We start from the raw sequence: 60,948 nt of genomic DNA, 5'->3' as shown, positions 1-60,948 counted from the left end.
GCTTGGGCCGAATGAGACAGGCCGGTCCGAATCCACTCCATGGGTGCTACGCCATGCTGCGCGGTGCCACGCGCTAACCAGGGCAAACCGAGTCGCCCGCGGCAAGCCGGGGGCAAGCTCAAGCCCGGTCGGAATGATCCGCGCCAACAGAACGAGAAACCATTTGAATTTTCCATCTGTTTGGAGGGACACCGCCGGCGGGCGTGGCGTGGCCGGCGTGGCGCAACGGAGCCCCCGCCTGCTTTTAGGAGGACGTCTTTTCGTTTTTCCAGAGAGATTCCTTTGGCGATTCCGCGCGCTTGTATGATTTACTCCCAACCCGCTTGCCTTGCGGAAGACCTCTGCATTTATTTATATTTTTTTCGGTGGAAAAGGACGAGTTCCTGCGTAGCGTGGTGTGGCCAGCTAAGCGTGCCGAAATAACACACTATCACGGAGTATCGCCTCCAAAGTGACGGCTATAATGCGGGGTCGAGGCGTCGCTGGACCACCGGTGTGTTGCCAAGGTGAGATTCGTGTCACGAAACGCCTAGCATCGATTAATGGCGTTGAAGGATGTTTTGGTCCCCTTTCTCGGCGATTCCTTACATAAACTAGCCGGGGACTTTTCGCACAGGACGTCGTTACTTTCTGGAGGAACGGCCGTAATAAGTAACCACCCTGATTACTCCCTCCTTCCACATAACAAAAAATAACCATCCAGACGCACAAACACACACACAAGCTCATACATACTCGATCTCACACACACGCGCGCAGACGTTTGGTACGATTAATAATATTTTTTCTCCACATATTGGCATATTTATTTTAAAACGAGTCAGGCCAGGTGCCCGCCGCCGCCGCGTCCATCCGCCCGCCTCGCCCAGGGCAACGCCGGGGCAGCGCGGCTCGGCCGGCCGCCCAGTTTTATACGGAAACACAGCACACTTTACTTATTTATGATAGAGCTGCAGACTGCCGCCGCCACACTGCCCTCGCCTTTCACGGCTCCGGCAATTAGATTGGAATTATACAAACCCTTTCCATATATCCGTTTCCCTTTATCTTTATTTTCCTCCGCAGCGCGCGCCGTCCCTCCCGCATCCCCGTTCGTCGCCCCGTCCCTCCCGGCCCGCAATGTGCTATTCCTTGCGGTTCTTCGCCTCCATAAAAGTTGTTACAGACCTAGATTGCAGGATTTGCGTTTCATTCGGGTTCATTCCGCGTAGTTTGCGGTTTATTGCTATATTGTATACTGTTTCCATTGAGGGGCCCGAGCCGTGTGCAAGTGGGAGAAAAATCGTTTGTGCGTACGTGCGCGCGCGAGTGTGTGTGCGCACAGCATGCATGGGCTTGGAAATTGCACCAGTTTCCTATCCTTGTTTGGCCTCTGCAGCACACGGAAGGACATGGTCACGCCCTGCGCAGACGTATCCTGTGGGGGCCGGCTGTAAACCACGTGGCCTTTTGGATTGCACTGCAATTGGGGAACACGCGGTAGCTCTAGCCGGTCATAGAGGCCGTTTAACGAGAACTCTCCCGCAAGGTAGCTGTATCTCCTAAACGGTGGCTCGTACGAACATGACCGAAACGTCGTTTACGGACGCCCCCGCTCCAAAATGACTTTCTGACTCATCAATGGAGCGTAATGGGCCGGTCCCACGGGCCTCGCGTTTCAGGTCGGGCCGGTGCAAAAGGCGCGCACGATAACACCGCGTGCCGTGCCGCGCCGTGCCGCAGCGCATAGAGTTGCGCAAAACGACTCGAGTGTCACCGTGACTTATTGGCGCGGCAGTGCAGTGGATTCCTGCAATGGCCGGGAACTGCATTACAATATGTCGCACCATTTCGCGGACGAGGCGGGCCCCACGGCCGCCCGAGGTCGCCTCCATGATTTATTTAATTTTTAAACGGATTTATTACGTTGGGACATAAAACCAGGAAACTACGTGGTTCAGGTTTACTAAGTTCTGACCGAGTCGGAGGATGAAAACAACAAGCAAATCTATCTAAACGTGGAAGGGAAATGTCCGAACATTTGTCGGGCGCTCGTATTCTCAGGTGACCCGCCGGCCAGGATGTGATTCCCAGCTTTGGGGAAACCAATACGCATCCTGGGACCACCGCAAGGCGACGCGGCGACCGTCCCGTCCTGTCCCCGTGAGAGCGCCGCGCGCGTGGGACCAGCGCCACCGTCCCCTGGTGGTGCAGGGGCTGAAACCCGACGCCCCCGAACACGTTTTTCCACGCCCGGCTCGGAAATTGCCGCCGCAAAAAGTAACATTATAGCCGGGAATTTGTTCTCAAGACGCAGTGAGGAGACGACTTGGTTTCCGGGGAGGAAGCCCTCGCGGTCAGTCAGTACTTCGGTACGGCGCCGCTGCGGTAATCGATCCGGGAATCGCCGTGGCGTGGCGTGGCGTGTCTGCTGACACTGACCCTGCCTGGCTGCGCGCGGCTCTGCCGGTCCGGCAGCACCTCAAGGTGTGCGTGAGTTCCTTACGTCACTTCCCTCACGCGTGACTCTCGACAAATGGCCGGGAAAAATGCGTCGCTTTGGAGACGGACTCAATAAAGAAAGTCGCCGAGTTGGCACGGCGATCGAGCCTGGCGGCACAACAACCGAAAGCCATTAGCCGCCGTCTCTATTCTGCCGCAAAGTCCATTCATTTGCACACGCTCTCCGGTGGCCGCGTTGTGCAAGCCTCCCTGTCACGCGCACGCGACTTATGGCACGAGTGCGCCGACGCCGCTGACGCGCGGGGCGCTGTCCGAAAGAGAACGGGTTTATCCCGAAAAAGCGATGCGCGGCCCGGCGCGGTGTGTTCCATTTTTATTATAGTTTACAACCAGCATTCCCTTGTTTTGAGGCGTTAAAATTTATGGACCGCGCGTTAATTGATTCTAATTAAAGTGGACGGTATCGAATAACCGGCGTTTTCCAGCCAGACCCGCTAACAGCCCGCGGCCTTCGCGTCCACTAATTCAGTAAACGCGTGGAGTGAATTTGAGTGGGACCCGCGGCGCCGGGGACCCCGGGACCCCCTGGGTGCGGCGCGGCGCGCGGCACGCGGCCCGTTCATGGAAAACACGAAGCGGGGAAACATTCAAACAGTGTCGTGGGGAGGACCGGAGGACCGGTTGATTTCTGCGGACAGACCCGCGGTCCCAGAGAGTTAAATGTGCAGCGGCGTATAATGACTCGCCCGTCTCGTCTGGGATGCGATTTCGTTGCCGCCGCCTCATTTTTATATGCGACCCGCATATCATGCGGGCCCCGCCACGGCGCCGCGGCGAGGCTTATGAAAAAGCTTGGAAAAATACGCCCGCACACTGGGCCTGTCGCCCTAACCTCACTTTCTGACAAACGAGCCTCACTAACCTCACTTTTTCAAAGACGGAGGCCAGTGTAGGGACTTCCGTCGGGACCACTGCCGGCTTGTGACACGTATCCGTGAATGCGGAGTGAGGCTCCTTTCCACCGAAGTGTGTGCTAAAAGCTCGGGCGGAGGCAGGTCTAATTGTCGAGCCGGAAGTGACGTAGGGGCACGATGCGCTCCTGGGACAGCGGGATTTCAGCGAGAAGCACACAAGAAGAGAGAGGACCACGAGTTTGCTGTGCGAATTGTTTTTCGGAAACGCGTCGAAAACACCTCGTGCGTCGAAGGACGACAAAAGGGGACGACTCGCCTGCGTCCTTGTTTGCTACTTTCGCGTACTGTCCACGAATTAGCGAATCGGCTCGTTTACCGACACACCTGCACGGGGGCCTCCGCAACACGCGCCTCGCAAAAGGTGCAAAAAGGCGTTTTCTTGCCAGTTAGCCGCGCCGCACGAGGACACCTGGGACGAGGCTTACCAAACAACACTGAGCCTTTTTTAACAGCGTGGGACGCGCGAAGGAACGCGCTCAAAACTTCCTGCTTTGCCAGTCTAACGAATACTTCATCGACTTACAGTGGGGAGCAGAGCTCGTAGAAAAAGTGCGTAAATAACTCTGTTTTCCACTGGTTGGTCCGGATGATCAAGATTCCCTTTTCTTACTAGGAATAACTGGGCGAGCAAAGCACCGGCCGGGCGGCGGGGTGGGGGCACTGTACAATGAGAGAGCGAGGTGGGCGTGCGTCTGCCGAGTTTGATTTCATTAGGCGGTGGCGCGACTCTGCCCCCTCTCATTCCTTGGCCTCTCCGCGCCGAAGCTGGGGTAATGGAACTTTATAGCGACTAGTTTATTATACTGCGTTTCTAGAAAGACACGAAAACCTGAAAAGGAACGGTCTGCGGGCATTCCTCGTCCGCTTATTAAAGGTGGCCCGCTGCAGCTACTGCGACGTTTCATAATAATATTGGCCGGATTTCTCTCCGTCCCGCCTAGGCGTCGACTTAATAACATGCTTCCGCGTCGAGCGGTTTCCGAGGAATCTTTGGGAAACCAATGCCAAAGAGTGCCATAGAATGCCGTCGACTTGGGCCGCGGCGCGTCTGCTTCGCACCGCTCGGCCGCGCCTGCCGCGTCACCTGGTCCCGCGGACCTGGCCATCTCACCCGCGTTTAATCGGACTAATTTGTGGACGGGGCGGGGCGGCTTCCAGATTAAATTAGCCAACAGTCCTAAGCGGCGCCGCTAAGAAGCGCCACATTACGAGTGCCCTGATGGGCCCCAGGGACCGTCCTCTGGGAGCTTCAGCTCGGGGCAGCCAGTGTCAGCCCACTGCAGCAGAGTACTGCCACAAGTAAAATTTGATGAAAAACCTACCTGCTGTTCATACCTGATCTGCGGATTCCCGGACAGCGACGTGGTTCGTGTCTCGGCCGGCTAGAGACGAGCGCTTTCTTCGTTGGGGCCGACAAGGCAGTGTACTTGAAGGACGAGCTTCGGCCGGGCGGTGCCGGTCAATGCAGGGCGAACAATACGGCCAAACGAGGCCGGCCACCAATTCCAGGGGCTTTTGTTTTCCTCGGAGGAAAATAATTGGAGATGGCGAGAAGTGGGCTAGACGACGACACAATCAAAAAGTGACGCCCTTAAAACGCGTTGACGAGTTCCTGGTGAAAGCGTTCACGTTCCCACAAGGCAGGAAAACAGCCGAAAAGTAAAGAGTCCGGGCGGGTCGAGGAACCCGACGAATATCGCGCACCCCGCCGCCACGGCGCTCAATGATTCAGAGGAGCATCCAACATTTTAAAGTTCTAGTCCATCAAACGACGTCGTCTTTAATTTATCTCTTCATTTTGAGGGGAACATTTCCCGGGCGGAATTATGTTGTAAACCCCACGTTTATTTCGTTTTTACCGCGTTCGTTTTACGTTGCGCCGGGCCGTCTTCCACTCCCTGCGCAAACCGAAATGCTGCAACCAAGTAGAGAGCGCCGGCCAGACGAAGATGGATCTCCCCAACGCCATCAAACGGAAAACAAGACGATCCTTTGCCTTTCGGACGGGGAATCCGTTAATGAAACATCTATCCGTTACGAGCGGATGCGCGGCAGGGGCGACGACATGGAGGCCTCCGCGGCGGTCCAGGGCGGGCAAGGGGGCCGCGCGGTCCGGCCGGGGCCGCCGAGGCAGCCAGAGGCTAGTCGGGCCGGAATCGAAGCATATCGCTGTCAAAAGCGCGCCGCGCCTCGCCGCGCCTGGCCGCCCTCCAGCCTTTGTTGCACGCGCCCAATCAGCGACTCGCTTTGCCCGGCAGTGCCGCGGCCGGGCCGGGGCCGCGCGTTCTGTAATTGGGCAGCACGATCGCACCGAGTCATCACGTCGGTCGTGGCCTCCACGGACACGCGCGTGACGCGCTGAGGACGCGGCGATGGAGACGTCCAGATCACCCGCCTCGACTCATTACAGACCGGGCGACTCTCGCCGCCAAGCACGTCGTCGTCTGCTACCGAGTCACCGCGCCACCCTGGGAGCGACCCGGAGGGGCCGGCACCCAGCCATACAGACCTCTGCGGCCGGGCGGCAGGCAAAATGAACGTCACAGAAAAACGCTGCAAACAGTTTCGGTCTCTGATTTTCGGGAGTCCCCGCGACGCCGACAGTGGCGGCACGCTAACTGGTGTCGAAATGCCGCAGCCTAGATAACAGCGGAAGGTTCCGAACGGCGGGATGGGCCGCACCGCCTCCGTCTAGTGCGAGTTTCGCGTGTGGTTAACACGCGCCGCAGTCCTGCGCTGCAGCCGCGGCAATGGCCCGCCTCTCTCGCACTCGTCGGGACGCGAGAGAGACGGAGGCCGGCCTGCGTGCGCGCCGGCCTTCTTTATTCCAGAAATTGACGAGTAAATCCCGCTGCGTGCGCGCAGTAAACAGCCGCCAAGTTATTCACCGACGTCTGCGGTCGCCTCGCGGACACAGCCTCGCGGACACAGCCTCGCGGACACAGCCTCGCGGACACAGCCTCGCGGACACAGCCTCGCGGACACAGCCTCGCGGACACAGCCTCGCGGACACAGCCTCGCGGACACAGCCTCGCGGACACAGCCCGCGGCTCGGCTCGGCTCGGCCGGCACAGTTCCGCCGCGCCGAGGACGGCCGGGCAGTCGGCGGGCTGCGTCCGGACGGACGGACGCCACACGGTCACCCACCGGCCGGCCGGCCGGTGATATACATTTATGTATAAATCTGTAGATAGTCATATATACGGTGTACGGTACACAAACAACCGGCGTGGCGGGGGAAAAGTCCTGCTGCACACCATAAATGTGTAAAAGTCGTCGATTTATGACGGAGCGCGAGGGTCCTCTCACAACACGCAGCAAGGGACGCGGTGCGCCGCCTTCGGCTGGCTGCAGCACTGGAAGGCCGGCCGGTGGCTGGCCGGTGGTGAACGGTAGCGCGAGGCTGAGGCTGATCACCTTAGATAGGGTGGCCGACCGAATAAAGCACACCTGTCCCGAGGTGTCACTTGCATCCAATGGGGTCACCCAGGCGGGCACGGCGCGCACAGGCCCCGCCTCGCTACACACCACCTGGTCACTGGGCCGCTCACGCACAAATGAGCACTACAAGGCAAGGCCCAAACAAGTTCCCGACAATGTGTTTGCCGGGATTCCCGGCGCTTCGCGTGTGGGATCAATTTGTTCCAATAATGATAAAAGGGAAACAGAGACACGATAAGACACGGCTGGGCGGGCCTTATCTTGCCATTAGTGGGATTAAAACAGTCTCAAATAACCAACATTTTTATTGCAGTTTCGCCGTTATCTTATTACAGGTGCCCACCTACTGGAACAAGTTTATGCGTTTTCGTGCGTTTGTCTGTTGGTTCCTCTCCTATTTAAACGAGAACTACAGCATCGGCCCGGGCGGCGCCACGGCCCGTGTTGCTATTAGCAATCCGTGATTCCCCCTCGCGATACCGGAACTGGCCGAAATGGCTAATTAAATAATGTAAGCCTTGTCGCTGTCCGTCTTCCGCGAAGGATGGACTCCTGTTTCTTCCGAGTCCTAGACTCAAGTGGCACGGACGGGCAGCGCGCGGAAACATGCAAATGAAAAAACGCAAAATGCAAAAAAAAAAAAAATCCGGGCGCGAACGCTTTGGCGCCTTTGGGCGCGAGCGGCCGCGATTTTCACGCCCCGATCGCCTCGTTACGCTCACGGCGGTTTTCCTGCAGGACTGCCGCCAAAATGGCGCGCCTTCCCCCCCCCCCCCCGCGAGCCCCGCGGCAGCGCCGCCACACTTTCATCGCCTAATTATCATCATTACGCGTGGACAGCCAGTGCCGATAAACATGCAAATTGATCGCGTCAAGTCGCCCTGACGCGCTGCACGAAAACTCAATCCGGCGGCAGGCCGCGCGTCTCAAGGCCGCGGCTCTGCCTTCCTTGCAGGGCTGCGCGCATCACAGGGCAACGCGGTCAAAGAACGGCCGTCAAACTTGGCTTGGAAAGGAAAGGGCGCTTGGTTTGGGAGCAAAAAATTTTTTTTTGGCAAAGCGCCTGCAGCCCCAGCTGTCCCGTCGAGCTCGGGTGCGTGGCGGGACTGCCTACGCTGCAGGCGATGAGCCCCAGCCGGGGTGGAGCCCCTGCAGCCTAGGCCGTCCCGCCACGCACCTGAGTTCAACGGGACTGCCTGCCCGCAGGCGCCCAGCAAAAAAAAAAAAAAAAACAATTTTCCACGTTTATCAAAGATCAGAACGGGAGGGTTTTTCGGTGGCCCCTTTCTAAAACCGCATATAATGTTGTCCGTCCTGCTCCAGACAGCGTCACTGCCAAGGTATGCCGACTCTTTCAAGCGTTCAGCCCTACAGTGAAACCACCGCCGCAAAGACAGTAACAAAGTCGAGCGTTTCCAACCAGGATATGCCGCGGCATGCCCTCGGGTGACTCCTCCTTCAAATACGAACAAAATAGATTTGTTCCAATTAATTTTGGTCCCCATTCCGAGCCATTTACGTTGGTGTGTTACTGTGACGCACCTAATGGGCGATCCGTTAAATCACGCCGCAGCGCTGGAGTGGTATATGAAGGGGTCAGTCAACTCTGATCCAATCAAGAGTCAGTCACTAGCAGGGCCGCTCGAGCCTGGTCGAGCCTCCAGCCCCATGCGGGCTGTATTTGTCGTGATTCGGGACGTGTTGGCGGAGATGCAGGACGACGGCCTCATCTTCTAATTACCACGACACGGACCTCGTGGCGGGATTAGCATGCTGTGTCTCCCCTATTCGTTAGTAGTAAGCCCTCGATCAGGTGCTCGAATCGTTCAAAAGATACTTTCGATTCGACTAGTGTTGGTCGCCACACATCCACACATGAGAAGGCAGTTTTTGTTGCCACGGACCGTTCTGTTCGTTAGTTACACTGGCGTGGAAAGGGGTCCTCAGGTCGGGATGCTTTTTCTCGGCGACAACCGCCTCCCCGGGCGCCGAGTGCTGCCGAGGTGCGAACCGTCGGCGCGGACTGAAATGCCTGTTATTAAGACCCTAACGGCGGCAGGGCGAGGCAGGGCGAATCGAGTCGCTGTTTGCGCTTTCGCAGTCTTTGACGCCTTTAATTGCAGGTTCAAACACGCGCCGAGAGAGCTCTGCCGTTTCGGTGGGGACGGTAAACCTCACGCAAAAAAAAGTCAAGTCGGCAGAAAATGCTCGGATGAACAAGAACGTTTCAAGCCCAAAGGTAAGACACAACTAATTTTTCTAGGTTGGTTGAAGGATTTAGCTGCTGTCATCCGGCTCGATTTCAGCCAGCCCATAAAGTAGTGCCATATAATTAAACTACCCGCTCCGGCACCTCCCATTCTCGGTGCACAAAACAAATTCGCCACGGAATCCCTTTTTCCGCGCGTCACAAAGACCGGTGTGGGGCCCCGGCAGGCTGGTGCCGAAGAGTCGCCCCACTCCGTCTCCGTCACACTCATGACGCGTCCCGCGGTGGAACGAGAGAGACAGCGAAGAAACGACTCTTTGCTAGCCTGCGGCTGCGTGCGGGAGGCCCTGTAGGCGCGGCGGGGCGTGGTCGAGAGGCTATCTGCACACTACACCCGAGTACCCGAGGTACCGGAGGTACACCGGAGGTACCGGGCCGGGGTCCCATTCACCTGCCAGGCCCTAGGCCAACTGTTGGTGGTCTACTGCAAAATCCCCCTCCCCTTCCCCAGAACTCGCCACACCTAACCTCGCCCTGCAGCGCACGCGGCGCGTCCGGCCTCGGCCGAGCCGCGGCCCGAGAGAGACATAGGTGTCCGTATATTGTCAGCCCGAGTCGTGACCAATGCATCACCGCCCCTCCCGGGATCGTCAACGACCTTTGCAGCGCAACCAGAGACCCCGCGGTTGCTGAAAAATGGAGCAGAGCCAGTGAAACAACTTAAAAGATGATTTTACTTTAGAAAAATTTGGAGTCATCTTACGACGCCAGAGTACGTCTACTTAAAATTTGAACTGACGTTTGTTTGTTCTGAACAAACGAAGCTGTCATTCTTCTCCGTATTTCGGGGGCCTGCCCGTCAGGCCGACCAGGAATATGCGTGGGACAGCGCGGCGTGGCGCGGTGGCGACGCGTCCAGTTCCTCCGAGAAACTGATACTGCACTACTGGCTCGCCTCGCATTGTAGGAATCACGTTTCGCGCAATGCGTCGCACCGCGCCGTACTGTACTGCATATTGCATTCGCAGGCCGTCATACCGCTTCCTTTTTCTTCGGGGGCCCTCCGAGGGGCGGTCCGTAAACGCTTCGGAGTGTCGTTCTACACTGTAAACAGGGAAAGGACGTGACGGAAAGGTGCCTCGGGTGCATCGGACCACCAACGGCTATAGCAGCGGTTCCCAACCTTTTGCGGTTCGCGACCCCAAATTTGTAGCCAAAACTTTCCGCGACCCCCAGGAAAAATTTCGCGACCCCACGCGACCCCTCCTTTAGCATGCCTTTGTTATGGAGTGCGATTATCTGCCTTAGTTTGGGAGCAGTATTGCCGCAAAGTTGATCAAAACGGTCACAAATGTCTTAAAAAATCGTGTTTTGGGCCGACTTTAAGCATCTACTGCGTCTGATCCGAGGCGGTAAATCGTCCTCCCTCAACGGGCAATTGGTCTTTGGACCTTCCTTTTGCATGCCTTTGTTACGGAGTGCGATTATCTGCCTTAGTTTGGGAGCAGTTTTGCCACAAAGTTGATCAAAACACGATTTTTCAGACATTTGTGACCGTTTTGATCAACTTTGCGGCAAAACTGTTCCCAAACTAAGGCACATAATCGCACTCCGTAACAAAGGCATGCTAAGGTAAGGTCTAAAGACCAATTGCCCGTTGACGTAGGACGATTTACCGCCTCGGATCAGACGCAGTGGATGCTTAAAGTCGGCCCAAAACACGATTTTTTTACAGACATTTGTGACCGTTTAGACCAACTTTGCGGCAGTACTGCTTCCAAACTAAGGCAGATAATCACACTCCGTAACAAAGGCATGCAAAAGGAAAGTCCAAAGACCAATTGCCCGTTGAGGGAGGATGATTTACCGCCTCGGATCAGACGCAGTGGATGCTTAAAGTCGGCCCAAAACACGATCTTTTACAGACATTTGTGACCGTTTTGATCAACTTTGCGGCATTTAAGCAGCCAGTGCTCGGCGTGTGGGCCAGCCGGGAAAACACCGCGACCCCAGGCGACCCCAGCCACCTCGCCGCGACCCCTCGAAATTTTTTCGCGACCCCATTTGGGGTCGCGACCCCAAGGTTGGGAACCGCTGGGCTATAGCCAGGTTATAATGTCGACTGCACTCGCTCTGGTCTAGAGAGGCAGACACTTCCGTCACAAACGTGCATTATCCGCTCCACGCGAGAATTTCGCATGCTCGGCGCGCATCTCATCAGCAAAAACAACACGAAGCGGAAATCTTTATAGACAGACAATACCTAATATGAAGAAACTCTCCGGCGGGCTGCTTCGCGATAGCGTATCCCCCGGCCGGCCGCATCATGCAGCTAGAGTAGACTCTTTTTTTCTGCCAACAAATTACCGCGGCCGCGTCGGACTTTAACATACATTTCGCATTTCTCATGCTCGTTGCGTCCCGAGTGGCGGAGTGGGCCGACCGGGCAGGGCGAGGGGGTCTTGTCTTTTCTAGGCTGCCAACAAAGGGCCCGGGCCGTCCGTCCTCATTCAGCATTCTAATGCATCGTTTCGCTGCACCGTTAAAAAGTAAAGTTTTCCGCGGGGGAACGTCCGGCGCGGCGGCCGGGCGGCACACCCACGCGGACGGACGGGCGCCGTGCGCGAGGTCGTAAGCCGGCCACGTTCACTTTCAGGCGCCGTCACGCGGAGCCGTGCCGGCCGCTTTTCGGCGCCGTGCGAACTCACGCCCGGACAGGAAAAGCACATGGTTGGTTTAACAGAGGACCCTTGGCTGCTGAGGCGAATTTCCTTGCGAAACGGCTCCAAATATTGTTGCCGCAGCGAGTGCTTTTTAAACCGAGTGCAGCCGCCATTAAAAAGCAGAAACCTGCTTTATTTCCCTTATCTTCTGTTTCCTTGCATTGGAGATTAAGTCGGTAGTTGTAAAGGCCAGACTGCAACCCGAACAACACGTGTTGAGACGCGAGCTGCGGCGAAAACCACTGAAGGCCGTCTCGAAATCGGCAAAAGGACCGCACGCCTCGGCCGCATTGAGGAAATAGCTAACTAGCTGATCAATCAGTGCTACAAGACGGCCGGCGGTAGTCGGCACAGTCGGCATAGCGAAACACAACTTGCCACCAAACGGCTGGCGCGCACGCGAGCTCTGTGTAGTCCCTTCGATCGACTCAGCAGCGCTGGCCGCCCTAGCGGGCCGCGTGGCCGCGCGCAGCCGCCTCGCTGCACAGCAGCTGGATCTGGTTCAAATGTTAATCCGGGCGTGAGTTAGGCGGCCACCCCGCGGGACAAGGCGTGTATGACCGACAGCGAGTGATGCCGTGAGTAAGCCTGGTTAGCGAATATCGTGTTTATCTTGTTAGTTTGCCGTCACTGTAGCTCAGGCCGGCTGCCCAGTGACTCAGAAGCTGCGCGGCCACTGCGCCGCGAAGCCCCGCACGTCCCCGTCCAGTGCGTCCGCGGAACCCTGTTCAAATCCAGCGCGTTTCCCGCGAAAAGCAACTTCCACCGAAGCGCCGGCGTTACTGCCGAGTCCGGCGGAGACGCACGCGGCAATTGTTCCAGGTCGCGACCGCCACACAATAGATTTCACGATTTGATGAAACCGCGGCGCCAGCCCCGCGACGCACCGCATCGACAGAAAGCGTTCGCGGGGCCCGAGGCCGCGGGGTCATCAGCTGGCCGGTGGCCGTTTTCGCGGAAAAAGCGCTTCAATAGCGGCACGGCCTACGGGCGTGCGTGGGCGGGCCAGCAGGTGAGACCCGAGTCAGCAGCGACGCAGCGATACCAGCCTTCCCCCTTTTCGACACCAGAGCCACGCCGATTTCCAAAGTGTTTCCCCGCATTTCCCACGGAGTGCCGCTCGTCGACGGGGAGGAGCGAAACTGGGTTAGCCGAACGTTGACGCCGCAGCTTCGGGATCTCGGCGCAGGCCGCGCTGAGGCAGCCCGGCTGCAGCCGAGACAATAGCAGTGTGGCGCCGCGTGGAAAGACGCAGTCGGGGCGCGGCAAGGTGACGGCGCGAGCAGTCGCGTCGCCGTGTCACTCTGACGTGTCCGTTTCCCGAATCGGCCCGTCTCCGCCGACTGGACGGTGATAGCCAGAGGCAGGGCCGAGCGGAGAGTTCGTCACCGCCGAGTTGATGAGTCGCACCTTTCCGCAGCAATTCTCGTCGGCCGAGTCCAGCGCGCCGTGGATATCGGGTTAGCGGGTACCGGCGGCCCAGCGGGCGTGCGGCAGTGTGCCGACCTGCGAATCACGCCATCAGCAGCGCCAAACAAAGAGCATGACAAATCGACGTATGGACGCCCGAAGGCCCCGAAGCCCCAAGCCCCGAGGCCCCGAGGCCTCTAGCACGGCGTCGCGGCGCCCGCCTTGTCCCGCCATTTCTGTCGCCGATGCATTCTCCGCCGAGAGTCCGTCGGGGGGGCTTCTTTGGTGGACAACTGAATGCTACATGCGTCGTCCTCTGTCCCCATGTTCCTCTTCCTGCCCTGTGTGTGTGCGCGCCCCTGCGTCCGTGTGTGCGTGTATTTCTTGTCTTACACTACTGATGGGCAAAAGGTCCGCCTTTAGTATACAGGGAAAACGTCTGGCCCTGCAGCGTAGGTGCATCGACAGCAGAGAGAGAGAGAGAGCGAGAGAGAGAGAGAGAGAGAGGGGGGGGAGAGGGGGGGGGGCTGTGCGTCTCGAGCCAAGATTTGCTCGTAGAAAAAGAGCATGGGGCCATTCCGTCTCGTCATGCAAATACGCGCTCTCTCCCAGACACACACACACACACACACACACACACACACACACAAGCACGCGCGAGCCGACGGACAGACACAACCAAGGAGGCCACGGTTGAACGCACACTCATTTAAGGAAAAGTGGAAAATTTCAAACTGGGTTTAGTGTGCGACTCAAAAGGTAGTTTACCCACGCAAAACCAAGTCGGTGAGGAAAATTCGAGCCGCGATTTTGACGCGCCACCACTCGGGCAGTGTCGTGCCACACTCCGGTCGTGGCCGCGGGTTCGATTCCGGCCCCAGGCCGAGCCGATACAGTGTCCGCGCGGCGCTGCGCGCTCCGCGTCCTGCAGATGAATGCTCCCCGATACTCGGACCTTACGACGACGGCCGGCCGGCCAGCCTGCTGTAAACGGAGACATAACGAAAGCTCCCGCCGGACTCGCTGAAGCGGCCGAAGCACCTGAAGTAGTGCCCGCTCTCCTGAAGGGCTTCAGCCCGGCACAGCACTGCAGGCGCTTAAGGCAATTAACTCATTAGGGCAGCTAAGGCTGGCCGGGCCTGGCCTGGCCCGCTCCGAGATCGCCCTGATGGCGTCTGTGTGTGCGTGTTAGAGTAAAGTGCGCCCGTGTGTGTATGGGTGTCCCTCTGTCTGTGTGTGTGTGTGTGTGTGTGTGTGAGTGTGTGTGGAGCAGCGTGTTCTTATTCGCCGCCGGCCTGCCCAGTCATTGTGGTCTTGATCGAAACGGTACCGAGGGACACCGAGGCAGGTGGGGACGGTGCGAGTTATAGGTCAGCAAAGACATGCAGGAAAACGCGTCGTCGCAGGTGAAATTCGAGGGGCCCTCTGCCCGGAGAGTCGCAGGTCCGTAACGATGTTTAATGTGTCCTTCACGCAGCTTTATATTCTTGTTTACGTCGCCCTGTGGAAAGTCACAGCCTAACTAGGGGTACGCGCCGTTTTGTTTGGGCGCGTAGTAGGCGAGCGATGCGTCTGTATTCTTGTAGAAGATGGTGAAGAATATATGCAAAGTAAGGCCAATACAGGGTCAATGTGAAACTCAATTTTAAAAGTTTGGTCACAAATTGGTAAATTTTGGGGAAAGTAAAGGTCTGGGATGAAATTGGAAGTCATTTTCGTGATCAGCACACCAAAAACTGCAGGAAACTATGTAAAACTCGATGTAAAAATTTTGGTCCGAAATTGGTAAATATTTGGAAAAGTAAAGGTCTGAGATGAAATTGAAAGTCATTTTCGTGATCAGCGCACCAAAAACTGCAGGAAACTATGTAAAACTCGATGTAAAAATTTTGGTCCGAAATTGGTAAATATTTGGAAAAGTAAAGGTCTGAGATGAAATTGGAAGTCATTTTCGTGATCAGCGCACCAAAAACTGCAGGAAACTATGTAAAACTCGATGTAAAAATTTTGGTCGGAAATTAGTAAATATTTGGAAAAGTAAAGGTCTGAGATGAAATTGGAAGTCATTTTCGTGATCAGCACACCAAAAACTGCAGGAAACTATGTAAAGCTCGATGTAAAAATTTTGGTCAGAAATTTGTAAATATTTGGAAAAGTAAAGGTCTGAGATGAAATTGGAAGTCATTTTCGTGACCAGCACACCAAAAACTGCAGGAAACTATGTCGACGTGTCCTACATGAACTCGCGTATCTCCACCAGATCGATAGAACCATCGTATTTCCCGGACGCCCGTAGAACTACCGTACTCGGCCAGCGCAGATAGAAGAGACGTATTTCGTGGACGTCGCTAGAACTGCCGTAAATCGGGAGATCTCGCAAGACTATTGTATCGCTTTTTCGGCGTGTTTCTAGGAGATTGAATTGAAAGTTTCAGAATGTCTTACAATTCGGAAAATGAAAGGCGATTGACATTGGGATGTCAGGTGAATGCCCTATGCTCTGCCCTTCCAATCAACTACAGTTTTTTTGTGATTATACCGCTACTCTCGTTCGATGAGCCGTGGAAATGTGAAGGAGCGGTTATGGTGGTCGCCAAACAGTATCTTTTTTCCTTTCAGTTCAAAAGGTGAAATGATTTTTGGACACGTTTGACGAGTTCTGCAAAAAGTTTTGCTAGATTAAGAAACAATATGGGTTGCCTGATTTTAAAACTTTTGTTTTCCAGGTTACAGTGTGTTCTGCTTGGGGAAAAGATTGCCAAACAACCTCAGGGCATTCAAGAATTAATGCATTATTGTTGTTATTGTGTGGATGGATCCATTGAATTATTTATCTTTTGCGAGGCTTTTACTTTCTCTGGCTTAGAACATAAAGGTTTCTTCAAGTAAAATAAATTTTATTTTTAAAATACTTTTTATTATTTTCAAGAACAATGGTTAAATGATTAAGGGTTCTGGCATGTCAGTCTCAATTGAAGCGTTGAAGTAAAGCATGCAATAAAACTACGGTACAAACAAAAGCAAATTATTCGTTATAAGTCATGTCTAAACTTAATGGACGAGAAATGCAAATCACATGTCAAGTATTATGACAAAAAATTAAAGCGTTATAAAACTTCAGTACAAAGAAAAAAGAAAATTATTCATAATCAGCGTCATGTCTCAAAGTAAAGGACAAGAAGTACAAATCACGTGTCAAGTATCATGACATAATATTAAAGCATGCCAACATGCTAACTAAACTAAAAAACTATTCATAATTAGTCATGTCTTAAAGTAATGGACAAGAAATGCAAATCACATGTCAAGTATCATGACATAAAAACTTGGACATCACATATCTATACAAATGTATGATGTGAAATTGACAAGAATATTTATCACATTATGTTCCATCATCCATGCCAGGATCATCACAATCCTCTTCGCTCTCTTCGCCATTTTGGTCAGTATTGCGCTTTGGTTTCTTCTTTGGCTGTGGTGCTTGTCCTTGAGCCGCCTTCCTTTTCCTTGGAGGCGCCCTTGGCTCGGGGTCAAAGGGCAAAGCTCGATAAAAATCATGGTGCTCAAGTGGAATAACATTTTTCTCACACAGGGTTATCAAGTCTTTACGTTTCTCAAAAGTAATTGGTAGCAGTCCAGAGTAAGCTTTCTTGAGGGAATGGGTATTGAAATTAATTGGACGGCCAACTTTCTTGGTGTTCAGCTTCTCTCCATCATCATCATACTCAAGGTGATAGGTCAAAACTCCTGGCTCAGTGCCACAAGCTGAAATCATTCTTATTTTTGACCATGGAACCTTCACACGGTTAACATTCATTTCCCAGTTCTGCTTGCTGACCAGATCTTTAAAGTCAAGAACCATGTCTTGGGTTACCTCAACAACCAAGAATGGATTGGTCTTGACACGTCGCTTAGCAGTTTTAATCATGCCAATCCATTGCTGCAATGTAAAGATGTCAACACCTCTGGTTCTCCTTTCTATGGCACTGTGCATTGTGTCACCTTCTGAGTATGTATGACCCTTTTCTAGAAATACATGTTTGACACTCACATTAAATTTTGCAGCGGCCAAAACATACATAGCAAATACAAACCTATTGCGGTTCTGACTCGGGCAGTTGTCACTATAAAAAATAAACTCCTTTACTCCTTTTGCTACTTTTCCTTCAATGTATTTGAAGACAAAACTTCCTACTTCATTGGCTCCTTTCCCAGCAGTAGTTTCATCATAGACAAAATTTGTTCCTTCGCAGTGTCCAATATCAAATATTGTAAAATTGTAGACACCTAATTTTCTTGCATAATAAAATAAGGATGCTTTTCCTTGAGGAGTTTGCAGGATTTTTTCATAATCAAATGAAGCTACGCACAAGTTTATTTTGTTTTCTTTCTGCTGTGCACGAAGAGCATCTGCTTCTTTTAGTTCCTGGGCTTTTGTCTTATTGTAAATATGTGCATCAAAGATCAATTTATCTTCATCTGTGACCTCACCTGATCTATTTTCAAAGCTTACGCAGGTGTCACATAGGTCCTTTTTTGGGACAAAGAAACCAAGATTAAACTTGCTATTAAATATATCTCGGTATTGCCTTTCTGTTGCAGGTTTTTCACATACTCTCCCATTTGAAATTTCTTCAGTGAGCCACTCCTTGTATAGATCATACAATTTAGAAATAGAACATCCCTCTGGTAAGTATTCTCTTGTTGTATCCTTCCTTAGATAGTGACTTTCAACTCTGGGAATAGCGTTTACATGATCCATCACACTTTGGGTAATTTCTGGCTTGATAATTGTAACACCTTTCCTGTTTTTCCCTCTTTTGTCAGGGGAAATGGCACTGCCATCTCCCAATTTCTTCTTGGCTGTTTCAATGAGAGAATCAGAAATGTTTAAAGTTGTTAAAAACATTGTCTTGCACACTTTTATGTTTTCATTATTAACTCGAAAGGAATAAGTTCTTGATGTTCTTTTTCTTGTTACCACCTCGGTGTTTGATGCTTTTGGGCTTACAGTCATGCAGCCTCTGATGAAATACCACTGCCTGTCATGACCATTCGGTGCTGCACCTAGACTCCAATATTTGTCAAAAATTGATTGGCGCTCAGTTTCAGTAATTCTAGTTCGGCATTTGAAGCGGCAACTGACATTACAGGCTTCTTCCATTTTACGAGCTGGTTTCAAAGCACCTTTAGAATCTATGTATTCTTTTCCAGAATTGTATGCCACTTTACGAACATTAGCTTGCCAATTCTCAGGATTTCTGGTCCTCTTCCTTCCAACTTTTTCTTTATATATGTTCTTCCTTGTTCTTCTTTTTTCAGTCTCTTGTTCATATGTGGGGTCACTAATGTCAGCCAAATTTCCACTGTCTTCAGTCTCATGTTCATATGAGGGGTCAATGTCAGCCAAATTTCCACTCTCTTCTGTCTCAACATCCCAAACATTTTCTGGCTCAGCTGATCCATCCAAAGGAATGACAAGTACATCATCTGACAATATTATATTTTGAACTGAAAAATAATAAAATGAATTAGTTTTGAAGTTGTTTTATTTTAATTGATATTTAGAGAGAAGAAAATCCTCACCATCACCATTAGTTGAGACACCCAGCAAATCTAATGGTTCTTCAGCAATGGCAGCGTTCAAAGAATCACCCGTTGAATTAAAATAATCTGCAAGGAAACAATTTAATGAAAACAATACAAAATCTACCTGTTTTTAATGTTTGAAACATTTCAGAGACACATACCAAACATCGGTTTCCCAGGAGTTGAAGTGGCAGTGAATGCATTTGCATCAAATGAGCTGCTTGCTATGTTGAAAATGACAGGATCATTACCAATGCCAATGACTTCAGAAAATGTAAAACTCTCAGAAGCAGCTGAAGATTTATTATTATTGCCTGGTAAATAAAGAACTAGCTCATAAAACAAAACAAGAACACAAATTCATTTATTTTTTCAAACTTAAAAGCAAGTCCCCAACAGAAACAATGGGACAGACATACTGTTCCTGTAGAATACACACCATTCAAAAATTCTGGTGAAGTGACATTTTGGACAGCAACTGAAATTAGTGGAGTGGTCTCTCTGTCTGCAAAAGAAGTTTGCTTGTCCGAGTCATTCACTTCCTCGTTGCTTTCTGGGCAAGAATGTTGAAAGGCGGCTTCTGTGAATGTAGAAAACAAGTATAGTTATTAATTAAATTCTGAAACACAATGAAAATTAGATCAATAAGAATAGTGGTTAACAGAAAACAAATTACCATTCAGTGGCTTTAGTTCAACTGCAGGAGGAGCTGAAGTTGCTGGCACACTGCTTATCTCAGAACAAGTCTGCTTAGACTTCTCTTCTTTGTTGGTTACTGGGCTTGGAGGTTTAACAGCGGCTTCTTTAAAAATAGAAAATAAAAATTATCAATGAGCTTATTTTAAAATACTAACTATAATTGAATGAACAAGTTTGGTTGTATAACAGTTAAAAAATAACCTAATGGCTCAGGTACAGGTAAACTTGGAGACGGAACTGCATTTTGGGGATCGCACTTATGTTCTGTATGAGAAGTTTCATTGACTGAGTCTTCTGCTTTCTTTGTAATTGTTGGACATGGCTGTTCAGAGGCAGCTTCTGTAAAGGAAGAAAACAGAGGTTATTACAAATTAGATTTGACATTGAATTTGTAAGTAAGGTTCTGGAAAGCAGTAAACAAATTATACCTTTCAATGGTTCAGGTACAGTCAAGCTAGCAGGAACTAAAGTTGCGAGCACATTGGTAATCTCAGAACATGCCGGCTTAGAAGTCGCTTCCTCGCTGTTTATTGGGCTTGGAAGTTTAACAGCGGCTTCTTTAAAAATAGACAACAAAATTTATCAATGAGCTAATTTTAAAGTATAAACTATTATTGAATCAACATGGTGGCATAACAGTAAAAAAATGACCTAATGGCTCAGGCTCAGGTACAGGTGAACTTGGAGAGGGAACTGCATTTTGGGGATCAGACTTATTATCTGTAAGAGTAGTTTGATTGACTGAGTCTTCTACTTCCTTTGTGAATGTTGGACATGGCTGTTTAGAGGCAGCTTCTGCAAAGGAAGAAAACAGAAAGGTTATTACAAATTACATTGAATTTAAGTAAGATTCTTGAAGGAGTAAACAAATTATACCTTTCAATGAATCAGGTACAGTGGAGCTAGCAGGAACTAAAGTTGCGAGCACACTGGTAATCTCAGAACAAGTCTGCCTAGAATTGATTCCTTGTTGGTCTCTTGGCTTGGAGGCTTAACAGCGGCTTCTGTTAAAATGAAAAACAAAAAATATTAATAAGTTAATTCATAAATATTATTAAGGTGTTACTACAGCTCACTGGTCATTTGACTAAGTGGCGTAAGTCCACCAGGAGTTGGAGTCTTTTTTTGTAAAAATGTTTCGGTGCAGCCACTAATCAGGAACGCCTTCAGAATCATTGCAGAGTTTGTTCTATATGTACATCTAGTCACTGTGCTTGGTATAGATATGGTCCCAATGATAAGTCATCAAATTTACCTTTAACCAAAGGCCTTTGACAGAAAATTTAGTTTCACTGTAATTATCTAAAAGGCATTTGTTATGAGGTAAATTTGATTACTTATCATGGGGACCGTACCAATACCAAGCACAGTGGCCAGATGTACATATAGAACAAAATCTGCAATGATTCTGAAGGCGTTCCTGATTAGTAGCTGCACCCAAAAATGTTTACAAAGAAAGAATCTGACTTCTGGTGGACTTACGCCACTTTGTCAAATGACCAGTGAGCTCATCTCTCATCACATTTTCACTCACTTACTTGAGACGAGTAATTTGTTTCATGGTATTAGGCTCTCACAAAAGTACAAGAAAATAATTAAATCTCGTACCTTTTTTCAGAGGAACACTCTTTGTTTTCTTGATACTCATGACCTAATACCATGAAAAAAATTACTCGTCTCATGTAAGTAGGTGAAATTGTGATGAGAGATAAGCTCAATTTAGTAGCACCTTATAATTGAATCAACAAGTATGGTGGTGACAAATTACCTTTCAAAGTCTTAGGTACAGTTAGATATGAAACTGAATTTTGTGGATCGGTCTTGCTTTTAGTACTAGCAGCTTCTGAAAACAAAGGGAAATGAATATTAGACTGTAACATAATTGAATTTGTCTGTTTCATCTTAAAATCTGCTCATTGTTGTTAGTGAGTTACCTTTGAATGGTTTAAGTGCAGAATTGCGACATGAAGTTGATACTGAAGTTGCTCGCTCAGTATTTTTAGAGCATGGCTTCAAGTCCGCTCCAACAAAGAGACGCCTCTTTAAAGTTTGTCTTCTTTCGACTACTTTAATCGCTGCATTCAAGAGATGAAGTAATCAATTACTTACATGGGTTTGTTTTTTTACACTAAATGGAACTTAATAGTTTTGAAAACGTTAAAAAACAAAAACATGGTGGAATGTTGTTCAGGACTGATTGTGCATTGAAACTTACCATCGTCACCCAAACACAAGGATGATTCATCACTTTGAGTGCTGCTGGCACTATGCTGCAGATTCCAGTCTTCACCTGACAAAACAAAAACATCAATGTAGTTTATTTTTTGGAAACAATGCCGATGTTTTGGTCTAGACCCAATGCCTTTCTTCAGAGGACGGAAAGGTAGTTCTTCAACACTAATAACATAAACAACATATCAGGTGCAACAAGACCAATGAAACAAAGATGAATGCGTATGGTTTGAAAGGGAAACTACACTGTGGCCAAAATCAGTGACAGGTGTTAACTTAAAAACAAAATAAAATAAGTTGAAGCTGGCAAGGAGGTTAGTTTGATTACCTGTGTGGTTCTCCCTCACAGGAGTCTGCATGGCGAAAGGATTTGCAGCGATTTCACTTTTTTTGCCCATCTGGGCCAAGAGTTTGGCTCGTCTTGACGCCATTGTGCCATGCCTTTTTTAACGCAATGTTCCAAACTTCAAACCGGTACGTCCGCCCACGCTCCACTCCACTCAACTCACGTTCGCGGTTCGCGTCTAGCGAGCTCGCGTGAGATACGTGCTTCCAATTGGGGGTACCCGCGTCAGTCGGGACATGGGCCCAATTTTCAATAAAACATTGAAGCACTTTTATAATTCATAGAAATGTAATTCGACATTCGTGTGAAAGCTAATTTTTTACTCTTCCGAATAGGTGAAAAATCTAAAAACCCCTAAAAAAGTTGTTACAATAGTCTTGCGAGATCTCCCGATTTACGGCAGTTCTAGCGACGTCCATGAAATACGTCTCTTCTATCTGCGCTGGCCGAGTACGGTAGTTCTACGGGCGTCCGGGAAATACGATGGTTCTATCGATCTGGTGGAGATACGCGAGTTCATGTAGGACACGTCGATGTAAAACTCGATGTAAAAATTTTGGTCCAAAATTGGTAAATATTTGGAAAAGTAAAGGTCTGGGATGACATTGGAAGTCATTTTTGTGATCAGCTCACCAAATACTGCAGAAAGCAATGAAACACCGAGGAAATTTTGGTCGCAAATCATGTAATTCTAGTCGAAAGCATGGGTCTTCAGTTGTTAGGTTTCTTAAGAGCGTTTCCTGTTCATAGTGTCATGCCACGAACCCTGACCCTGTTACTCAGTTGAGTAACATTCAACAGCCAGCATTGAATTGCTTAATACGATTCACAAATACTTCAATTACCATTCGATATCTCCTTGTTACTGAACTTATGAATACGCAATGTTATTAGTAATACCTAAATAGCCTTTCTCCCTTTTAGTTTAAACTAGTGGATTTAACTATATTGATTTATCTGCATTAATTAAAAAGAGACATATTTACAGGCAGGCTGATTTCAACTACTTTACGGAGAAGACCTTCTGTCAGATCCAATGAATCGTGTCATACAGGGTGAGTTTTCTCAATGTGTCAATAATTTGCAGGCAGTTTGGGCATCCCTAGGGGACCATTTTTCACCAATGAACTAGTGGGCGCAAACGTCTAGATACGGAGATAATTGGTGTTTTGAATTTGGATTTTGCGCCTACAAGGTAGGCACCCGGTGCCACTGAGTGTGGCAGGACCTGTCGAGGGGGTGTCGCGGGACTAGCAGTACTCGCGGGAGTGCCACTTACCTCGCGGAAGTATCCGTGGAATCCTGCCACCCTCGCAAAGACAGCCGTGAGATCCACTGTAACGGGGGCCACCATGACAGCCCCTTGAGACCCGCGGCAACCCCTCCCAAAAGACATTTGCAAGGTCCGCCGCACCCCTTCGAGACTCGAAGCACCCCTCCTAGACCCGCGACACCCCCACGTGAGGTCCTGCGCCCATCAGTGGCAGCGGGTGCCTACCTCGCAGGCGCGAAGGTCAATTACAAAACACCAATTATCTCCGTACCTAGACGTTTGCGCCTACTAGTTCATTGGTAGAAAATGATCCCCTTGGGGTGCCCAAACTACCTACAAATTATTGACACATTGAGAAAACTCACCCTGTAGAATCCAATGTCAAGGCCACTTATTGCTAAATGCAAGTTTATCTTATTGATAATGATAGTCATGGTGTGTTATTTAATCTTTGTTTAGCAAAAGCATTTACCTAACATTCTGAGTAAATTAAAAAAAAAAGCAAACTCAAACCATGACCAACACAAATTACCAGTTGTCGCAGACAATGTATGATTAAGTTAAAAGAATCGTCTCATGAAATCATATGACCAAGTCAGTGAATCGTCTCATTGAATCTGATGTCAATGTCAAACCTTGAATGCGCTACACTCACTCATCATATGGTTTTCTTTAAGGTTAGTACTATAGTAAACTCACAGCATTGCAATGAAGCCTTTTCCCAGAATCAGTGCCAAGAGTCAGCAAAGACTATTTATTTTGGCAAGATTAGCATCTGGTTTGTACTCATAGAATGTATTAATATATTTTCTAACTGTTATTGAGCAAAGCAAACAACTGAAAAATATAGTGTCTGAGAATATAAATGGAAATACACTCACAAAGGTTAAAAAGACCAAATCATTCTTGCAATTATCAAACACACTCCACTGACTAAAACATTTCCCCTGTAGTGGGGGAGGGGAGAGGGTGGACGGACGGACGAAACGCGTAATAATTGTCACTTTCATTTTCCGTATTTCACTGAGTTGACTCTCCGGAGGGGTTTCAATCATTCTAAAATATCGAAAAACTATGACCGTACTCACTTCTAAGCCCTTCTGCTCTTTAGTTTGTTTTATTTGCCAATGTTTAGACAGGTCCCGTATTTAAGAGTCGCGGCCGCAAGTATGAAAAATTGCTACGAGCTGCCAAGCACTGCCAACCTAACCACGCTAAGAACCTAATTCAAAAAGATGTTTTGAATATTTCAAACAATAGTAATCGTGAATATAAGATAAACTCCCCCTGGGGGAGATTTAGGAGCCTTCCGGTGCGAAATTTTGAAACTATTTGTGCGGTAGTTGCTGAGAAACGTGAGTGAGTTACGGACACACAGACAGACAGACGCACGACCAGTCACTTTTTGGTACCCCCAAACACGGCATGGGCTCGCTATCGCTCGCCAAAAATGTGTGTGCACGAGTTCAGCTGACACGTGAAATTTGGATGAACAATTTTCCTAGCAATAAAACCAAGGCAAATCCATTCTGTCTTCAGCTGATTTGACAAAGCTGGTCTACTCTCCATTTAAATACAGCTGTAGGTAATTTTGTCGAATCGTGGCGAACCTTGTCCAGTGTGGCTGCAGCTGCTTTTCCGCTCCGTGTCGGTCCAGGCTCTTCCAGTGCCGGCACACGGGGCGCCGCCACGCCGCCATTCATCATGCTGTCCGCCGCGGCGCGACAGCCGCAATCTGTAATTAGTGGCGCTGCTCGCTGATTGGCGCCTGTTTTCGCCAAAGCTGAATAGAAGGCGCGCGCCCATTGGCCGCCTGGCCCCCTCCCTCGAGAGCGCTTTCCACTCGCCCAGATAAATCATGCAACAAGTGGCGGCCGCCGCGGGCCGCGTCGCGGATTTCAGCGGGCAGGGCGTCGCGCTATTAGCACTGCTTCCTGCGCTCGCCGCTGTCTCCCTCGCACTCACGGGGCGGCCGGGAGGGACGCGAGAGAGACGGCGACGAAAGCATCAGCCTGCTGGCACTTGTCGATAGGGGTTGAGTTCAAACTCGCCGAGCTCAACCAAGACGCCGGCAGCGGTCGGCCAATCCACGCACGCGAACGTAGACACCACACACACTACGCACACAGTGGCACGCACACCATCGTCCCGCTCTGCTTCGCCCTGCCTCGTCCTAGTCGTGATAAAGCCATAATGGACACCTGCCTCGCGTTCTTTGCAACAACTATCCGACTTTTCCCTGCCGATGCACCGCCCAGATAGAGACGGCTCAAGCGAGCGCTCAAAATGACGGCCAAATTATGCAAATCACAGCGATAAATTACGTCATTTACGCAGATAACTAGGGACGCTTATTAAATTTGTTAATTTCATCGTGAAAAGCGCCGGTGAGATACTCGCGTTGAGGGAAAGCCTTCGCACACGGCCGGCCGGTCTGCAACGGGTTTCACCCGAACAGCGTATTTATTTGCCGACTTTTCGGAATGGTGACGGAATCGACTGGCCGGCCAGCCCCGCGGGGGGCCCCGCCGCCCCCAACGTGCCGCAAACGTACACACGGCGACCACCTAGGGCGACCGCCACCGCTTTGGCCCCGGGCAGCATCGGGCCGCCGAGCCGGCCGAGCAGACTCGGCACTTTGTCGGTCTTTGCAACGCGAGAACGCCGGCGGAAGGACGCGGTGCACGCACTGTCAGAAAACTCCGTAAAAATACGGAAATTTAACGGAGACTGTCCATTTTTTTTTAACGGAGATCTCCGGTTTTTTGAATTATGGATTTTCTCCGTAAAAATATGGAAGTTATGTATATAAATGGAATAGAAGCCTTACTTATCAAAAAGAACAGACTAATTCACCTTATCGATGGGTTGGGTGACCAACTGATGAGGTGTTCCAAGAGTACGCCTTCCCTACAGCGACCTAGCCTTTAGGTTTCCGTCCATTTATCCGATCCTAATGGCATGTGGTCAAGTGGATCTTCAATCAGTTTTTGAGTATATCACTTTCGTCTTAAAGGACACTGTTTGCATTAACATCAAAGGTGTAAGGAGGGAAGTAAACCGTTAAAATGCGTTTATTTCTGCAAAAATGCGGTTCATCTCCGTAAAAATACGGAAAATCTCCGTAAAAATATGGAAAATCTCCGTAAAAATATGGAAAATTTACGGAGCCCCCATTCCCAAAATTAGAGTAACTTTCTCCGTAAATTTACGGACTTTTTTTCTGACAGTGGGATGGCAAAAAGGCAGAATTTGGCGTCCACAAAACAACGCTCTTGGTACTCTATTTTTCAGCACGTGGTGCCAATCAATGGTACCGTTTTGAACTGAGGGCGTGTTTCAGGCAGCACCGCGCGCTTGAGTCAAGTCATGTTTCAGAGGCATGGGAGTACACAAGCTCTGACCTGTGTGGTCCCCCCAGCGCGCTGAGCGATCATTCCCCCGCATTCTTCGGGAAAGGCTGCGCGCTGCGACTTGACGCGCCGCAAGTGCTTTCGGGTTGTTGTTCGTCCCACAGCTGCGCGGCTGGCCCTGACTGCACGCCTTTTGTAATAAGATGTCGAACGGTGCAACTCGACCCTCACCAACACGGGGCTCCGTGATTCACTCGCCAGATATGCCCTCCGTGGCGTGTCGCAGTGCGGGGTGTGTTTTGATAAGACTGTGTGGGGCTACAATGACCATAAACGACCGAGTGTCTGCGTTACTCGAACGTCACCAGAAACCGGGCAAAACACTTCGCGCCAGCGATTCGGTATTTTGTCTGCGCGGCGCGCACTTCCGGCACGTGCGCGGGCCGCTGCCAAAGAGGGTCGCTGTCTCTGTCACACTCGCGCGGCGTTCCGGAGGGGCGCGAGAGAGGCAGAGCGACGAATCATCCTGCAGAGCAGCGTATCTGGCGTTGGCGATCCGTGGAAGATACGCCGCTGTTTCCGGGGCCCTATGTGACTGGAATGACCCAGTGTGGCGATTAGTCAAACCGAGCAGGCTGGCCAGGCTGGCGCCGCAACGGTTTCGTATTTCGGCAAAGAGAGCCAGCGGCGGCGGCTGTGTTCTCCGACACCGTGTTCCCTGCCTCTCGTTCGTCGCCCCAACGCGCACATTCAGCGGGGCTTATCAGTCGATGGAGCAACGCGGGAAATTCAAAACCAGGAAGACCGTTCCCTCCAGTGTTTTCGTTTGGAAGGGGCAGGCAAGGGCGCGGCGCGCGTCATCCGTCGTTCGTCACGTCTCCGCAGCCACCTCAGCGTTCTAGGAGAACAGTGTTATCGGGCCGGATGAAAAGCTCGGGGCAAATGTCTGGCCGTGCCCTGCCACGCCGTGCCACGCCGTGCCACGCCGTGCCACGCCGTGCCGGCGACACAGTTGTGAGCCGCGCCAGCCGCGCCACCCTCGGCGAGGAAGTGGTACTTGGTAAGCTGTTGCGAACTCGTTGCGTGGAATGTGAGAAGTCCGAGAAGCGTCGCGCTGCGTGCCTTTGGCTGCCTTTGGCTGCCTCTGGCTGCCTTTGGCGTGCCTCGCCACATCCTCCGAGGTATGCGCGGGGAAGGGGGCACGGACCATCTGGACACACGTGCTATGGGCTGCAGCAGGAGCTGAGATGGCAATCTGCGGCCCGAGGGGCGGCCGACCTGCACAACGGTCGTGGGGCTGTTCATGTTCTTGTTGGCGTGCACGTTTGGCGCGGCAGCGCGTGCGCCCGGCAGCCTGGCCGTCCCGGAGACGCGCAGGCGCCAAAATTCGACACTGGCCCGGCGTGCCCGCCGCGTGGCAGCCCGTTCAACTACCACGTAACTCCACCGCGTTGCGGCCCTCCGAAATCCAGTGCCCGGAACTCCGGCCGCCACTGGTTGTTCGCGGCCAGCGCGGCGGGGCGGCAGCGTAGGCCATGCAATAAAACAGGAGAGACAATATGTGCAGCACGCGTTAGATTTATCGTAGCGATTGGTATCTATTGGGATCGGTATTGTCGCCTGGGCGCTGCTGGGCGCTGCTGGGCTGGCTGCCCCGGGCAAAGCCCAGGCGAAGCCCAGGCGAAGCCCAGGCACGGCGGCACCGCGCTGCGAGGAAGCGACACTCTGCGATGCATCTCAAGGTGCCACGGAACAGAAATAAATGGCCGGAGCGAAAGCGTCCGATATTTAGCCGCAGTCAAGTCGATTATCTTGCCTGCGAAAACACGGCGGAACGCTCCCAGCGTACGCTGGCTCTATTTACTCGTCTACAGCGGAAAACCGAGTCGCCAAGGGACCGGGCGTGGTGCAGAAACGACCCAGGCAGTTTACTCATCCTCGCAAAACGTCTTCTATAAACAGGAATGCTTTTCGTTTGCCCTTTCGTGACTTATAAAATTTGAAGCAAAAATTTACGGTACAGAATTTTGCGGAGTACTATTCCTAACTTGCCGACGCACTCGGCCTTTTCTACGTGGATCGGACGTCCGGCCTCGTGCGTGTGTGCGTGTAGTGTCTGTGTGCGCGCGTGCGTCACGACTCGGCGTGCATAGGAACGTGGCCGTTTTATCGTTTTCGCGAGAATCGTCCGTCCGGGCGTGATTCGAACTTTATGGCATCGGCACTGCAAGGCGTACTACGGCACGGCGTAGAGCAAGGCGTAGCGCAGCGCGCGAAGCAGCCTAAACGAGTCATCAAACACGCGACGCACTGAGCAATCGCAGGGACGACATGCAACCGGGAGGAAGAAGGAGAAAGACGTTAAGAGGGCAGAAGGGAGAGACGAAGAAAGAAAGAAAGAAAGAAAGAAAGAAAGAAAGAAAGAAAGAAAGAAAGAAAGAAAGAAAGAAAGAAAGAAAGAAAGAAAGAAAGAAAGAAAGAAAGAAAGAAAGAAAGAAAGAAAGAAAGAAAGGCTCGACACGGCACTGGAGTTGGTTGATTGGTGCTGGTCCCAATAAGGCCCTGCTTGCCGTAAACGCGCGGGGCAGCACACGACAGCGACACCGCCACGTCACTGCTAAATAACGCATTCGATAACAGCCGTGTGGTCGGATGCCGACGCTCTGTCTCTGTCACACTCGTAGAGCGGTCCGAAGGGGTGCGAGAGAGTCAAGGACGTACACTGCTGGGAATCAGCCTCGCAGTGTGCAGGCGCAACGGCCAGGGCCTCGACCTGCCTGTCCGTCCGGCGGGCCTGCAGGCGGGCTGGTGGCTCTGGCTCTACTGTCCGGCACGGTCCAGGGGTGGATTCGCGAGCAACAGGTGGCGAAGGGCGTGGCCGAGGACGCGAGGGCGCCACGCCCCTCGGGCCCCACCCACCACTATGGAGGATGCGGGGCTCTGCGTGACTTCCACCCTGTCCCGTCACGCTCAACCACCCCTGGGCGCCTCGAAAACTTGGGACCTTTCTTCCTCGTGCAGCTTCTTCGCATTTCTGGAAGAGGTTTCCGCCCAGCTGCCGGGGTTGCCTATGCCGTTTCGCAGGGTCGTCTCGGCCAAAAGCCCCTCGGCTACGCCTGCTACGCCACTGCAGAGTCTCGCGATGCGACGCTATTGCACCACCGCCATAAAACGGTGGTATGCACACAGAGGACGGTCGGACGGGCGGATAGGACACGGGGAAGGTCGTCGCGTCCTATGCCTGGCCCACGGCCTGGCCCATGGCCTGGCCATTACGTCGCGGTTGCAGTAAAACGGGCATCGCCACGCCCATCGCGACGCGGGCAGCCGTGGGATTCGGATTCTGCCAGGTCCGTGTCTTCTAGTGACACCCGTCAGAATGCGCGGCGAAGGCGTGCCCCAAGGCGTGCCCCAAGGCCTCGCAGAAGGGCAGCACCTCTCTTCCCCGTAACCGATCGAACCCGTTGCAACGCATGCCCGACGCGGCCGGCGCATTAGTGCCAGAAACAAAACGCTCACAAAGCCTAACTCGAAAACCATTTGGCATCCTTAACGCGTCCCGAGCCCCGACGTAGTCCCGGCGGGGTTCACGGGCTGTAAAGCCTGCATTGTTCCCTGCGAGTGTCTTTTCGAAATGCGGCGATGTGTGCGTCTCGCCATGTGTGCGCGCGTTGCAAAGCCACAGGCATAAAGCCTTCGGCAGGCAGGCTTACTAGTAAAAAGACGCCAATAAAAGGATTACTTGGAAAACAGTCGGCTTCGTTTCTGTGATAAATTTCATTTTCAGTCGGGGGCATGTTCTTGAGACCAAATTCAAGCCTCAGCTGTGCACGACTCACGCTAAGAATGAGCGGATTCTTAGTTCAAATCTGAAGCAAAAACTTGACTTTGAAGGGCTGACTTCTACCCCCCAGACGTAGTTTGAAGTGTCAAATTATCGGGAATTTAAATAAGCTCGATGCAACGGCACGGGTTGTTTCCCTTTATGCAAGCAGGCTGTGTTGGGCTCGGGTTCAGGGCACTAGGTGCCTCGTCCGGGCGGGCTGCCCGGCCCGGCAGAGTACCGCAGACGCCCTGGAGGCGCAACTCCCTAATGACCTGCACGGCGTGCTCGCATTGCCCGGATCGCCGCTCCGCGAGCGTTACACTCTACGCGGATTTTTATTAAAAACAGGCAAACGCGCTCGCCTCGTTGGTTCGAGTTGCACTTGATGAGGCCATCGACTAATGGAGGGGCTGCCGCACCACGCCGCGCCACGCCGCGCCGCCTCGGCGCCCAAGGCATCAATTTGATTCCTGATTTCAGAGGATTGATCCATCAAGCGGACAGGTTATCTTGTGTCAGGTACGCACGGAGCGCATCGCGAGCCGCCATGGCAAAAAGTCAGTGTCACCAAAGGAGGAAATAAACCTTCTTCAAAGAACTGATTTCGACTCTTTCTTCAAAAATCTCTGGTGTTTGGGTTTTGGGGTCCCCGCGAACGTGTGTGTGGGAAACGAAATGAAACGGCCTCTGGGCCGCTGCCGGACTTGCTGGAGGTACGCCCCCCGGAGTGTTGCACGTGAGGCGGCGCGAGGCGGCGCGGGGCCGGCCGCCGTGAAAACCACAATTTTCTCAAACTTTGGAGAGCGTGTTCGGTGGGCGGGGCCGGCCAATCGATAGCTGGCAATCAAAAAGCTATCACCTGTGACCGGAGGCTGTTTGCGAGGCATCGTAAATCAGGCTGGCGGCAGCACACTGTGACGGCGGCCTTCCCTCACTACCCTTGCCGCGCTGCGTCGGTAGTACATATGTTGAAGACGGTTTTGCTCACCATGTCGAAATATGTAATTGTCCTCAATTTGTGCGATCGCACCTTGCAACAGTTTAGCGTTTTGAATTTTAAAAATTGGCCGCCGGTGCACCGGGTGCGGCGGCCTGGCGTGATGCGTGGGAGCGTTGGTGATAGCCGACATCCTGCCACACGTGTACACGTGTACACACGCTCGCACGCTGGTTCGCGCTGGCCCGCCCGCGCCTCGCGCTGACACTCGCAATCAGCGATGGCCAGCGATACGGCGCCGCCAAATCGATGCATCCGGTCAGCAATGGCCGATCTACATAGCGCTTGGGTACAAAGTCCGATCTACAGAGCGCTCGTCTACAATGACTGATCTACATAGAACCATTTTGAAAAGACCGATCTGTTTTTCAAAGCTATTTTTCCATCTCTGTCAAAGTTAAAATACAACGTCCAAAATGTTGTTTTAACCTTTATATCGAAGTATGCTTAGCATATTTTCCAATACAGAATGTTCCGAAATTTTACAAGTCGTACTTTAGGATTGACAGAGGTACCAAAAAAGCTTTGAAATACAGATCGGTCTTTTCAAAATGGTTCCGTGTAGATCGGTCATTGTAGACGAGCGCTCTGTAGATCGGACTTTGTACCCAAGCGCTCTGTAGATCAGCCATTGCTGACCGGATGCATCGAAATAACATAAATTCAAATTCCCGGTGGCGGCGGCGGATTTCAGACGCGCCTTTCATGGTGGCTTCTACGTGTGGCGGGGAAGCGGCTGTGGACTGCATCTCGCCACATCAGTCAGCCGTGTGAGCAGCACGCTGCCCGAGGGCGCCCCGCCACGCCCCGCCCCGCCCCGCCCCGCCCCGCCCCGCCCAGGCCCGCCCCGACCTGCCAGCTTGCCTGCCAACTCAATTTATGGCCGATCGGTGCACTGCCACAAAACAGGCCCAGGGACCTAATTGAGATGCCCTGGGACAGCGTGGCGATCGGGCACTGGACGCAGGCAATGCAGGCAACGCAGGCAACGCAGGCGCGGGAGAGCTGGGCGGGTGGGAGGGACGGGAGCACCTGTTAGCTCACGCCTAGGCCCTCAGCACGCCAGGTACATTGTGAAGTCAGCCCAAGTTACGTTGATCCCGCCATGACGTGTCATTCCACCACACCCAGAAAGGCCTTCCACAAATCCAGATAATATCCCCCCCCCCCAAAAAAAAAAAACTTTTCTTTTAGGAGGAAAAAGTCGATTTGTCCATCTAGATATTTGTCGCAAAATGAAGAGAATAGCAGCGCGTGGAAAAATTCCAGACTTGTTTTTGGTGGGTGTTCCCCGATTCCGTCACTGTCTCGGTGGCGGCCGGCGCGCGGCGGTCCGCGGCCTCGCCGCCTTCTGCAACATGACTTTCGGGGCCACGCCGCCAGTCCGCCGCCAGTCACTCAGCAAGGCTCCGATACGTCGCGTCATTTTGACGTCATTTTGACGCGTCCTTATTATTTCCCTCCGCAGTGCAGGCACCGCGTCGCTCCGCGTGGTCCTAGCCAAGGCTGCCCGTGCCGATTCAGCTTCGATATTCGACCGCGGCGACCTTCACCGAAATACGGGCGCGAAGCCTAACATTACCCAGCGGGGGACGTGATTATTGTATTGCGAGGGCACACTGGAAAAAGCGTTCCACATTTGGGAGGCTGGCAAGGTTGATCAAGCCTTGGTCACTGCCCAGGTCCATTCACTTCCTTTCAATTTTGCGTAGTGTTCTTGCTCGTACGTGGTTGAGTCCGCCAATTCATTCCCACGGCCAGCAACAGAAGCCACACCCGCGCGTGCTGATGCTCGCTTTGCTCGTGGTGGCTAAGTAGTGTGGAGTGCAAAGCTCGTCTCAGCGAGTCGCCTAATAGGTGCCACAATGGACGGCACGGCGGCGGATGGAAGCATCCATTTCGGTATGCAAATACAGCGAAAGCGAGAGTCCGGCGTGACAGAGAGGCCCACCGGTCCAATGGCCAAATTGATTCGGCGGCCGTGCCGCGCCGTGCCGCGTGCCGTGCCGTGCCGCGCACGCGATGTGCCGCCTGCGTGTCGCACAGCAGCCCAATAAGGTCCTCATCACTTTCAAATTCGGCAACTTCCCTCCCGCGACCCTCCTCCTTTCGCTTTTCGCCTCTCTCTTTGGGCGGGCTCAAAAACTGTGCTGTAGGTACATCGTAAGTCATGGACACTCCACACACACGCTGCCCATAAATAAGACGCAGGTAAACAAGGTCCGCCGGCCGCGCCGCCACGCAGCGCCACGCCCCCCTCTCCCCACGCCCCGCCACGCCCCGCCCTGCCTCTCACCGCGCCGCGCCACGCCGCGCCACGCCGCGCCACGCCCGTCTGGACCGGCGAGGCGCGACCAATAAGTGCCCCAGCCGGCAGGTGGATTTCTCATACGCGAATATTTCAGATACACTTAACTTGCTTGGCCAGATGGTGGATTCCCAATCAGTTAAAAATTAATAGAAACCGAACTTACGGTAAAAATCTTATCCAGGCAGGTGGATTTTTCACGCTGAGGAAATCAGTGGGTCGGAACTTTACGTCAAAAGTGTCCTTGCCAGGTACTAGGCAGATTTATCAGACTGGAAAAATCCTAAAAACGTAGTAAATTAGGTAGCAATTGCTACCTTCTTGCCAAACTCGCGTAGAAACCTCCACATGCACAGTTTTTTTTTCGGCTATCGCCTCCGGATAACGCGGGTAAAAGACGGGCGCATTATGCTCGCCACCCAAAAAAAACCTGTTTTGGCGCGTAAAAAGCCTCAAAGGCTGCACGAACGCCACACCTCGCGGCCGCCAAGCGCGGCCATGCGTGTCCGAGTGTGCACTGGTGGGCTGGTAGGCCCAGTGTTTGGACCTGACGGCCAGGCGGTCCGGTGGCCAGGCGCCGCGTAGTCGCGTTAAATTTCAGGTTTCTGGAAAGCGACCCGCGCCGCCGCGCCTCGCCGAGGTCCCAGTCCGCGGCGGCGCGGCCGATGCTGCCCCCCCCCCCCCCCCGTGTGATGAGTGTTAAGTATAGGCCCCGGCCGACACCCATTACCGCACGCTCAACTGGGCCAGGGGGCCGTCCGCGAGCGAGGTCCACGGTCCGCGCGTCGCGGCGGACGGACGGACGGACGGGACGCAGGGCCTGGTGCGTCCCCCAGTGAAGTCAGAGAAGGCTTAGATCCGCCAACAGTCGACGCAAAAATTTACGTACAAATTCGGAGAAATATAGGTGTTTTTAGATGGAGTCCACTGCCGCCGTTGGGTCATACCAAGCCCACTGTGGAGCGGAGGCAACCCACCCATCAGATCAGCCCGGGCCGCCTTACGCGCGCCGCGCCAAGCCGCCACACCTCCGCCGCCATCTCCGGGGACATTATATTTTATTAGCGGTATGTTTTTCTCACTGATCCCAATTCTAACGAGATTCTGCTTTAGATGTTCACTACGAGATGCTGGCTGCGCTGCGGCCTCGCGGAGGTGGTCCAGGACGTTAATCAGGCGATCCGGAATGGAATGGAGCCTTTTTTCCCGGCATTATTTATACACGGCGAGCCATTCCCAGGATTGTTTCTGCCCTGCCGTCCCTGGGCCGGGCCTGGGCCGTCCCTGCGGCAGCCCCGGGCAGTCTCCGCCGATGCTGCAAAGCCTGCAAAGCCGTGGAGGAAAGTCTCAGATGCTCGTAGGCAACCGGCAGGGCACGTGGACTCGGCGCGGACCCTCACGCGGGGGCACCGGGAGCGGCAAGGGACAATGGTCCGAGAGCACGGCCTTCCGGATGCCGCGCAGGTCGCGGCGCCACTGCGAGCCACTGGCAGGCAGCCGCCAGACTGCAGCAGGCGCCGGCCGCGGCTCCCGAAACAATGAACAAGTCATCACCAGACCGCGGCCGCGCGGGGCAGGGACCGAGGCGCGCCACGCCTAACTTTTACGGTCACCACTTAAAAGCAGAAATTGAATTGCAAAAAGAGCGTTCAGTGTTTTCTTCAAATGATAAAACGAGGAGCTGCACGCCGAACCTATAATCAGGGAAACATAGTAGGCGAGAGGGCGGGTGCCGTCTGGCTTGGGTCTGACTGCCGCGGCGCCGCTTCGGCGGAGAAAGGTAAACAGGAGCGTGAGGGGCGTCACGGGTCCACGTCGCCGGTTTTGGCGCGAAGCACCGCGAGGAGCACTGCGGCCGCCAAGCAGGCCTCATCATGGACATCTAGCGCTTTAGTACGGTGCCGCGGCGGCCGAGGCTGCGGGGGCAGATGGTGCGGTGCGGCCTCACTGCGCCACTCTTGAAATTCACTCTGAAATCCATAAAGCTTTTACTACGCGGTGCCGCGACGGGTAGCTACACTCGTAATGAAGGGGTGTGAAGCACCGAGTGCTGCAGGCGGGATGGCCGCGCAGCGGCAGACGCCGAGGTATGCAAACCAAAAATGCAAAATGGACGAGGAATTGTTTCAGACAGTTGGCGTGTGTAAACTGGTGTAAAATGCCTGAGTTCCTCCGTTCTGAAGTTAAGTGTGCGCGGATTGAACTTTTGGATTCCGCATGGATTGCCTATATTAGCCACGTCCTACTGCTTGAGTCAACTGGATTTTTTCTGGATTTTGGCCAAATTATTCATTAATAAAAGACATTGTTAAGGGCATCGGCCCTACCTTGCATCCGCGCTCTAGCACCCATATCCAGTGTCGTGCAGAAAAGGATCCCGGCGGTAACGGTGTTTGAACCCGGGCCCTTACAGTGCGCGTGGCCCTCCTTTACGATCGCGAGATTTAGAGCCGGCCTTTCCCCCGCCACAAATCACGTGTGCAGAATCACAATAGCGCAGGAAAGCGTCTAAACGGTCATAATAAACAAAATTACAACGCGACGCCGCGAGCAGTGCGGCCGGCTGCAAGTTTGACGGACGCGCATAATAAACGACCTTGGAGGAGCGCAGAAATTTTTACGAGAATTTTGGCGCAGTGAAAAAACGCGGCGAAACCAACGACGGGTGCGTGCGAAGCAGCAAAGTATCCTTGGCAGCCGCGGGGGGCGCCTCGCCCTCGGCGACGGACTACGTCTCAAATTGCAGCATATAATTTTATAATTTATCAAACACTTTTTTATATTTTTTTTGTTGGCCCCGCGTGGAAGCGCTCTTTTTTACGGTCTTTCGCAGCGTTCCCCGCTCGCGTCCGAATCTGGAGAGGGCGGGCGAGCGAGGGGTTGACCCGGAGGGAGGGGGAGGGGGGAGGTCGGAGGGGAGGGAGGCTGGAGGGGAGAGGACGGAGAAGGGGGTCGCGGACTCCTCGGCGATGTGGAAAGTGACAGAGCGCAAGAAAGTGGCTTGAAAAATGATCTTTACCTTTTAGTGGAGAAGGGGGTCGCTTTTTTATTCACAAAAACTGCGGAAAGGATAGAAGATTTGTGGTGCGCGCGCGCACCGGGGAGCCGCGGGGGACCACATGCCGTCGCGAAGGAGTTCAGTCGCGCTTCGCGTCGTGAGAAGAAGGCTCCCGGGCAAAAACGATTCGCGTCCCGATATGAGTCCAACTGAAATACGGATCGAATTACGGCGCGATAGGCAGTAGAAATAAAAGGCGGCGTAATGCGAGTGCAATCTGATGCAGACAGACCTGCCGCGACTCCGCCACATTTGGCGGAAGGAACACAGTGGCGACGATGGAAAATTCAGCGTTCAGTGTTCGGTCGGGGTGTGTTTGGCCGGTGGCTTGGCCCGTGGCGTGGCCCGGCCGGACCAACTGTTGCTGAGACGGCATTCAACTCGTTCGGTCCTCGCTGGGAAACTCGGCGCGGGGTTGGAGTGGCCCTCGACGGCATGCGGGGATGCTGGATGCGGGCAGGGCAGCCGGAGGGGATTTGGGAAATGGTCGAGTGGTGTCAAGAGGAGAGGAAGGATTGCGACGTGGGAAGGAAGGGGTGGAGCGGTCCAGCCGCCGGACGAATTCCTCAATCGTCGCAGGTCACTGATTTTGGGCGAAAACGGCCACAAAATTGCCGCCGCCTCGTCCCAGTCCCCGCTTCTCACCTTGTCCTGCCCGCGGTGAGCACACTTTCCACCCGGTCATATGATTTGCATTCCCCAACACTCGTAAAATTTAATGGACACCACAAAAAAATCTATTTTACCTGAAAATTGATAATAATTACGAACACGGTTTCTCATTATGGTTACGGCCTCGCCGAGGTGGTCTTCGCACTTTGCAGTACGGCAACGACCGAGTGTGACGTGGTGCCGTCATTTCCATGTAAACGCGGACTTCTCCACACAGAGATCGAAACCACACGCCCGCGGCATCGCGGAGCGCGGTCTCAGATTGCCCAGAAAGGGAAATAAAATTCAAGGCTCCGCCCCCTGGATGAATGACCCCTGGGTGCAGGTGCGCCACCCTTTGCATACCATGTGCGAACACGCCACTTTACCTACCGGACCCACCGCCGGGACCGCCGGCCGGCCAGCTTAATGAATGAACTGTTCTTTACGAGTCTTCGAACACTTCCTGCGCCTTGCTGAGCGCCACGCCAATATCTCATCGGAACCGGCTTTGGCGCGCGGGAGATCCTTCCTTAATTGCTAATTGTCCTCATTTTCGCCTCTAACACTTCCCTTTCATGTTCCACCCGCGAAACGTGGACGGCGGCAGCTGGGACTCGAACGCCGGACCCTCGTGCCCAGTGGCGAGGTCGATGACCACGAGGCCGTCGGGCGGCACCGTTCCTGGCCTGGACAACGCGTGCAGCACTTTTCCCGTGTATTTTATGAAAACGATCCGTCGTCGTTGCTCTGTGGGCGGGCCGGCGGGCCCTTCGCTGTGGGCCAGGCTCGGCCAGCCTCGGCCAGGCTCCCTGCTCCAGGCCGCGGCACCGACACACACACACATGCACACACCACGCAATTACTAGCCATATTTTCAGAAAACGGCGGTCATAAAGACTCCCAACGCCACCTCGAACTGCGCGGAGGGCGGGGAGACGAACAAGAAGAAGAAGGAGAAGGAGAGAGAGGGAAGGGGCATCAGGAGAATGCAAGCCCGCCTCGGTCTGCTCGCTCTGCTCCTCGTTCTCGCCTGCAATGGATGGCCGATTAGCTGTGTCGCTTACAATGTATGTGGTCCGGCCTGGACGCTCTGAGGCGTTGCCCAGGCGTTGCCCGGGCAGGCGTCCGTCCGCTGGGACGCCGCGGTGCCAGCCCCGTTCAAACTTGGCGCCGAAAGCGGGCGCGTGCTCGCGGCCCGGCGCCATGCCGGGGAAATGGCGGCACAAAATTTGCCATGTACGAAGAGCACGGCCTCACACACAGGCGTTATTTGTGTATTCCCGCCTCACGCCGAGTAGAGCCCTTATCTGATCCCCTGACCAGCGGCCCGGTCAAGGGAGGGTGTGGGGGGCGGCCCGGGGAGGGCCCGGCGAAGGCCCGGCGAAGGCCCGGCGAAGGCCCGGCCGGGGCAGCGCCGCTCCAACGGAAACGTGCGCCAGCCGCGCCTTCGATTTACGTTTCAGCGGCAGAAGTCAAGCCACCGCAAGCCGCAAGCGGACTCGAAAAATTTGGAAAATTTGAAAAGTGCTTGATTTTTAATCGTGAATCTGACTTGAGAAACTATTTCTCTGTGCGAAAAAAACCTAGGCGGGCTTCACCCTTTCTCGCACTGTACTAATCTACAGTGGCGCACAGGCGGCGCGCGCTTTGCTAGCATTACTTTTACGGTTACCCAGAGAACAGTGTTGTGTGTGTGCTCCTGGGGAACGAATCGGCGCCGACCCGCTATTAAAACTTGCACGCGCGGATGGATGAGCGAGGCGCACTGTGGCGCACTCCAACCCCGTCCGCGCTCGCCCCACCCCCACCCCCGTCGCGTTTTACCGATGTGTTCTGATTACTGGGTGGAGCGAGAATTACGCGAGAATGCAAACAGCGGCTAAGCTCTGCATTGCTCTGCATACACGCGGCGTTATGGGCCCGTGGCACGGGACCTTCCTTCTGCACAGTTTCGATTCGTGGTGTTCCAGATTTTATGCTTTTATTCTGTGAAAGTTCTCGCGGAACTTGGTTCATTTCCTTTCCTGGAGATGAATTGAAACCAAACTTAATTTCTGTGGTCGTTAGGGCAATACCCATATCGACAGGGAGAGGCCAATAACCAATACGGTATGGAGCGGTCGTGGCCGGGCGCACGGGTGAGGTCTCGATTTTGTCTGTTTCGGTAATCTGGCAGGTCGCGCGGTCTAGCGGTACGGGCATGGCGCTAGAAAACAAGCAGAGGAAAGGCAGGAATCTACTAATCCGGGTAGGAAGAGCGTAATGACTGTTATTAGAGCACCAGTTGCTCCAAAGAGGAAACAAAATAATACGGGGTGCTTTTTCATGCACGCATTTCAATTGAGTCTCCGCTAGGCACGGCCCGGGACGGCCCGGCACGGCCCCGAGCCACCAGGTTCCATTTGGGTCGTTGCCAGTCTAATTGGAGCGTGGAGCACCAAACAGAAATAGCGCAAAATCATGCCTTTTTCCAGCAGATTTTTCCCGGCGATGAGCGCGCAATTGCGTTGGCGCCTCAACGGCCCGCGCCCAGGCTTGGGCAAGGCTTGGGCAAGGCTGGGGGAAATTCCCACGTCATTTCCAGGATGCTGCCCCTTTCCTGGCGGCCGGGCTGATACCCGATCGGCCTGCGGTGCGCCACACTGGCTAGCCGGAAAAACATCGGCAAACGGATCAGAATGAGCCCATTAGATAAAACCAGGAGCGGACCGGAGCCATTAGGATGCTGCGGCTCACGCCGCCGCGCTCCAGCCTACCAGGTGACAAACTTACATCGGCTGTCTAATCTGCTTGTCTCCAATTTCATCTGGATGGCCCTAGAGCTACCAGGTAGGCGCCCGGTATGGCTTTACGACCGTGCCGCCGATACTGCCTCTGCCGATACCGCTGCTGCTGCTTCTTCAGCGTGTTCTTCGTGGGTCTGGAACGGTCTGGAAGGGGGGGAGTGAGAAATCGCACAGCGCGCTGCGTGGCACCTCAAACCAAAATAAACAAAACGTAATGAAATGAAACGTTTCTCCGGGCATTTCTGGCAGGGCACCTAAATGCGGTCTGAGCGTGGCTAGCTTGCAATCGCGCTCTATCAAAATAAGCCAGGCCGTTTTAGTCGGTACGGGTCGGTGGATCCAGTCCATGGCGGGCAGGGGCGTAACTGCGGCAATTAATCCACAGACCATGTCTTACACTTTGCAAGACACCGAGGTGTTTTCTCGCCGAGAGGAGGCGTGCTGCCCCAAAACTTTCGAAACCGAGCAACAAAGCAAACTGAGCACGAGCGCGAATTCCTAAAAATCAAACAAAACGTGGAAAAGACGTGTGCTCAGATATCTGTTTTCTGGGTGTGCAGCAGATAGTGGGCAAAAGAAGAACATTCTCCGTCCAATCCGCTCCAGCCCCTCCTTCCGGCTTATAGGACGCAGCCTGCATGGTCACTAGCCCTGCCCGCGATAAATCTGAGTTGCCATTTAATGCGACCGACCGGGCTCTGTCCCTTCGCACGACGAACTGGAGGTGAAGGACTCGGCCATGCGACTGAAGACGTCACCTGGTCACCACCACCCACCCTGATCGGAGTAGATTCGTCTGGTGCCTGAAGAGTGTACAAGCCCGCTGCAGGATGACTTTGAACCGAGACAGCTTCGTGGCACCGTCCTTTCTCGCCTGACGCAATCACTGTGCAAGTCCGAAATAGACGGAAAACTTAGTTTAAAGCTCTTTAGGTGACTTTTCCTGCCATTTCTCCATCCCCAAGCACATTCAGCCCGCTCAAGCGCGGCTGCATGCTAAATGAGAGGCACATGCAGAGCGCGAAGATGAGCGGCGTAGGCCGGATTCGGTTTGCGGTACTGTACTGCCTGGACGTGTGTTGCCGAGCGTGGGAAGGCTGGCCAGGCCATTCACAGAGTGAGCGAGATATCGACAGCACCGACTGACACCGTGCGGACCGCTCCGCGAGCCGCTCTGCAGGCCACCACAGAGAGAGCAGTGGCCGGCCGCGCGGCGAACAGGGTCAAAGCGGTAAGCCACCGCCGGGATGCGCTCTGGCATTACTGCTGCGGGGGCGCGCCGCGCCGCACCGCGCCGGCAAGCGAGCAGGGCTGGGCACGTCGGCGACCGCGAAAGTGCACGACACGGGAGCCCTGAGAATCCACGCGATGAATGATGGCCACGGATAGGGATACTCCACGCCAGGCCGGGGGATGGTGCATCGCAAGTGCAGGAAGGATGCCAAATCGAAACTGTCGAGACAAAACCATGTTCGTCGAAGATGCTGCGAATTGGTGGAAATCACATTGATGATAGTTCAAAATGTTCACCCGCCAATAGATCCACCAATTTCTGGTTGAAAAACGTGTCGTTTCCTCCACCAAATACCGGCGGACCCTTAAAAGCCACCACCGCGTGCGGCCTTCCCCTCCCTTTCCATTCATTGGGACTGCCGCGATAGCCGTTTGATTGCCTGCCCAGGCAGTGCCCGGGCAGTGCCGCGCACGTCCGCGGAGAAGCGCCCACGGGCGATACCCCGCGTTGCAAAGTGGCCGTCGTAAATACTCCGCGTGTTAGAAGTGACGATCACACGCCGGGGGGAGTGATTAGTTAGGGACGGCGCAGCATTTCGCAGGGGCGTGGAAGACGGGGAGCCTGGCAGGTCGAGTCGCCACGAAGACAATCCACTGTCGAGTGTGGCCCGCATTCCCATGCCGAGCACTCTGTGTCGATTCAGTGCACCGAGAACGAACCCGCTGGGTAAAAATCTAAATTGGGGAAGCTTTGCCAGACACAAAAATCACAGTTGGTCCACGAACGCCTTAGGACTCCGTGGATCATGTGTGGTCTAGCCCTTAATGGTAATGGTATGGATATACTGGCCCGCCAAACAGTGCTGCGCCACGGGACTGCCTACCCGCAAGGCGCCGTCGTTCCTTAAGGTCCCAGGGCCCAGGAGCAGCAGCGGAATCCAAGGCAGTTCGTGGCCCGTCAACATCAAGTATTCCTAGAGTCCTAGGGGTCGTGGAGGCACAGGCGCAACAGGTCGATGAAGTTCGTCGGACTGCGACTGTTAAAGCCGCGGCCACCGGGGGACACCGCTACCGCCAGTGTGCCCGCACCTCGCATACCGAGCGGCGGCACGCCACCGCCTTTGGCGGCACTGAAACAAAACGTGTGCCTGCAGGCGAGGAAGGGAGCCGAGGGGGAACCGAGCCCCCTCTTTCTTTGCGCTCTGCGCCCTCTGCATCGCGCGTACGAGCTGAGCGCGCTCGCGGCGGGCGGTGCCGTGGCGGTGCCGTGGCGGTGCCCTGGCGGTGCCTCGCTGTACTCGTCCAAACCCATAAACCTGCATGCATTCTACTCGCGTGTGGGCGGCCGTCTCAGTGCCCTGCAGGACGCGGCGAGCTCCAACGTCGACCGCATGCGGCCGCCGAAATTTCGCACAAATAAACACAATCTGTACATATCCCGAGACGGCTGACCCAATTCCCTGGCGAGCTCTGTGCGTGCTTCATCAGGTACTCCGCGAGGGGGGCGGGCGGCGTTGACACAGCCACGGCGCTCCGCAGGCCCATTGTAGCGCGGCATGTTGCGGGGCGTGGCGGGGCGTGGCGGGGCGTGGCGGGGCGTACCGGCCATGCGCGTGCCACCCACCCGGCCGACCAGGCCTTATGACGTATGTGCATGAAGCCATATTTATGGGTACAACATACCCCACCTGGACCATGTGCCGTATTCGCTGGCCGCTTTATTCACAATGTCAAAGAAATATGCCGCTCCGCTCAGAGGGCGCCGCTTACGCTGGCAAAAGCGCCTGATTTTGCCGAAACGAACGACATGCCGTCGGCTTCTGCATGACGCCCCGAGCGAGCAGCCGTCGTGGCGTCCTCGCCACGTCATTCAAATTTGCAACCCCTCCAGCGGGCAACGTGTGATTCCGCCCCATCCTTCATTCGCCGCCTGTAATTTCCGTAATGCGGGTAAATTGGCACCACTGGCTGCCGATACGCGCGAGGTTGGCCGGTCGGCCGGGCGAGGCCGCCAGGGCCGCCAGGGCCGCCGCCGCGGGGACTTGGAGGCAGCGACCGCACCGCCACCTTTGCCGCCGCGCGAGCCCGAAATATGCGCGAGGCAGGAGAATCAGGTATAAATTATCCGCGGGGCAAACTCGCCATGTGAGATCCGATCCCAGCAGATTTATCACGACGTGCTAAACTCTCGAAGGTTTCTTTCAATTTGCCAGCGCGGCGCCCAGCCTCTAGCGGTGGCGGCCTCGCGCCCCCACAAACAGCGCGCCGGCTCCTTCGGGAGGTGTCGAGAAATGAAAATTACGCCGATAGAAAATTGCATGCAAATGCTGCGCTCGCCGCCAAGGAATACACATAAAAAGGTAAGAAACCGGCAGAGGGCCGTCGCGCGGCGAAAGCGTTGGCCGGCCGCCTGGCCACCGCCGCGCTGCCGGATGAAATAAGATTGTCATTCTCTTATCGGCGGCCCGCGAGATTTCATTTACCCTCTGCGTACGCGCGGCCGCGCAACGCTTCGGCGGGGCCCATTCGATAGGAATGGCAGTTCATTTAGCCGGCCGACATATCGATAGCCTCGAGAAAACATTCGAAACGTCGTTAGTTGGGCGCGGACGGCGAAGCCGGGTGGCGTCGCGTCAGCCGCCACGCACTCGCCTAGATAACAGTGTGTAAGAATTTGGAAGGGATTCTGCACGCGGCTCTTCTCAAAGCAGTGGGCCACTGCCCCTTTTCGAGGAAATCGCGTCCCGAGGGAAGCCAACAACCCGGCCATGAAACGAAACGCGCTGTACGCACTCGTTCAAGGAAAACCGTCGAGTTTGATACCGTCCACTGAAATACAAAAGGCGATAAAAGCAAGTATCAAATTTTATGAAGCAAAGAACGCAGACGAGGCCAGAATCGGAAACCGCAGACATATTTCGGGCCGACAATTAAAACTTACACCCCCTCTTAACTGATACGGGCGCTTCAAAGAGGACAGGTGTCTGACGAAAGAAGGAGAAATTACTCGACCAGGACGTTATTCGGGACTCGGGAGGCAGCCGGGTAAAATCGGAAAGTCTACGATGCAGCAGTAAAACGAAATAATAAAATTCGCATTTATAGTTGCAGCCCGCAGACGACTCACTCGAATCAGACTCGAAAGTTAAACTCTTATCGGGAATCTTCTAAAGTATTATTCTCTTAACGACGTCCGTCCCGCCGTTCGTGAGGTATTTTTCCCCCGTCCGGCTGTTGGGCCAATCACGGGCATCACCACGATTTTGCGCAAATGCAACTGGAGCCCTTGCTGGAGCCCGCATTGGCCACGAGTCTTTCCGAACACTTCACACCACGGGGCCGCGCCCTACAATAAAACTACACCACTAAGCCATCAGAATAAAGCAGACGAAAAACAAGACGAAAAAGTCGATTTGACAATAAACGTGACCCTCTCGGCGTAATGTGTTATATTATCCAATAAAACACAAGAGGTCAGAATGATTTTGTGTTATAAACGGCAGACTTTCTTCCGTACAAGGCGGTGAAATAAAGATGTAGGATTCCCCCGCCATAAAGGGACGCTAACCGACGCCTTTTATGATTACAGATTCCGGTGAACTGGAAGAGCTTCGCGCCGACGGTGAGGCCGAGGCGGCGCCGCGCCGGGCCGGGCCGGCACCTCTACGGCACGGCCCAATCCGAGCGGCCACAGGGAGAAAAGCAACAATAATTGCGATACATCCAGAACATGGTTCGAAGCCGCGCCGCCGGCGCCATTTCAGTTTCCCACGAGTTCGCAGGGAACCGCTCATCTAGCCTCCGCGATTCAATCAGCTTTCGCGCGTCTTCCGTAAAAGCAGAGCCGGACCGCTGCCGACGAGGAAAGGTGCGCTCGCCATATTTGTCGCGAGCCGCACTAATTATTTCTCATACTCATTCGCCTGGGAGGGGCGTATCGGCTGTCGTTCACACGGCACCGCAACGAGCACGCCCAGCACGCCCTTGCGCCGAGGATCACGTAGCAATCCCATCCGGCTGCCGCGCAAAAGTTTGACAGCCGTGCAGAAGTGGAGCAGCATCGTACGGAGGAACATTGCAAAGCCGATCGTCTTTTGTTTTTGGGAGCGTTGCCTACCTTTCAGGCGGGACGGGGGCATCCCCCCCCCCCCACACACACACACTCACTCGTACACATTTCCCCGACCAAAGTGAAGAGCAGAAAAGCAGACCGTTACTGCGGACGGGTGCGGGCGGATATGCATTGCACGGCGTCCGTTTCGACAGCGACGTGCTAAAAGGAATTCCTCCGGCAATCAGGCCGATATCCAGGGAAATGTAGGAAAGTGTGAATTGCAGCGCCATAAAGATATGCGCGGCGTGAGTGCACCGCACACTGCTGTCACGCGACAGCTGCAGCAGAGAGGAGGAGGGGGCGGGGGTGGGGCGTGTACGCCCGCCTTGCGAACGGATTCCAACTTTTGAAACAGAAAAGAAACTAAACGCAATCCACCACCCTTTGAGCTCAATCTGTAGTCACACCACTTCCCCTTTCTTCAATGGCTAAGTATGGCTGGTTTCTTGCCACAAGAAACAGTCCAGGGATGATGAGTGTGGACAGAGTCTTTGGCGGGGAGCAACGCTCTAACAACTTAATTTGATGCAAAGTAAACCACGTCTATTACGTCTGCAGTTCATGTGTGCAGCCTGAAAGCAGTTTGCCACTGACACTCTTCAAAATGTCCGCGGAACCCATCATCCCTCCGTAAGACATCTAGTAAGACAGTGTCCAATATTGGTCAATACTTCAGCCGACAGTCTTTCTTCCGCATGGAACTCGACTGTAGTTTTTGAAGACTGTTTTCCAAGCTTCCCTCACATCGTGGGTGTGTTCTCCACCGACCAGACAAATCACTGTGGGCAGCTTTTCCTCGTATTCAGTGAATGGATAAATTGTTCCATCCCGAGTCCCCCCCCGTGGCGTCTAGAGTGCTCGCGCAGATTCCGCACGGCGCCAAACATGAATCGGATATGAATCCAATTATTCATACCGACCCAAGTGCGTCGCTGCTTCCAATATGTCCCGTGTGGCCACTGCCCTTTGCGAGAGACGCACTGCCAACATTCCGACCCCGAAAATTTCAGCGTCCAGCCGCAGGACCCGCGGGCAGGCTGCAATTAGGACAACATCTCAATGCATTTTGCACTTGTTTCGCGTTGCACTGTAATTACTCTCTGCGTGCAGTTGGGCCCGGCAGGTAATTGAGTCTTTCACTGATAAACAAGACGGACACCTCCGTTTGTTGATTTCATTGCCTGATTTATGGGTGTATTAAGTATGAAGCCCGCGCCCCACCTAATGCGATGCACGCCTCCAATATTGTTATTTATATTTTTCCCACTGGAACTCTTTTTGTGCGTTCCGAGTGTAGTTATTAGGCAAGCAGCTAGCCAATGACTCGGATCGGAAATCCTTATAATATGTTGATCAACGCCTGGTTCCGTTTCCCTATCCTAGCTGGCTCCTCCGTAAGTCGAGAAGGAATAAATCATAAATCCACATTTGACAGCGAGTTTGGGATGATATACTGCGTACGCCCTCCAACTTCGATAAATCATTCAGCTTTAACATCTTAATTCATTTTTTCTTCTCCCTCTCTTCGCACGACTTGTGTCCAAGGAGAGGGGCGGGGCGCATACGGGAGGAGGACAAAGTGAAGATGGAGATAAACTGAAAGCAGAAAGCATGGTTTTCCAGTTTAGGTGCAGACCGGCCGCTGGCCATGCTGGCCGTGCCGGCCATGGCAGCGCAATTAAAGGCCTGTCAGCCGGGAAGCCCGAGCTGGCAGCGACCGTGTCACCGGTATCGGAATCAGTACTGTACAGGCCCACCGTCACTGCACAGGCCCACCGTCACTGCACCACCTCGCTGCTTTGCTGCACTCTCCAATCACGGCTGAGCTTTGGCCGAGCGCCCCATTTTTCCGCACGGCATGGCATTATCGTAATCCTTTCCCTGATCCCGTTCCAAATTTTCACTTGGCCAATGGCCAGTGGCCTGGCTTGGCCTGCCTTCCAGGCGGCTCCTGACCCGCTACGGGCCCCCAGCCCAGTGCATTTCACGTTCGAATTGAGACGAAACACATCGGCCAAATCCCAGGAAGCGTTCGCCCACCCCCACCGCCGCCCCGCCACGCCCAGGCCTGGGCCTCAGCCAGGATTTGGTCGGAAGGCGCGACGCCGCGGTAATTTATGGGGTCTTCATCGAAAGTCTCAATCCCGGCATTTGACGCATTCTGTATTATACGTTACTCGAGAACTTTGAGGAGGCGTTAGCGGGGCGCGGCGAAAGGCAGGCGGACGGACGGACACGGTAAGGAGGGACGGGCGGACGGGCGGCAAGGTCGGCTGCTTCAACCCGCTCTGTCTGAGGCTCAACAAAATGCACCAAATTAATTCACTCCGAAATGGAAAGATGCGCCGTGTGCTTGCACGAGTGGCTTTCGTATTCCGAGCCTACTTGGGCCGCGCAGATGCAATGCAAAGCGGTGCGAAGCGTACTCCCTTTTCGATGGTAATTGCTGGTTCGTCTCTCGCCCGCCTCCCTCACCCTTTCTCTCGAGGTTCCGCCGTTTTCGGGACCGTCCATATGCTCCCCACCCGAAAAAAAGGCGTCTTGTTGCTAGTGTAACCTATCCTTGTCTCCTAGTTGAGCAGTTACCAGACTCAAGCCAAAATGTGGCACCCAGTCTCTTTGCGACGAGCACCAAGTACGGCCCCCTTCCCATCCGTCTCACTCAAGAAGCAAAAACTGTCTCACGCAACAATTTATGATGCTCCACTCTACTTGCCGAGACTCTCAGTGCGTCCAGCCGTCCAGCCCCAGAGGAAGGCGTGGCGAGGCAGATTCGGGCATCGGAGGTCGGCACTGACAAAACTGCATGTTCGGTGCCGAAGAGGACAGCGGAATTCCCTTCGTGTTCCCCTTCCCTCCCTGCAATTATAACAGCAGACAAGGGCGGCCGATTCGAAGCCTCATCGACGTCCTTCACCCCTCCCCCTTCCCCGCCAGCCTCCGCCAGTTCGACAAGAAGATGAAGCAGAATTATCCGGACAACTGCGAGCATCCCATACAGCGAGGCTGTGGGCGCGGCGTCCCGCTTCAGTTCTTGATTAATTTATAAACTGCCGCTCGACCCGCGCGGCTTGCGCGGCTCGGCTGCCATCGAGGGGCAGCAGCAACAACAGCAGCAACAACAACAGCAGCAACAACAGTAGCCGCCCTCGCGGGGCCTGCGGAGTGGAGCAGTACCCGTTGATAGTCGCTGATATGCCTCCGCCACCAGATTCGGGGTGCATGGCCAGTTATTTACGGCGCCGGCTACCGCTGGCACCTCTGTGTGTGTGTGAGTGTGCTCGTGTGTGTGTGTGTTGTGTTCGGAGCGTCAGTGTGTAGGTCCGATGTGTGAGTGCGAGAATGAGTAAGAGAGAGCATTGACCCGCCACGCGACTCAGCTGTTTCTCTTCTGTTCCGAAACCCAGTCGAAATTTGGGGCGATGTGGGTGTATGAACGCACAGGTGACTGAGTGCCACCAGTCCATTAGCCACTAATTGCCGGCTAGGGCGCACGCACTCCGCCCCCCCCCCATTTTCCCTTTCCTCCTCCCATCACCCCGAGGTGTGCGTAGAGCCGTCGAAAGTAATAGCAATTTTTCTTTATTGTATGATAATTACTTATGTATTTTCCGCAGCACACCGCGCCGCGCTGTCTGAATATTCATACGAAGGGCATTTCGTTTTATAGGAATGGCCTGCAGCGGTATTAGTGCCGCAGTCGTGGATTTCTTTACGGTACGTAAATTTCTTTGCCGAACACACACAGGCACGCGGCTGCCAACGGCGGCCGCGGGTGTTTACCAGCGCAGAAAAGGTGCAAATTGCAGTCTCAACTGTCCTCGTTGTGTTTTACTGTTTTTTTTTCAGCCTGTGCCTGCTAAAAGGCAAGTAGGAATCATTTCGGACGGTCACAGGCGCCAGTGATGGAGTCCGTTTACATAATGCGATGGTGTGCTGCTGGATGCAGCGGTGTGGGCCACACAGTGCCTTATCGTCAAGGCAGCCCTCAACCCGTGGGGCGAAAGGCGGGGCGGTATCAGCCGTGTTCCGACAAAACTTGAATTTCCTATCTGAGGGAAATGATCGCGTCATTACCATAGCCGGACATGCTAGCTGCGGGGCCACTGGCGGACGCCCCAGACGAGGCCCTTATGGGGCCCTTATGGGGCACGCGCAACAAGCCGCAGAGTCGGTGTGAACTCTGTCGAAAACACTTGCAGGTGTTTGCAGGCGGCGGCGGAAAGGTGAGACAAAGGGAAGTCCCAAGCGCCAAGTTTGGGGCCAACGTGACTCACTCTTATAACATTCGTTGCATGGCTTTCGCCATGGCATACAGACTAGCCGGTCAGCGCAACACACACCCGTGCAAAGTTTTGCCGTTTCCATTAGCACGGGTAATTCCCTGTCCCTTTCCTTTTTACACGTCGGCGGCGAGTCGGCGAGTCACGCAGAATTGGAACGTTCCTTCACAAAGAGTGTGAAAGTGCGCGACGCATTGTTTTCTGCGCGGCTCACTTTCCCAGTGTGTCGACACCGAATAAACCGATCGGTGACACACATGCTCAACTACACCTGAAAAAGGAGGCCATTTATGCTGGCGGCGGCAGTGTCCACGGCATACCAATCGAACCGTCAAAATTTTCGACGCACCACAGACGTTGGGTGGGATAAGAAACAATCCCTGAACATGGGAAAGACACAGTTCTTTCTGCGAATGACGTAGAGGCATCACCGTGCGCAGAATGGCATGGACATGCTGAGTCGCCGCGGGTCCCTCCCACACCGGAAAATGTCAAGTTTTTATCGGTGGGTCACGGCGCGCCTCTCTGTGATAAAGAGGCGCGGCGTTCGGTGCATATTGTCCAGAACGCTACCGGCTGACCGCTCCGCGCTGCGCGCGTTCGTGTATCGGCGCGGCGATCGGCGAGCCGCAGTTACAAGGGCGGCGGGACATCCTAGCGCTGCCTTCAGGGGGCTTCCGTAAAGAACATCTACCGCGGGGAGGGAGCAGCCCCCCCACCCCTTCCCCCTGCGATTCATAGACGATCCCAGGGAATTCCTGGGGCTGCGGGTTCGGTGACCGTCGAGGTGCTTCGTCTTTATGGAATACGGCCATTGTCTCTGCCGCTCGTTTAGGTTGACGCCGAACTGACACTCGGTTCGTCTTTCAGTGGCTCCGAAACGGCGACGCGGGCGTCGTAAAGCTAGCGCGTTCGAGAAAAGCGCTACCACGCAAATCACCATAAATCGCGCAGACACACGCCGTTCACGCCCGTCGCAAATGTTTTTCAGCAATTTCGCCGCGCGACGGCGTGGTCAATCGCTGCTCTCTGCCTCCGGGTCCAGTTGTCTGGCAAGGCCATGGGCGGCATAGAGGGGGCAGGGGCAGGGTGCTATCAACTTGGCCGAAAAACTCTTTTCGGCTCTTTATGCGAATAAACATCATTTGGTGGCTAAAAAAAATTGCAAGTAGCTTAGCCTACAGTCGCAGGAATGCATGTCCTCCCTCATTCAGAATGTCTACACAGGCCCACCATCACACTGGTTTAATTATTCAGAAATCTAAATAAATCTTTGAGTGTAAAGGGGACTTGCTTTCTTGCTATCGAACCGCATTGTGAAACGCCTGCACCACACAGTGAGCAGCTCCTGCCGCATTCACTCATTTTGCCACAAGCAGAAGTTTCCGCTGGCGCGAATAAGACACTAGTCTTAATGTTTGCAACAGACGGCGCTACACCGCACTGGTTTGCATAACGGCCGAGGCATTATCTACACACCAGGGCGACTGGAGGGGCGGTTTGTACATTAGTTGGAGTTTTGCTGCGAGCAGACGCACACGCTTGGATAAAAGGTCCATCCAAAAGCCCACGAAAAAGAAGAGAGGTGACGAAGGAACAGTTCATCGTTATGCGAAGGTGGACAGGCTGGACGTAGATCCAGGACGGGCCCCGTGTGGGTCAGGGCATGCCTCACCCCCTGACGGACTGCATGTGCCGCTAATGATCCATAAAATGAGGGTTCCGCTGCCATCATAAAGCAACGCATCCTGCTGCAATAATGCGCGTATGCACACTAGAAGATGCATGGCAAGTCTCCTCCCTACGGAACAGTATGTGGAACTGCGACTTATCTAAACGTCTAAAACCTCACATTGTCAAAGTGTTTACTTACCTGAATTATAAGTTACTTAAAATACTCTGGTTTGGTGGGTCAGTACTTACCTCAACAAAATCTTTAAAATCTTTTCAGGTACGTGAAATAGTTCATTTCTTCTCAAGTTGCGAAACTGAAGCTTCTTCTACGAAGACCACGCCACAAGAAGGCGACACCTCGGCGGTGGCAGGCCAGGTCTGCCGCTTATTTACGCCCCACTTTGCATGAGTAGCGCTAATTGTTTGCACAACCCCTTCGCGGAAACCGCCCCCCGACTGCCTCTGACGGAGGGCGGGGCAGGGCGCGATTCCCTTATATATGGACTCGGCAGAGATGATGCAGCCGCCGAGCCGAGACGCGTGTCGTTATAGGGTTGCCAACTTGATAATTACACGGTGCCGAGTGCAGTGCAGTCGGCAGCGCACAGCACATGCATCCGTTAGGTTGGTACGGGCTAGACTCGGCAAGACTTCACAGCGAGGCCGAGACTGACCGAAGCAGGGCTGGCCAGGCCTGTCGCTAGAATTTTTCAATTACAGTAAAACCCTTGCCATTTGCATTTTCCGAGGCGCTCTGCAGCAAGGCGCAGCGTCCCACGCGCGTGAGCCGGGAGCGGTATATCACCGCAGGTGAACTTTGAAATTGATAGAAATAGTGCTGCGATCACGGCCAACCCGGGACGCCGGGCCGCCGGCCTGGGGAACGGCCGCCAGTTTCCACATTTTATATAAATACCATAACTCAGGCATAATCGCCGCTGATTACAGGAATGGGGCGAAAGATTGAAAAGCGAGTTATATACGAGCCGGCCCCGTGGCTACCCGGCCCGATGCACCGCGCGCTAAAATATTCAGGCAACGGGCGGCCGAGGTGCAGAAAATAGGCTCCTACGCTCTGTAATACGCAGTCCGAAATCAATTACCAACCTGACGGCGGCGAAATTGACGGCGCGAAATGGCGCGGCAGAGTGCCATGTCAGATGCCTTGTTATTTGATACGGGCAGCAGGCCTAGGCTCGGGCTTTGGGGGCTTAATTGGTGATTGGTTGGACAGAGGCAACTTGTCGCCCTGACAACCTGACATGTTTCTGGAAATGGATCGCCGGGCCGGCCAGTGGCAGGGCGGCCCAGGCCGGCCCAGGCCGGCCACGACGACAGCATCTGATCTCTATTAGAGTTCTAGCGCGGCGCGGGTCGTGGGCCTGGTGCACCGCGGCGGCCTAGGCGGCGGTCCCTTCAAGAAGTCGGGAAACGTCGAACAGACCTGAGAGGCATAGCGGTCGGCTGTGATAAAGGAGAAAGGGAAAGAGAGGGGACGCATCACGCACGGCGCGGCGCGGCACGGCCAGGGCACAGCCACGGCACCTCGGCCCGCGCCCCTGATTTACGATGCAAAACGGCAAGAAGGCAGAAGTATCGACTCGCAATAAAAGATGCACAATTCAACCGCAGCAGCTGCGACGCAGGGCGCGAGGGACCGTCGCCAAACCACCAGGGGACATGTGTGTGGGAAAAGGGTGAAAAAAAAGAGGCTTTGTTTGGAAACGCTTCGACAGGGCATCCCTGGGCCGAAATTTCGGGCAAGGTGCACGTCACCGCACCCATATTTTGGCGAGATATTTTGTCCGCCAGCGGCGGCCCGGCCCCGCCGAGATGACGAAAGGCGGTCGCGGCGTAAAAAGTAGAAACTGGAATGACCAGATTCGGGGAGATTTCATGACATATCGCGACGGATTTATAACACCATCTTCCGAGAAAACAAGTCCGAATAAACGACTTCCCGACTCGATCCGAGTGCGCGTCCGAACGGCGAGGAAAAAATTGGAAACATGACGTGAAGCAGAACAAGGCTGACAAGGCAGACTAGAGCCAACGGAAGGATTAAAAAGAAGAGCAAAATTGACGAATAATCCTTTCCTTTCTCCTCGGATGTAGTCTTCCACAAGCCAGCAAGCCAGCAAAAGAAAGGTCCAAAAGTAAATTTTGCATTATTTCAAGAAAAAGGGAGTTGACTGCTTTGGTGCATCCCTGCCCAAGCGCACGGCAATCATTTTCCTCATACGCCACACACACACACCAACACACAACACAGAGGCAGACAGACTGCACACAGCCGACCCAACCCTTGAGCAGGATTATTCCGTGCAACCGTAAACATAAAGGTGAAACGTAAAACACAAAAAAGAGGTAACTCACCGGAATGCACAAAGACCCCAATACCTCAGCATCTTTCGAAAAGGCATCCATTTTGATGGTGGAAACGTCCGAAAAGAAAGCAAAAGCGTCGAGCCCCGTGTATGCCGAGCCCCTGCATGTGTTTCTGTGCGTTCGGTGTGTGCGTGCATGTGAGCCGGCTACTCGCGCGCGTTGTTTTTCGGCAATAAAGTTTTAATATTGCAAAGTTGGCAGACGGCGGAGAATTCCGGAGTGCCGCCCGCCATTGTTTCGTCCCGGCGGGTGTCCGTTACTGCCCAAGTACCCGCTTACGGCCGCTTACGGCCGATTACAGTGCCGCTTACAGAGAGTTACTGCATATTACCGTCCTATGTATCACTCGCCCCGCCCGCGACCGCCGGCGTCCTGGTTCGCACAGACCAGCGGGTCTTCCACATGTTACGTAACGCCACATCGGAGGGGCCGCTCCCTATCCTTACCTACCCTACTGGCCACAGGAGGAGACGGCCACAGGCGCATCCACACCATCTGAACACTCAGGCTGCAGAAAGGGGCCTTTTCGCCTCAAACGGGCCGTGCCAGTGGCGGCGCCGTACGCCTCGCCGTTCCGCCCCTTTTGTTATTGTTTTCTGGTCCGCGAAACTTTACGCGAGTATATATCTTATCATGCGCGCAGAGCCCTTGAAGGGGCCGGCAGACAAAGAGTTGCAGGGGAAGGGGAGAAGGATGGAGAGGCAGCGAGGAACACTCTGGAACGCCGTGCAGGTAGGCAACACACTCATCTGCGGAGGCGGGTCAGAGACTCCTTAACAGGGCTGGGAAATACCTAGGTAAAAAGTACCTAGGTACTGTACCTAGGTACTTTTTTGGTACCTATAACTGTACCTAGGTACTCACGTCACAATTGTAACTGTACCTGTACCTAGGTACATTTTGGGCAGTAACTTTACCTAGAACTGCAGGTACTTTTACAGGTACTTTTGGGCGCGAATGTAGGGAAAGACGGGTAATGAGACGCGCTCAAAACAGTGCGGGGATAAAGAGAGACACTCAGAGGACTGCCTGTTTTCGGGGAAGAAATAGATATTCGGCCATCTCCCCTTTTTATGTGCCTCCTCCGGGCTCCATGTGGCAGGTCTGGTCACCGCATGCACTGCCAAGGTGAACGCAGAGGACTTGCACTATGAAACAATGGACACATCTCAGCAGGGATCATAGGGTTTGTCCCTAAAATGCGTTTCCGGAACCATCCCATTATAGGAGCGAGCTCAAGGATGGTCCCTGGAGCCGCCGGCGATGCGGCGTGACGAATCGGGGTTGTAAACAGCACACACGTTGGCATGGAAAGGGTCATTGACGCAAGAAAGTTTAAAGGGACGAAAAAGTCGCGCGAGGTTTGTTTTGGTTGCGTTACTGGGCGGATGTGTTGAAATATCAAAATATCTGAAAGTACCTGAAAAGTACCTAGGTATTTTGCCAAAGTACCTGTAACTGTACCTAGGTACAGAGCTCGATCAAGTACCTGTAACTGTACCTAGGTACTTTTTTGATCCAGTATCTGTATCTGTACCTAGGTAAAAATATAAAGTATCTGTCCCAGCCCTGCTCCTTAATACTCCTCCTGTGAGACATGATTGGGAATATTTTTTCCGGTTCTTTCATTGCGTCCAGTGCAGGGATGTGAGCAGCTAGTTCGATTTCAGACGGCCGTAAGATCACGGCGTGCTCCGAACCAGGAAGCCCAGAGGCGGTCAAGACTCACACACACACACATGCACTTGTATGAAATTGAGGCATTAGGCGAGTGCACACGGGCAATAAATTCATCACTCTCAGCATTTCGCTTCGACAGACATCATAATAAGGTACAAAAGAACCGAGAAACGAGGCAACCAGTTCTACTCCTGTCCGGTATCAAACCGCCGGTATCTCCGTCCGCGCCCCAGCGCCCTTTCCTTCTCGGCCCCTCCCGTTAGGGTGCGCCACGCGCTCCGTCGCACAGTGGGCCAGAAGGCCAGAAGGCAAGCCGAAGGCCGAGCTGAGGGCCGGGTCGAGGTGTCGGCCCAAATTAGGAGCACTGGGCTCGCTTGGCGTAGAACCCGGCCAATCTGAAATTCAAATCTCGAGGAAAAGGCCAAACCCTGCGTGTGGCGGACAAGACCGCGGCGGCGAGGGGCTGCTGGAGGCCTCGCCAAAAGAGCAGGCGGACAGTGGTGGCGGCCCGTCCGTGCGCTCCCGGCCGGCTACTACACCCCCGCCTCTCTCTCACCTTGGCCAGGGCGCCGCGCCGGCCGTGGTGGCTCCGCGTTGCCCCGCGCGGCTCCGCGTGGCTTGGCGGGGCGCTGAGTAGCCGGTGGAGTTGATCGCGTGAGTTGCCGCGGGCGCGCCATACATCATGCACGACCCCCCCGCACCCCGATGGGACACGCCCCTTCTCCACATAAATCACTCTCCCTTAACATCTTAATTTATATTTTTGGTCAAGTTGTAACGTGTGTATTTATATAGAACATGACGTTCTAGATTCCAGTTTCCTTCCATTTCGGCCGCGTAAATCATCGGCGTTTGTAATCTACGGCCCGGTAATTAGGGAACTGGCCGGTGTGTGTGTGTGCGTGTGTGTGTGTGAGGGGTGTCTGTGACTGTGTCGGTGTGTGTGTGTGAGGGGTGTCTGTGACTGTGTGTTCGTCTGTGACTGTGTCGGTGTGTGTGTGCGCGCGTGCGTGCGCGGAAGAGGTTTGCCGACTGCACGGTAGCCACACTGAAGCCGCCGCACACGGCACGTTTGTGTGAAAGCACGTGTAAGAATCCCTCCTTCCGCGGGGACCGTACGAAACGAAACGGCCTTCGGTAAAAACTGCCGCTTTGAGGACCGCCGGCGCGCTGTCTGCGGTCGGCCAGTCTGGCAGCGACAAGTCGTTTATTTGTCGGATTCCGCGGGCCGGATGATTCCGCAAAAATGGGGTAAAAAGGCGACGCGGTGCCTTTGGGCATTAAAGTCGAATGTCGCGGCCCAGGGCCCGCAGCAGTGCACCACCCCCCTTTATGGCGAGGAACACCCCGGGCGTGTCGGGGGCGGTGACAAAGCGGAGGGCTCCGGCGACACCCACAAACACGGGATGAAAGCGCCCTTTGTGGCCAAACTGTTGAAATAACACCCCATTCCTGCCTGCGGGGTGCGAGGCGCGCATTAAATTTCCTTCTTTAGGGCGATGATTACGTTCGGCACAAAAATGGCAAAGAAAGCCGCCGGGTTCCTACCGACGTCCCCATTCGATGGAGAAACTTTGTCGGTACGTGGAGTCAAAGAGTGCTGTGGTTTCTACTCGGCTTGTTCCCGTTTTTCTGCAACTCGTGGCGTCAACAACGGAATCCAGTCAGAGCAATTCGTGGCAATTACTTCCCCGCCGCGGACTGGGCAGTTACAAAACTTTTCCCCCAATAAATCAATTATTTCGCACTTTCGTGGGAAACGCTGGTTCCCGAATCGATCCAAAGCGACTGAGCGGCCGGCTGGCCGCGGGGGCCCGGCCCGGCCGTGCCCAGCTGTGCCCGGCTGCCGGCCGTCTAGTTTCCCTGGCCGCGTCCGCAGCCTGGACAATAGGCGCCTGCATTGTCGGCGCCTTTCCCACAATTTCTGTCCACTCTCATTTGGTTACTGTCGATCAGGCCACTAGATAAGTCGGCAATGTTTGTCTTCTGGACGGCCGGCCCAGGGTCAAGCCGCTCTACTTTTTCACTCAATCGGCCCTTCCCATTCAGGAGGACGTCTCACTCCAGCGGAAGCTGACCGTCCGCAGCCCGAGCGGAAAGGAAAAAAAGGAAACAGCGTGCAACTTCTCGGGTGGAAAAAAAAGATGTCGCGTCCGCAAAGTTACGTTCAACATTCAGTGTCACTTACTGCTATTGATGCGGCGGTTGTCCTGATGCCACCACACTGGTGCCGTCCGCCCGGCCAGAGGCCCGGCCGGCCAGCCGTCCGTTCGATTCAAATCGGGCCCATTCTGCCGTCAGCCCGATGAAGCCACAAACGTGGAACCAAAAAAGTCTCCGGCCGTGCCATCGCACTCACACACATGCACACGGCCGTCTTGTCAGTCTCCGCGTGCTGCGTCCGAGGCGGCCGTCGCTCCGCGTGCGCGGCGCACGACGCGGACGCACGCGTGGGCCCGTCCCGTGCACTCCACGCAGCGACTGCAGCCGAAAAGACGCAAATTATTTTGACGCCGCCTCCTGCATCGGCTTGATTGGAATGCCGACGAGTCATTGGTCGCGATGAGTCAGGCGTCACGGTCCGCCAGCGTGTGCCAGTGTGAGTGCGTGCGTGTGAGTGGAAGAGACCTCAACGCGGGACCAACATCAAGTCCTGAGTCGGACCGTGGAGCTGACGTCAGCTGTGGTCCATCGTCTCGCGCCAAAATGGTGCCGGAAAAACACTCCAATTGTTCTTGAAAACACATACTTTTCCCAGCCCTCACCTCACCTTAGACTACCGTGCCGATGTCTGTTTTACGACTGTACGCCCTTCCTCCGACCTATTAAATTTTACGAGGCTTATGCCCCTTTTTTCCTTCCCCTTTTGCAAAATAAAAATTAATTGCGCTTTATTATACAATTGGTTTATAAACGGGGCGCACTCTAATTGCAGCATGCACTCCAACATTGTACGTTACAGTGCAACACACACATGCACGTCCCCGCGGGCGCCGAGACAGGGCGGGAGGGAGGCGGAAGGGGAAGGAGGGAGGGCAGAGGAAACGAACAGCGACCCGCGAGCATTTCCTCCAGTCTTACATTTGAGATGATTCGAACACAGAAATGCGCAACGGCAGGAAATGGCAGGAGTGATGCCCTGCATGATCCAGCCACAGCGCTGTCAGCCAGCATGGCGATGAAGAAAAGCCACTGCCCATGTGGAGCACTACGGCTGGACCACGCCACTGCCGCCACAGCCGCACGCAGGCCGCGGGGGCCGCGGGGGGCGTGGGGTGGGTGGCCCGGCGGGGCACATGGGTGCTCATAAACGTCGCCTTCCATCAGGACTCGAATTAGCGCATTATCAGCTCGCGGCATCGGCAGAGACACCGCGCGCACCATCTAGCGGAACCAATCCTCGGCACGGTTCACCGCAGATGGGCTGGCCGAATGGGCACCCAATGGGCACCCAATGGGCACCCTACGCGGCCGCACGGGGGCCTCGCCTTGTACGTCGTCGGCCACCTCAAAGTCGCCGCGTCGCCGGCCGGCGAGATCACGCCACGGCGCGCCAAGGCTGTACCGGGCAGGCCAGGGCCTGGCCGCCCGGCCGCGAAAACGCATACCAATTTTAATTCCGCCGTGGCTACACTGCTCGATTATTAAAATGACCGGGGCCTCCGTGCGCGGCGCTTCGCGGCCAGTCATTCGCTAACGACCCAATGAGAGGCGGATCGGTGGCCCCGCCCCACCCCGCCCCGCTCCAGCGCGCGTCCAGCCAGCCGGACGTTACCGAGATTATTTATGTCAACATGGACCTACCCTCCCGTTTCCAGGCTTGTGCTGCTGCAAACAGCGGCAGTTAGCCTGCTTGCCCGCGTGTGTGTGTGTGTGTTCCACTCTTCGGCGCGCACATGCATGATACGTGCATGTGCCATTGCCTTGGGGTTGTGCGCGTCGGAGTGTGCCAGTGCGTGAAAGCGGTGCGGGATGTCACCTTCATCCTGATAACACGACCACCTAGAACTAGAACTCACCGGGATTCTGCAACATTCCAACCAATGAACTTCCTTTGTGGTTTCGTGGCAGTTGCAAAGTTGTGTCTTGCATGTTTGCGATTTTATTCGTTTTTGTATCCTAATAAAGCGCATTCTGGTGCGTGAAAACAACAGAGCACGTGTAGCGCACTGGGGCTCTGCTGCTAGACGCCGGTGGCGGGGCAGACTCGATCAGGTTTATGGCTTTTCATAAAGCGGAGGAATGTGAGCGCAATTTTTTAACGATCTGCGCGCGTAGCGTTCGGAAGGCCCTGCAGCGAGGGCACTGCACACCGAGAAGGTAGGGAACTCTCCACGCGGTGCGTCTCCACTGGGTCTCATTCGATTTTTAAACTGCTTTCGTTTCGCCCTGAGGACGCGTGTACGCTGCAACGCGACTTTTTGTGGCTCAGAGAGACGCCAGAGTAAAGTCCGCAAAATGACGGTAGGAATGGTAAGTCCAGCAGGCCTGCAAAATCCAGGAAAGATGCAAGGCGTCTTATCCTTTAAACGGATGGGTGTGCGCGCACATACACACCACACACACACCGCACACACGCACACAAGCGCGCGCCAGGTGACGCGCCGGCATACGTCCGGCGACGGTCGGGGGCCATCTGCCCGAGTAAAGGATATGCAGAGAAAACGAGACGCATGCAAAAGTTTTCGGGGGCCGAGCAAAGGCAAAGGCAAGCCAGCGAGCCAACGGCAGACAAACATGATGTACCAAAAGGAAGGGGCGCGTCATTGGAACGGACTAATATCTGCAGGCAGGGAGATACGCATCTCGTTTCCCTGGCCAGCCAGCAGACTCAGCCCGAGAGTCGTCGCTCTGTCTCCCTCGCACCCATCGTCACTCCGTCGGGGCGCGAGAGAGACAGAGCGACGAAAACCCCTCTCGAACTCGGTCTGCAGGGCCTGGGCCACGCAAAGCCACGGCAAGGCCCAGCCAAATGCATCCTCCATATTTATGCTTTACACGCAAATCGAATGACGCGCCGGCACGGCCAGTCGGACTGCAGCCCTGTGGCCGCCTCGGGCCGCCTTGGTCCGCCTCGGGGGCAACAAGGGAAACGAATTTATCGCGAGTCTGCCGAAGAGGACGACGCGCAGCGCGGAGCGCCGGACAAGACCTGCGGGCTTCCTTATTATTAAAGCAACTCGAGCGAAGAACCAAAAACCTGCGCACACGCCGTGGCCTGCCATCGTCGATGCACGATTTCAACTTTGAGGC

At 53.9% G+C, this 60,948-nt stretch overlaps 1 protein-coding gene across 1 annotated transcript; it reads right to left on the bottom strand.

Moving 5' to 3' along the window:
- Positions 1–20,148: 20,148 nt before the first annotated feature.
- Positions 20,149–22,153, bottom strand: LOC117643951. The gene is made up of 6 exons (XM_034383138.1): positions 22,051–22,153; positions 21,706–21,780; positions 21,425–21,565; positions 21,259–21,333; positions 20,367–20,494; positions 20,149–20,285 (listed from the first exon to the last, which is right to left on the bottom strand). Exons 1-5 carry the CDS (start codon positions 22,151–22,153, stop codon positions 20,403–20,405), a joined length of 486 nt encoding a protein of 161 aa, XP_034239029.1. The 3' UTR covers positions 20,149–20,285; positions 20,367–20,402.
- Between the last annotated feature and the right edge of the window lie 38,795 nt (positions 22,154–60,948).

Source organism: Thrips palmi, unplaced genomic scaffold (genome assembly GCF_012932325.1).
Source record: "Thrips palmi isolate BJ-2018 unplaced genomic scaffold, TpBJ-2018v1 HiC_scaffold_17, whole genome shotgun sequence".
In the NCBI taxonomy this organism is placed as follows: Eukaryota; Metazoa; Arthropoda; class Insecta; order Thysanoptera; family Thripidae; genus Thrips; species Thrips palmi.
The sequence above is the reverse complement of the archived record's forward strand: the minus strand, read 5'-3'. Positions and strand labels throughout refer to the sequence as shown.

What these genes read in the sequence shown, in the direction of transcription:
- LOC117643951 (XM_034383138.1), bottom strand. Translation starts at nt 22,153, where the DNA reads ATGGCGTCAAGACGAGCCAAACTCTTGGCCCAGATGGGCAAAAAAAGT. An exon ending in TGTGAGGGAGAACCACACAG is followed by an intron (nt 21,781 to 22,050) that starts GTAATCAAACTA and finishes TTGTTTTGTCAG; the next exon opens with GTGAAGACTGGAATCTGCAG. An exon ending in TGCACTTAAACCATTCAAAG is followed by an intron (nt 21,334 to 21,424) that starts GTAACTCACTAA and finishes CTTTGTTTTCAG; the next exon opens with AAGCTGCTAGTACTAAAAGC.